The sequence below is a fragment of the Myotis lucifugus genome, unplaced genomic scaffold (genome assembly GCF_000147115.1).
Source record: "Myotis lucifugus unplaced genomic scaffold, Myoluc2.0 scaffold_22, whole genome shotgun sequence".
NCBI classification, from domain to species: domain Eukaryota; kingdom Metazoa; phylum Chordata; class Mammalia; order Chiroptera; family Vespertilionidae; genus Myotis; species Myotis lucifugus.
The window spans coordinates 3,167,007-3,239,095 of record NW_005871070.1 but is presented as its reverse complement, the minus strand read 5'-3'; the positions used below and the strand labels follow the sequence as shown (position 1 = coordinate 3,239,095).

Genomic DNA, 72,089 nt, shown 5'->3' with positions numbered 1-72,089 from the left:
TGGGCTTTTCAAAGCTGAAGGCCACAAGATTGTTCAGGGACACCACTTTCTTCCGTTACATGTGGATGGTCCTTGTTGGTGCCACATTTTATCCAATAATTAAAAGATCCTGGTATTTGTAAACATGTTCTCAAAGAGATGCACCAAGTTAGTTCAAGTGCATTTTTCTGGCTTAGTAATATAATGAAAATCTGATTTTTTCCTCAGTACCTTTAGCACTCAACTGGGAGAGGCATCAATGTCAGCTGAATGCCCCGCGAGCAGCCAGGGATGGAGGAAAGGCTGAACAGAGGGGTGATGCCTTCGCTCCTGCTCTGTGCGAGTCTCTCAGCCATGCCTACAGACATGTGAGTGGGGTCTTTTCCTAATCGATTAGGAATTTATCTGCAGTGATGCACATTGACACTATTGTCCTTATTTTTTAATTAGGTTTTTGTAGACTGGGACACTGATGTTCAGGTAGAAGAACCAGGATTAGAATGTATGACAGCAGTGCTGTTGGTGGAGCATAGATGAGAGCAAATTTTTTTGAGCCTTATTCAAATGAGTCTCTGGTCAACCTATCAAATCCTTTAGGTTTGCAGTCTATAAAAGAAACAAACCAAAAGAATATGAATTAGCACCTTGAACTTACTCAAATGCTAAACTTGTTCTGAATGCTACAAATGCTGCCCTGAGGATTCTAAAAGCTTCTTCCTGTGAGAGAAAGACCACATGCGTCCAAGTGGTCTTTCTCCCGAATGACAGTGGAGAACTTGAAGAAAGAGCTTTGGCTTTTGCACTTTTGGTTGATGCTCCATTTAAACTGGGGCTTTTTTTTTTTTTTGTCTGAGACACTAGCTATCTGCTCTGTTTATAAGAGTGGGCAATTGCATCTCAGCTAGGCCAGGCAAGAGAGTTTAGACTGAATGGGCAAATGCTTTACCACAAATCACAATACAATAAATGACATAACTGTTTTTGGAACGCTCCTAATGGAAAAGCAGAATGAGACAAAGGCAATAACATATTTCATTAGTCCAAAATCTTTATTTTGAAAGAGATTTTATACCAAAGCTTGAAGAACCTTCAACAAAATCTTTTAAATCCAGGACTAGCATAGATGACTTATTCTAATTCATGCCTCCAATGTTGAAAAAAAAACACAGCCCGATATAGAATACTTCTGTGTTTGACAAAGTCCTATTAAGTGGAGTACATCCTGTCTTTACTGAGCCAAGGGTCCTTCCTGTTGCAGCCCAGGAATTAAGAGGCCAAGCCCACTGACTGTTTTTCAGTCAACAGCAAATTGAGCATCTTCTTCCACTTTTTAGGACCCACAGCCTTATCTAATACTGTCAAGAAAAAAAAAATGCAGAGGAGCAATGTCATCCCCATTTTCCCCAATACGGAAGCCCATTAATTAGGTCACTCAAAAACCTGCATTTCCAGGCTATTTCCAAAACTCCACATGCAACCCCTGGCTGACTCCAGGCAAAGCCTGGCTGAAGAGGTCAGAGTTGACCGGGAAGAGGACTGCCCGCTCCAGGTTATCACAGTCCTTGGAGGCCTCCCTGCTTCTTTGCGTTCACTTCCCTAAATATTTCTCCAACTCTAGGGTTGCCTAAAAGCGTGCGGTTAAAGCTTTATTTCTCAAACGTGGCTTTTGTGAAAATGCAATGCCACTGGGGGAGTAAATAGCAACTTTCAACTCATTGTGAAGCTGTTTATCAGATTTCCTTATGAAGACGGTTGTGATTGAGCAGATCAACACTTGGTGCCCCTCCAGGAAATCAGGAAAGCAATAAGGAGGAGAAAAGTTTCCCAAAGGGGAGGCTGGGAATACGGACACTTTTGGATTAAACCATTTTCTTCGGCTGCCCCTTGGTCTTAAGTGTTAAAAAGCTCTTCATCCTATCCTGAAATCTTAACTACTTATCTGATAAACGATTCCAATCTAAAGCCACGTCAAATTTGTGTGTGCCCAATTTTTCTCTATCTTGATCAAATACAGGAAATAAATAACCTTGCAAAGCACATGGAGACCAGCCAAAGCACTCTGCAGATTGTGTAACGCTGTCCCAGCTCTCGGCGCTATGTATTCAGCAAGGACTTCAAGAGAAACCTCATTCTTGTTCTCCCTCTCAAATGCACACGCCCAGATTTTTTTGGTGGACTTGTGGGCTTTGATTTTGCAACTCTAGTTGGGGAACAAGTAGAAAACAGTAACACTTCATTTTTTTTGTGTGTTTTCCTAGTATTTTGTCCTCATATTACGATACATTGGAATAGACTTTTAACTAGAAAAATATAGAAGGTGTCTCCTTTCCTTGTACACACACACACTTATAAAAACCACATGACTGTGAATTGTTGGCGTACATAATTCTATTCTTAGTATAGAATGAAAAGAAACCTGAAGACCAGGAGAGAAAATTGATTTTCCTGAATCACTTAGCCAAGCTTAGAACTAGACTCCTGCTAGAGATATTCTGTTTTTTGGTTTTATTTTGTTGTTGTTGTTGTTGTTTACTGAGTTGTACTTACTGTGAAAACTCCCTATACTTTCTATTTCTGAAACTGTTTTAAAAGCAACCAACGTAAGCAGGTAGATTATCTTTGCTACAAGATGGTATGGTCTTCTCTCTAACTATACTTATCACCGAATTCAAGTACAGAATCTTTATAAAGACTTTGTGCCATTATTAAACTTTTAACTTCAAAAGCGTATGAGGTAGACATGATAGTAAACTGTAAATGGAGTTTAAAGGCAAATTCAATTTTCTTCTTAGGACTGTCATGAACTTCAACTCTGCGGGCCATATTCCATTTGTCACAGGATCTGAAATGAGTACATAGTGTGTGCAGTTGTGTAATGCAGTTGTCCTAAACTTTAATACATTCACTTTTGAGTACCATTTAAAGACTGTTTCTCTAACACGCACAACCTGGGTTATTAAAGTTTAAAAGTGAAGACCCTGCTTGTAGCTCAAGTACAGAGCACTGGAATTCTCACTAAATGACCTCTTCTTGCTGCCAGCCCATTCTCCTTCAATCCACACAGGCTGTAAGATCAAGACAACTGTATGTTTCTTTTCAATGAAAGAGAGAAATTCTTAAATTCTGGTATTTAGTGAATAACTGGTGCTAATGGCATGGTTTCATTTTCAAAGTGCCTTCCTGCTTAGAATGCATAGATAATGTCACGCTTTAACATAAGATGACTAGTTCTCGACAAACGGCACTGAGGGAGAGTAAGAGCAATAAATCAAACAATTAGAAGATTGACCATCCCATAGGTATATGCCATTCAGCAGCTACCAACTTGGATTCTACTATTCCTTCAAGTTCATGCAAGTGCATGTCATGTTTCTTGAACACTCTTAGATCTCTCTGAATTCCTAAAGCATTTTTAAACTGAGACCTCAGATTATCTGGCAAGTTCATGGAAGAGTTGGGCCTGGAACCCAGGACTGTTCTCTTTCCGCTAGACCCCTGCCTTAGTCCTGGGTTAGGAGTGATAAAAATGGTAGCTTAAGGGGAAACCAGACCTGGGGTATAAAAAAGGAAGGTTCAAAGATGTCTAAGGGTTTGAATGTGGGTGGCTTAGAAAATATGGGGAGTACAGGTTGACGAAAAAGTAGTGGGTTTCATTTTAAGCATGTTGAGTTTTAAATGATGGCAGAACATCAAATCTATTTGGCCTGGTTGAGTCGGGATTCTTAAAATGATAAAGGCTAGGAGCTTTGTGAAAAGGATGGAATCTCTGTAGCACGATAGACACAAGCTTTAACCTTGGTAATGGGGCGAGTTTAAAGCTTGGTTGAGTGGCTTGGGCAGTGTGGAGGCTTGGAAGACATGCTAAAGCCCTGTGAGAGTGATGGGCAGTGCAGTTTCAATGACTGTTTCCTCGGTAGCAACTATGGCCTTTCGATTTGGAGCACATCCTTCATGGTCAGCCCCATTGTATAGATCAGGTCAAAGGTCCGCAAATTACAGCCCTTGGGCCAATTCTGGAACACTGACTGCTTTTGTGTAGGTTGTTAGCTAAGAATGTTTCTTCCATTTCTAAATAATTTAAAAAATCAAAAGAATAATAATATTTCATGATACATGAACATTTCAGGAAATTCAAATTTTAGTGTCCTTAAAGTTTCATTAGAACACAGACCCATCCATTCATTTTCATAGTGTCTGTAGTTGCTTTTGAGTTATAACGGCAGACTTGAGTAGTTGCAACAGAGACCACATGGCCCACAAAGCCTAAAATATTTACTATGTGACTCAGAAAAATTTTGCTGGCTAGTGTCTTAGGTCTTTAAGAGTTCAGGTATCTTCAGATGTTTATCCGTCCATAAGTATATTTATCCACCCATTCATTCATCTACCCATATATCCAGCCAGTCAGCCAGTCACCCAGCCATATATTTATTATGTATATACTATATGAGATCCTAAATATTCTCAAGACCTAGTATCTGCACCCATTACCAGTGTTATATAGCAGTGCTGCCTCCTTGTGAAAGAATTTGGCATTCATTTAGTGGATTAAAACACTTCCCTGGGTAGTTGAGGGCTGAGTTTTCAGTACCCTTAGAGGGAAGGGATTGACTGTGAAATAGAGGTGGGGCTGAAACTGCAGCTGTAAACCCAGGAGCTCCTGTTAAGTGGAAGAGGAGGATTGCTAAGGTTGGGAGCCAGGCTGAAACCCAGGAGCTAAAGCTTTTGTCTGGCTGACTAGGACTTGTTTCCCCAGCCTGGGGCAAGGCCATATTGTGACTGCCAAAGTGAGAGTGTTAGAAAGGACAATGGTGGCAGGCAGGGTCCTGGCAGGCACACCGCTTATCAATAAGCAGTCTAAGCTGGGGCGGAGCAGGGCCAGTGGGCTGACTGACCTTGCTGCAGCGTAGATGTCTGTGGGATTCACAGGTCAGCAAACCAGGCGCAGGGTGGTAGGAGATCCCACCGAAATGTACTGTGGCTAAATTAGGGGCCACTGCTTTGAGTGAAGGCTGACACCATTTAAAAATGATAAAATACATTTTGGTATCATCATACAAAGAAACTCTACACAGTCAAATGTATACCCATGCAACCAGATGTTTATTAGCATGAAGATATATTCAACATATAGTAAAAGAAAATATACAGTTACATGGATTGTATTATAATGATTCCACTTTGTGAAATAATGTGTATCTATTTGTGTATAGTTTATATAACTGTAGTTTCATAGAGACAAGCTACAGATATTTGCTTCTAACTTTTAACAATAAAAAAAGCATTTACTGTAAAAATAGAAATGGTTTTATCTCTAGGTGATAAGATTATGAGTGATTTCATCTTTCCTTTGTGTATTTCTGGACTTTATATATTTTCTACAACACATACAGTAATTATTTTGCAATCAAAAAATAAAAATTATTCATTTTTAAATGCAGCATCTGCACGGTGGTGGAAAGCTACCCAGTTATGTCTTTGTCCCAAGCCAGAGAAGAGATAACCATGATGAGAGCACATACCTTCCCATCATTTTCTGTGTGGTATTTCAATTAGGAATGTTTTCAGCTACAAGTAATAAAAATCTAACAGTTGAATAGACTGTAACAACATTTATTTATCCCTTAAGTCTGGTAATTTCAGGACTGTCCTGGTGGTTCAAGTGTTATCAACTTTGTCTTTCTGCTCTGCCACCTTAGAATGTTGGCTTTTTATCACATGTATGTCTCCATGTGGTCTTACTCTCACTTTCACATTCAAGACACGAGGAAGGAGGGGGACACAGTGGCTGTTGGGGTCCAACCCCAGCAGGTCCAGGGGTTCCCAAAGGTGTGGACGGAGTTGGCGAAGAAGGAAGGACAAGGAGACAGTGTTCAGTTGATCAGCAGCCTAGCCAGGTTCTCTAGCCAGGTTCTAGCCAGGTTCTCTCTTTATCCTTCTATTACATCTGTATTTATACCATTTGATTTTAATCCTATCCATTCTATTCCAAAGGTTAGGGCGTTTGTTATCTCCATTCCAAGGTCACCACTCTACTGTTCTGTTAAACTACAAGGAAGTAACTGAAGGAGATTATCCTAAGTAAAGATTATGTAGCTTAAGCGTGATTGTTCATAGTTAAGGTGATTAACTACCCGCCTGGCACTTAGTTAAGGGGTTTTACAGATTTATTCCCTTCCTTAGTCCTGTTAATCCCTAACTCCAGGGAAAAATCCCCACCTGGGGAAACAACCTTTCTCAGAGAGGTGACCTTGGTTAAAACACATAGCATTAAGAAGGGGAGCAAACATATTAAGAACAGTATGCCATATATGCCAGGTCCCTTAAGACATAAAGTATGCAGATGTTTCTTCCCTGCAGCGACTGTGTCAAGCAGCAAGGATGGACTGGCTTCCGGCAAGTGGCATGTCTGAAAAGCAAGTCTTTCTGGGGTGAGGGAGAAGAAACTAAAGAATAGCTGTAGTATAAGCCAATCAGAAGTGTTGGTTATAGGTGAGAAGGTGCTGTTCTCTTTGCTGAGACATGTCACAGGCTATTATTTTTCTCATTACAGCTTTTTCAAACTAATAGTAAAAACATTCCTCCAAGATGCTGGCAATGACTTGTTAATTTTTGTCAGTGTGAGTTTTTCTTTCTCTGTCTTTCAGGGAGTTGAGAGTAAATGGAGTTACCTGAGTTTTCAAGCATTCACATCCTTTATCCCATATAAGAATGTGAGGTAAATTGAGTATGTATGGTTAATAAATAAGTATAAAATTATTCTGCAGATTTTACATATGATGACATTGAGTGCTAGAGACTAAATAATAAAGAAGACAGAGGGTCATGAGTCAGGACATATTTATGATGCTCAAGGATAACTAACAAAGACCTAGACACAGCACAGCAGGTCCTTAGTCCAGGTCACACACAATTCATTTCTATTGAGTTTGATTCCACAATTCAGTCTAAGAGTAAACGAGCATTTAAAAAATAAAAGACACAGTGTACAGAACATATTTTGGGAATCCAAGAATTTCTTTTTTCTGTTGGATTTCATAACTTGTGTATTTATTTAGGTCTTTTGAAAACAGTAGAAACACTGCACAAAACTAACTCCGCTGTTTTTATTTCACTTATTGATATGATATGTGCACATTTTAGCAATTCCCTACTGAAGGCCTACTGATGAGTAAGGGAGGACTGAAAGGAAGAGAAACATTAGGTATCCAGATCCTTCTTTTTCCTTTTATATTATCATTTTCAGTGTAAGTAGTTGGCTAACACAGAGAAACACAAATGAAAAAGGGTGTGATAGTTCTTCGGTGTTTTGTCATTCAAAGCAAATTGTGGTTCAAATGGAAAAGTGTGGCCTCTTGAGTAGGGTTGCCAGAGCTATCAAGTACAAGACAATTAAATCTGGATCTCAGATAAACAACAAATCATTTTTTTAGAATAAGTATGCCCCAAATTTTGTCTAGCAACCTTATATAAGAATTTTTTTCATTTTACTGTGGCTATAATCACCTCAATCCCCACCTTTCTCTGGTGCAAATATTGCCTTTATTAAGCAAGTCTGGTTTATTCTGCTATCTGTACAATGGGAATAATTTTATATAGTACCTGCCTTGTTTGAATTAATCTGTTAATGTGCATAAAAGGTTTTATAAGATAAAAAGAGTGAGGCATTAATATCAGTTCTTCTAATGTTGTATTTAGTGCACAATGGTTAAATCTCAAAAAAAGAAAAGAGAAATACATAACAAACAAATAAAAAACCTTGATAAAAGGTTGAAATTCTCTGTAATAGGTAGCCTTAGCTGGTGATGCTGCAACCTAAATCATTATGAGTCTATTTCAGTATTCTCCCAAATAAAATAAACCCATAAAATAAAAAGTAAACTGAATTTAGTGATAAAGCTTAATTGACCTACATGCTTTGAATGTTTAAACAGCAAGATTTTGTGTCATGTTAGTATCACTTTTGCTGTATTATACAATTCATTCTAGCTTAATACTTCTTCCTACTGTTTTCCTATTATTTCCTACAGACAATCATTGTTGAATGAATGAATTATATTCTATAATATGTATTGCTTGATTTTCAACTAAAATGCTCCTCCAGCATGTATGAGCTGCCTCTCTACACAATAGCAACACCTTTATCATGCTAATCCTTATATTCTGCATTGAAAATTTATCCAGTGGTTTCATATGTGTGCATATTTTCTCCCTAATTACAAGAACAGAAGCTACCTTCTTTACTTTCTTTGTGAATCCTAATGAAAATGTTATTAATATAATGAACATAATACAAACCTTTGTGTTTATCCTACATAATAAAACCCTAATATGCAAATTGACCGAATGGCGGAATGACCGGTTGCTATGACACGCACTGACCAACACGTGGCAGACATTCAATGCAGGAGCTGCCCTCTGGTAGTCAGTGCACTCCCACAGGGAGAGCGCCACTCAGTCAGAAGCCAGGCTCACGACTGGCGAGTACAACGGCAGTGGTGGGAGCCTCCTGCCTCCACTGTAGGCAGGCAGTAAGGAGTGAGGGGTCCTGGACTACGAGAGGACGCAGGCTGGGCTGAGGGCCCCCCCGCCCCCAGTGCATGAAATTTCGTACACCAGACCTCTAGTTTTTATATAGTACTTAATAGCCCTGGCTGGGAGGTTTGGCTGGTTGGAGTGTAATCCCATACATCGAAAGGTCACAAGTTTGGTTCCCAGTCAGGGCACCTACCTAAGTTGTGGGTTTGGTTCCCCTGTCAGGACATTTAAGGGAGGCAACCAATCATGTTTCTCACACTGATGTTTCTTCCTCTCTCTTCCCCTTCTTTTCTCTCTAAAAATCAATAAAAACATAACCTCAGGTGAGGGTTAAAAAACACACCTTAATAATGTTTTCAAAGCATTTTCATATCTATTAGTTTATTTGATCTTCATAGAGGTATGTATGTTATTTTTTTAATTAAAATATCTACATCATATATAAATATATAGCATTTTTCCTTGCCAAATGAAAAAGAAATCCTAAAGTCTTTAGAAAAACATAAATTAATTTTTCATAATATTAGCCTTTCATTTATAATATCACTTTCATTTTTGTTCAGGCTCAAAACTTTAAGATAGGCATATTAGGAGAATGCAGGCCAGAGAGGTTAAAGGATATGCCTGAAGTTAGATGCTATTTGGTCAAGGATGTGAGATGAGAACTTTGGGAAAGCCCTTCTACATTGGTAGAAATGATCTGAAGTGGACATTCTTCTTCAGTGCCTGGAGGATCTGGATGCCTTTAAAAAACACTTTTGCAAGCACAGAAAATCATCCTATCAGCAACTATTGAGCACCTCCAAGCTAAGCACACTCTTTTTATAAAGATAATCAAGGCCTCCTCCCTACCCTCAAGTTGCTTTGTGACTTGTAGGTGAGACATACACTCACATAAGCCCCTGTAAATCAGGGGTGATGTGCTTTTGGAAATCAATTAAAGGCACATTTCATTATGTTTGGTTCAGCCTGGAGGATGGCAGAGGCTGGGGGAAAGCAAGCAGTGGAAAGGAGTAAAAAAGAACTTCACAAAGGAGTAATCATATCTATAAATAGAAATAAAAAGATATTAACAACTTGGCATAAACTAATTAGCACTCTTTTCACTATATTATAATTAATTAATTAATTAATTAATTAATTGCATGTTTATCATTGCCACTGAACTCTGAGTTCTTCATTGCCATAACCCATTTTTTGTCAGAGATTACTAGTTGAGCACTAAAATTCACTTTCCCCTTCTTTCTTAGCATTAGAATCCTGTCTGTTAAAAAAAAAAGAATATTCAACTGAATACATTTTAAAAATCTTATTGGCTTTATTCAGCCATTCATGAATTAGGCAGCATCCAATCTAGCCGAAAGCTCGGAGGAACAGCACAAAATGAAGGCTTTTAAAGGCAGGAAAGACAGGAACAGGGAAGCATACAAGATGATTCAATTGGTTATTGCAAGGTTACTTTCCTTATAAGGAACAAAGGGAAGAAATTTAGTTCTGTTTTGGTGTGCGACATGGGGCTTAGCATGACTAACTCCATCTTGTGCCCAATCTGATTACTTTCACATGACTTTTTGGTTGAACAAGTGACACTAGAATAAACTCTCGATCTCCCAGCCTTCCATGCTGTTAAGTATATGACTAAATTCTGGCAAGATGTAAGCCAAATTGTTAAGTGGGGATTCTGGGAAGACTCCTTAAGGGGAAGAGGTGTATACCTTCTCTGCCTTTGCTCCTATCTTTCATCCTGCTGCCTGGGATACAGGTGTAGTAGCTGATGTTTCAGCAACTACCTTGAACCATGAGATGACCTGAGGGTGAAAACAAAAATAGGAGAGAAAGAAGGACTCCGGATCCTGAATAAATATTTGGAGCTCCATCATCTGGGCTGCTTAACTCCCATGTTATTTTACACAAGAGAATAGATTTGTTAATATATCTGTTAAGTTTCTGTTAATACTAATTAAATTTGCTAATTTCTGAAGCAATTTCTAAGCAATAGTCATTACATTTTTTTGCATTCACAACTGAGAGCATGGTGCCTGAATTGGTAGTTGATCAAGACATATGCACTTCAAGTTTTACTTAATTAGTTATACCTGCTTTATTCCATAAAGAATTAAAGATGGGGTGCTAAATAAATGGCTGAAAAACTGAAATTATACCAGCTTATTAAGGAAGAGCATAAAAACCAATTCAGAAAAACAAATTCGAGAGTGAAGAGTCAGTCCTCAAAATATAAAATCATAGCAGTTATCCAAAGGAATGTAAAGGCAAAATGTCATTCCTTTGCTGGGAAGAAAACCTGGCAACATAACTTTAAATTATTTAAATATGGATAATGAAATAAAAAATGAGTAAATAATTGGCTCTAAGTATGAGTTGCTAATACATTAAAGGACAAAAATCAAATTCAAAGCAATAGTGGAGAATTGATCCATATCAAAAAGCAGGGAAAAGTTGAATGGCATAACTGGTGAATGTCATTTGAAGCAATAAAATGAACAAGCAAAATTATGACAAAAATAAGCTTGGTCAGAGAATCACCTGATAAATAAATAATGGTAGCTGATTTATTTACCAATCACTGATTTAACAATTCTGTGTCAGACATTCTAAACACTTTACAAATATTTATTCATTAAACCCACAAAATAACCATATAAAGTAGTTATTGTTATATGTTCATTTTTCAGATGGGGAAACTGAAGCCCAAAAAGTTTATGTTTCTTGGCCTATAAAACACAATAAGGGGAGGATAGGATTTCACCAGAGACCAACATTTTTAAGATGAAAAGTAGGAGGCATCATTATTCATTCTTCTAAGGCATACTTTAGTACACAGTGCACCGATGGGCAGGCCAGCTTCTTGGTACCTTTAAATCTAGCTCACATTTTGAAATTGTGGAGAAAAGAAGGGAATCTGAAAAAGGCTCAGAGAAAGGTAAAAAATAAAAGTCAAGGGATGAAAAACGACCCCTGAGGAAAAGTCAAAGCTGCTGAATGCTTTTAATTTAGAGAAGAGACCATAGCCATGAATTTTCCGACCTCCAATAGAGTGTGGTCAGATGAAAGAAAGAACTAGTTGACTGTGATAGCTATAAAGGTAGGCAATGGAATCTCTGATCCAATAATTCTTAAAAGGAGGATAGCCAATGTAAAATATAAAGATTTAAAAAAACATTTGTGTCACTTCTTCCATACATATTCTTCTGAATAAGCCTTATAATTCACATAGGTAATATGTAAGTTCTGAATGCTTTCTCTGCCTTTCTCCCTTGTCTGCTTGGAAACTTCATTCTCCAAGAGTCTGCTTCAGTGTCACTCCCTCTTGAAGCTCAGAACCCTAACTCTGACCTGAGTGCAGTTGCCTGGAGGGAGTTTTGGAATTTGTAGCCCTTGTAGACACTTCTACTCAAGGTAGAAGCCAAAGCAAGGTGCTAAGAAAATAGTCAGATGGGATATTATCAATTATTGTTTTTTTTCTTAAAGAACTTTGCCATCTATGGCCAGGAGACATCATTATTTATTCTTTGACCTTTGTCCTTAAAGAGGCAAAGAAAACATCTCTAACACGGTTCTCAAAACAATAGGAAGACAAAAAGCAGGGGGAAATTTGACCGTGCTCTTCATGTTTTCCTTGAGAATTTTTAGTGGTTTTATTGTGCTGTCTTAGTACTTTGGTTATGACCTCTGTATACCCCAAGGTCAAGTCAGCTTTGCTCATAGCTTATGGGTTAAACCCTTTGGCCCATGCTAGGGCCTGAGCTTTAACTGGTCTCAAGGACATGCACCCACACCTGCATGTTCTTTCCTTTTGCTTTACCGGGAATGGGGGGCTCCTTTTTAAGCCTAAGTTTCAAAGGACAGTAGCTAGAATTTATGCTGAAGTGGAGTAACAGGCTTTGGAGCTGAGCAGTGTCCTAATACAGGTGAAAAGCATGTATTGATTACTTAAAGAAAGTTAAAATAAAAGCAATTTTGCTCCCCATTTCGGCACATTGCAGCTTTTGGCCTATCCACTTACAGCGAAAAAAGCATTCTTTCCTGATAATCAAGCTTCAGCTGTCTGAATTTCAGGCCGAGCCTCTCCTCCTGAGCTCTGCTGAAGAGCTGCTTTAATTAACCATTATACCACAGATGTTATTGATTTTTTTCAAATCTGGGTGAAACATCATTGTGCTGGATCATGGCCAAAACTAAGGCCCGAATTTGTGTGTGTGTGTGCTGCTTTTACTCCTTCTGCATACCTTATTAGTCTCCATGTCGGTTCAGTGCAATCCTTAGTATTAACTCAGAAAATATAGCATTGATTTTTAGCCTGGCAGCCGTGATCTAAGGGCTCCTAATTTGAAATCTGAAAACCTCAGTTGCTGAGGAAGTCTTTCCGCTGTTCCTTGAAGTAAGCTTTTTATTCTTTAATTTAAGAGAGAAATCTCCCCCTGCCTTTTACTTCTCTCTCTTTCACACGCACATTTTGAGGTTTCACAGGAACATGACCCATTCTTTGCATTTTCAACGTGTTTGTCATGAAAGGTGCCCAGAGCCTTATTCTTGTTTGTCCAGAATGGATGGCCCCCAGTGTGGACCGTATGAAATTTTGAAATTGAAGTGTCTCAACACTTTCCATATTTTGAAGACAATTTAGAAGAACTTGAGCAACATTCACTTTGAGCAAATTGCAGGATATCAGAAACCACGGGACATCAGCATTCCTTTTACCATCCATCTTCCAGTGATGATAAACTCAAGATCCAAACAATCACAGTAGGTTCCTAAATTCTGATAAGGTTTCTGTGAGTTCAGTGATATGTTCTTTAAACATAATTTGAAGCTTTTGAAATACTGTAATGCAGCTCTTGACCTTTCAAAAAAATCACATAGAGCAAGAGGTGGTGAAAAATGTTTATTTACTCTGCATTAGTGGCTAACCCCCCGTTTCCTTCCTAGAACCGGTAGTTCTTTTATACTGGGGAACTCACGCATGTCACCCCCATTCTTCCAACTCGAACCAGACAGGCCCACTTGAGCTGGAGAAACAATGGCCTGCAGTCGGCCCCATGCCTCAGTGAGAAACAACAATGCAGGCCTCTTGACAAATTCTGGCGTCGCGAGTGGAAGCTTGCAGTTCAACATGTCTGCTGAACAGAAGTTGGAAAAAGAAAAGATCATCTTGTAAACAATTAATTAATGTTTGTCATGAATTATCATTTTTACTTCCTTCTCAAGAGGCTCAAAGGGAATAAAAAGGCATTTTTGCAGGTGGTGGCATTCAAAGTAAGGGCAATCAAAGGTTTGAGAGCCCAGGCACAGCACTCTGAGTCTCTAAGGGTGAATGGTGCTAGGATTAGAGCACAGCGGGGGGTTGAGGGCTTCAGGTGTGAAGCTTAATGTTTGTGATCAGCAAAAAAAGTCTTGAATTTATCTAAACTGCTCTTCTGCTAACAGTACTTCTAGCACATAAATGTTCTGAAACTGACAAGTGTTCTCATTGCTCTTCTAATGCAAACATGATCTGCATTTGAAAGATGCATTCCCTCTTGCCTAATTTAGAATGTGCATCACAAAGAGCGTAAGATGATGACCCCACAAAGACCTCTCTCTCTCTCTCTCTCTCTCTCTCTCTCTCTCACACACACACACACACACACACTCCAGATGTGCATGCTGCATGTGCATACACACATGCAAACTGCCTCTTTCTTGCCTGGATCTTCTCTGAAGCTTCCAACAAGGATCCTGCAGAATTGTTTTTCTCCAGATTCCTCAACCAGAGGTTGAAAACTAGGAGACTCAATAGCCATCTGACCAGTGATTTCCTCTGAACCTCTACATGAATAATTCCTTTTCATTTGGTTGGGATAATTGCCTAGAATGTATTATGCTGCATTTTAATTGGCAGTCCTTCTCCTGCCTCCCCCACCCCTTCCATCAGTAGCAAGACATAGAAAGGTATTCAATATACAAAAATTTAAAACACACACATACAACCAATGATATTAAAATTTTCTAAAGAATTATAAGTAATGTTTGCAACCCTTAGACCCAATAACCAAGGCAGGCATTGTTGATGGTTAGAAGGTTGCTAAAGTCCATAAAAATGCATCTGATTGCTTAATGAATCCTCCCAATAATCCACTGCTGAATTCTAAATACTAATTTTCTCTTTATATCATGGATAAATGTCATCTACCAGAAGACCTCTACAAAGAAATACTAAATGAAAGGTTGATAAGACATAACTTAGTGAAAATCAGTCATAGGCAAAATTTGGAAAGACTAAGATGAATCTGAGATTCTTGAGTTAATTATTAATCTAACCTTCCAAAATTCTCCACTATCCCATGGTACCCAGCCATTTTTTCTGCATTTATAGTTTGTATTTCCTTTAGTATTCACTTATCATAATATAATAAACACATTCTTGGGGCATCGAGCCTCCTCTTTCCTACTGGAGGTCGAGGGGACGAAAATGATAAAGGGAAATGCAAGCTCAAGTTTGCCTTGGCTCCTGTGGAGCTAAGAAAGCCAAGCATTGCTCTGTGGAGCTAAGAAAGCCAAGACTTTGTGCTCACCACCCTAGACCATATCCTGAGGTTTTCCCTTGCACCCAAGTATCTATATAATAAAAGCCTAAGCGACCCTTTCGACTGACCACCAGGGGGCAGATGGTCAACACAGGAGCTGCCTCCCGGTGGTCAGTGCACTCCCACAGGGGGAGCCTGGTGGTCAGTGCACTCCCACAGGGGGAGCACTGCTCAGCCAAAAGCTGGGCTCACAGCTGGAGAGCACAGCAGTGGTGGCAGGAGCCTTTCCCACCTCTGCAGCAGTGCTAAGGAGCAGCAAGCTGAGCAGTAAGGAGCAGCAAGCAGGCAGGCAGTAAGGAGCAAGGAGTCCCAGATTGCGAGAGGGATGTCCAACTGCTGGCTTAGGCCTGCTCCCCGGCAGGCAGACATCCTTCTTGCAGTCCGGGACCCCTCGGGGGATGGGGAGCAGGCTTAAGCCAGCAGGCAGACATCCCCCAAGGAGTCCCAGACTGCAAGAGGGCGCAGGCCAGACTGAGGGGCCCCCCCCCAGTGGACAAATTTTGTGCACCGGGCCTCTAGTGTAATATAAACCTGTAGGCTTAAACTTAGGAAATACCACCAGAAACTAAAGAAGAGTTTGGGAAGAAAGGGACAAACTGGAATATCAGGTAAGGGACATGAAAAGGAGTTTTAGAAGGTTTAGAGGGGAATGGGACCTAGAAGGAAAGAAAACCAGCACAACCTCTGAGATAGAATGGAGATCACGGGGTCCCTTTCCTAAAATTTCTGAAAACTCTTTAAATTAACATCAAAGACTGGGTAATACGACTTATCAAAAAAGTAAATTAATTTCTCATAATTATTAAAGTTCTTCAAACTCAAAAGTTTATCAGAGTATTTAGTTTGGTTCCCCACTTTTATAAAGATGTTAAAATCCCATGAAAAGCCTAAGGCCAGCTGCTTTAGAATCACATATAAAAACAGTGAAAATAAAGTAGTAGTGGTTGTGATTAAACTGAAAAGGAAGAGACTTCCTACCACCCAGCACCCATACCCAGGATGAAAGGAGCACGTTAGACCTGTGTCAGGTACGTTAGGTTTGTTTCTAAGTCCCGGGATCCTGGACCTTGGTCAGCATCTGTGGCTCTGGCGGCCTGTTTCTCTGAACCTAATCACCATCAAGCCCTTTGTTAAACAGTGTTCAGCACGTGGCACTGCCTCCAGGACAGAGCATTTGTTTGGGGGTGAGGAAGCGCACATTTACTCCATGCTTGGCTCATGCCAGGCTCGGTGCCATGTGCTACCATTCATTCTCACTTTGGTACTTTGGATGGTGGAGATGGAACTCAAAAGTGGGGGTGTGGCCCTGTTGGGTGTGGCTCAGTTGGTTGGAGCTTCTTCCTGTACGCCAAAAGTTTGTGGGTTCAATTCCCAGTCAGGGTACATAACTAGGTTGCAGTTTTGGTCCCCAGTTGGGGTGTCTACAAGAGGCAATCAATTGATCTCTCTCCCTCTCTCCCTCCCCTCCTCCCTCTCCCTCTCCCTCTCCCTCTCTCTTCCGTCCTCTCTCTAAAAAAAGAAGAAAAAAATCGTTGGCTGAGGGTTTTTTTAAGTGGGGATGTGGGAGAGAACTGAAAAGTCTCCAAAAGATTGAATAATTGAAAGTCTGTGTGGCTTTTATTGGTATTAGTTCAATTCATGTATATCTACACAGTAGGATGAGTTTTTACAAAATTAAGAGCTCTTCGATTTAAAATAAATTGCACTGATTAATCCAACCATAAAAAAATAATGTGCAAAAAAGTATCAGCCTGATGCCCTCTCCCTACCACGAATGCCACAGATTGAAAAATAGATGATGGCAGTGGGTTTTCTTACTTTTTTTCAATGTAAATAAATAGATTCCCTCAAGTAGTTAGCTGCAAATTGCATTAACCCAACGCAACAAAGAATACTTTCAAGTAGTGAAAGCAAAGGACAGTTTTAGGAATATTACTAGGAATATATATCTACTTCCTTCTAGAACAGAAAAACATGTTTTGAAATAAAGGCCTCCTATAAATTGCTAATAAATGTGTTGATGATGAAAGAATTAAAAATTACCACTTGAATGGCTTTCCCGGTTGGATCTGTCTTTTCCAAAGGTCTTTTCCAAAGGGATTGACCTTTCCAGGACTTCAGTCTGCGTGAGGGGTCCCACCCACCCTGTGCCTGTTTTAAGGAGAGCTTCCATGCCCAGCACCACCACCACACCCACCCCCCCGCGCCCCCTTTATGCCACCACTGTGTGCTGGTGCTTGAAATTAATCAAGGGCCCCTTCTGGGAAAGGGATTCCTCTTGGAGAGGAACGGAACTGGACACTTCTCTGCCTTCCCGCGTCCCCTTGCCCTGCCGGTCCCTGCTTCCCAAAGCTCCCCAGACAAAGCCCCAGGACCCCGGGGGAAGCTGCTAGAAGCCGCAGACCTGTCTCTGGCAGACAGCTGCTGTTTGAACCCAGCTCTGACCGTAAAATCAAAAGTGGGTCCGAGGGAAGCGGTAAACACTGTGCAATGAGCCTTTTGAAGGCAGCTGATGCCTCATTTGGGGTGACATGCTGTGGCTGATGAGTGTGGATGATGTGGGGTTTTCGATAAGTGCCTCATCAGTATCCTCATCATGCTCGTGTTGCTCCGCCGCGGCGTGTGCCCTGACTTGATTGTAATTGCCCGAATCTGCTCCCGCTGCTCAGGCGCGCACAGTAATATGCAATAAAACAGCAAGAAGTGAATGTTAACCATCTGAGTTCTGACACAGCGGCTCTGCAGTTCAAGTTCTCCATTAAGGCCCCCCCGCCCCCAAAAGAAAAAAAGCCTGTAAGAAAAGAAGAAATCGAAAAAATTCCCAGGGTCAGTTTGTGTGATCCAAGGGCAAGTCCAGAAATTCCGGCGCCTGCCTAGGTGCTCACAGGTAGAGGCTAACAGGTAGTTTCCTGGTATTTATTTATTTATAATTTAATTTTTTGCGTCCCAGGTGTCCCTGCTTTTGCTCATCAGCTCTAATCGCGCGCACTGCTGTCGCCTTCCCCAGGTGTGGCTGGTGGTCTACTTCCTTCAGGGTAGGCAGCCCGCGGCCGTCAGTGCCCTGGGGGTGCAGGGGGCTGTTTCAGAACCTGAATTTCTAAGATCCAATTTTCAACAACTCAAAGAGGCAGGCACCTGAAGCTGTTCTTAATCAAACCACCCAGGATTGACTGGCTTGGTTGTCAACTTCACTAACATAAGTGAAGGGTGACATAAGTTGTCTCTTCTGTGCTTTCTGCAGTCTTCACACACCTATGGAGGCCTCATTCAGTACTTCGAAATTAAAGCTTACACTGTGGTGGGCACCCGGGAAACCAAGGAGGGGGTGTGTGGGGGGGGGGGAAGGGGGGAAGGGGAATGATCCCCAGGTCTGTGCATTTAGTCTTCACTTGTAAGAAGACCTCTGGCTGAGAAAGGAGACCTTGGTCAGGTGTGCGTGCAGTGAGTGGAATATTGGAAACCTGGTAGAGAAGGGGTTGTAGTTTATTTGTAAAGAAATAACATAATTTTCTTAGTTAAGTAAAGTTAGAATTTCTACAAAGGTATCATTTTCTGTCTAACTTTCAGTATAGATTCTAGTGATAAATATGCACACTTGAAAATCTAATTTCAATATAACAAACCCAGTTTTCTTATCCTTAGCTCCCTTTCTTCTACCCTGGAATGAACCATAATTGCTTATCATTTGGAGCTAAAAGCTACTATACAACCTATTGTCTACTTAGGAGCACTTCTTAAAGCATCTCAAAGAAAATACCATATTCTTTACAGTTTCCTGTTAATTGAGTCCTTTGGAAGCCAGTAGCAATGGTGACTTCAGAATGAGATTTTAATTACATATAGAAACCTTTTCCATTGTTTTTCATTTTAAAGAAAATTGGTTTGCTCAAAAGCATTTATTCTCCTCCCCCCCCCCCCACACACACACCCCCTATTTCCAATAGCAATGTCTTTTCAGAACATTACAAATCCTGTTTGTTTGGACAGTGGGTTTTCTCCTTGCTTTAAAGAAAAGAAAAGAAACGAAAAGAAAGGAAAAGGAAAGAAAAGCCTCACATCTGAAACTAATGAATTCAGCCAGCATCCCACTTGGAAGGCCCTGTACAGCTGGAGTTTCATTAACTGTTTGAATATCTGTATCAGTGACTGCTCAGGAGAAACCATTCCTGCCCACATGGATAATTAACAGAGCACTTCACAGGAAAAGGCCTTCTCCGACTGTAACTACCTGGCCCTTGCTTAGCAAACCTGTCAAGTTTCACTTCTTTCTGGAGCCAGAAAGCATCTCTTCCTAGGGAGTGACTGGCTAACTGCTTCCCTGTAACTGCTGCAGCCCTACCAGGTCTTGCTACATTCCTGGTGGGCTCAGTGCGGGTCAGCGCAGAAGAGAATAAAACTCCCCTGGGGCTGGTACCCTGAAGACTGCTGCAGGAGGCGGCCTTCCTCTGCACCCCAAGGCCGTGCCCCAGCTTGGTGCTCAGCAGACCCTCTCTAGGATAATGGCCTTGTCCATCTTTTACGATAAGGCAAGATTTAGCCCCGAATTTTTGGTTCAGATTCCCACATGGGGTCTTTACTTTCCAGTTTTTAAACACGCCTCCCACACCCAATTCTTGTAGAGAGAGTATTTCCATTCATTTCCTGCCTTACCTAAGTGTGTGATTTTAGCGGTGCTATGCTTACTCACAACTATTGTTTTTTTACCTAACAAGTGACTGAATTTCATCAGTGGGTGACTCCAGGATAAAGTTCAGGCTCTTCTAATTAATTTGGCAATATTTTGCCATTTATAAAAGAAGTCCCCTTAACAGGTGAGCTACAAATGAAGCAGCATTCGGTTTTTTGAACTCTTAAAGACAGGCATTTTTAAATGAATACAATTTTCAAGCAGGGTTTTTACTTATTTTTTATTTTTTATTAAATGTATTGGGTTAACACTGGTTAATAGCATTATATAAATTTCAAGTGCATACAACATTATGATTAGGCATCTGTATACTCTATCATGTGCTCTTCACTCGAAGTCTAGCTTCCTTTTGTTACCATATACTGTATTTGACCCCAAGACAGGGTTTTTAAAAAGACAAAAGAGTAATAGTTGTATTTGAGAAGCAAGATCGGATAAACTGTGTAAATACACAATTTCTGGTAAAAGTGAAAGACCCTTAAACCAGGGCACCACTGGGAGGGAAGAAGTTAAGCCAGAAATGTTTTCAAATATTCAAATGTTACTTGAAGACTAGCAAATTTATTTACAGAAACTGATATTTGTGTCTTTTCCCCCCCAGAAACCCAGAAACAGATTATAACAAATTTTCAAATAAGCAAATACTACGTGATTTATAAAACATTTTGATGCAAAGATTCTATCCTTAACTAATATCATTTCAGTAAATATGATCGCCAGGGAAGTAGCAAATTGAAAAGAAACTAGAACTTTCTAGATACAGAATATGTATAAACTTTTAAACACATAGTCCTTCAAGTATTGCATATACAGACACACACACATATGTGTTCATATAAATCTAAAGTAAGGGTTTGCAAGAGAGTTTGCTCCCAAAGTAGTTTTCACATCAGCAATTAAGACAGTGGTTCTCAACCTTCCTAATGCTGCAACCCTTTAATACAGTTCCTCATGTTGTGGTGACCCCCAACCATAAAATTATTTTCGTTGCTACTTCATAACTGTAATTTTGCTACTGTTATGAATCATAATGTAAATATCTGATATGCAGGATGTATTTTCATTGTTACAAATTGAACATAATTAAAGCATAGTGATTAATCACAAAAACAATATGTAATTATATGTGTTTTCCATGGTCTTAGGTGACCCCTGTGAAAGGGTCGTTCGACCCCCAAAGGGGTCTTGACCCACAGGTTGAGAACTGCTGAATTAAGAGAAGATAGTAAAGGGAGGAAAATGAATTCTGAAATGCAAAAAGCTTTTGTTAAATGGCAGGTTTAATCAGTAAGAATGCATAAGTCAGCTTTTATGGTGTGTCTTCCTGAACCTGACTGGATTTAGACTGCAAAGTTCTGGCTGTGAATTCTGCACAAGTTCATTTCAAAAAGGTCCCAGGAAAAAAACAAAACAAAAACCCTGCAGTAACATTTCAGCATTAGATGGGGTTGCCATGGGCACCAGAGAGAAGCTCAGGATAAGAACTGCTGCCTGAGGTTACTTGTGGGGGATGGGCATGAAGCCCGAGGCACAATATGTGGGGCTGACGTCATCAGCTGAATGGTGGTGTCCTCATTCCATGGCAACTCAACGAATGCTGTGCGGTGTTGGTCAGTGAAGAGAATGGGTCTGCGGTTTACACTTGTGATGTGCTTGTGAAGTGAGAAATAACTGATAGCCTTGCCTTTATGAGAGAGAACGGAGGTTCCTTGTCCAGGTAATGTGAGAACTGACCTAATGCAGTTGCCTCAGTCCCAGTCCTGCTCCCATGTGCTGTAGTTTAGGGAAGTGGCTGGACAGGCCTCCTTCCTGACTGCAGGTTACTCAGGTCAGAGTTAAGCCCAAGTTGCAAATATGGACAGAATTTGGTAAGCTCATGTGACCCTGAGCCAAAACCAGCAAGGGAATCAGGGAAGGACTTAGTTCCTTTCAGAGTCAAATCTGCAATCTGAGTTTATTCAAGTAGAGGTTTGGAATAGCTCAAATAAATCATCCCTCCTGATGCTTGGGACCTCCCACAGCAGCCTGGACAGACCCAGAGGATCAGAAATAAAATGTGTCCTCAGGTTAGAACCACACCCCTGGGGTTGAAAAGAGCAATTCAACTTATATTCCATTCCATGAACATATAGAAGGAGCTTTATTGATTAATGGTAAGTTCACAGTATAGAATCTGTTAGTATTATCACCATAAGGAGAGTGTCTTAGACAATGAAAATGGTGGCTGTGAGAGGTACAGCAAATACCCAAACATTGATGAATAAGACATTCCTGTCTTTCCTAAACTTGGGACAAAAGAGAGGAGGCAAGGATCTGATCTTGATGCGTTTCTTTTAGCCTATAAGGAGAACTTTTAAAGAAAAAGAAATCCATGGAATAAACTAGAAATGTGCCTCAAGACAGACAAAGGGAATGCAAAATTGCATTCTTGATGTGAAAGGAAAGACGCAATGAAACCCTCTAGATGAGATACCTTTGGAGAAAATTTCAATTTCACTGTTTCTTTCTTGCTTGCTTTATTATTTTTTTCACAGATTTGCTCTGTGGAATGCCTGAAAGCCTTTTTATTATTTTTTCTTTTTGCTATGTGGTATATATATATATATATTTTTATTTCCCTTCCATGTTGAAGCAGTTCCCATTTTTCTAGTTTTGTTTCTGACACCTGGCTGTGACCAACAATACCTTCCATTGAGTCCTTTCTTTTATCTGCTCAGTTTCTCTTATTTCCTTCTCTCTTCTCCCTTCACCTCCTCCTTACCTCTTATTAACCCTTGCAGTTCCAGGTACATTGTGGCTCCCATAAAGATACACTTTTCTCTTTTTTTCAAGCCTAACCTATTTTTCAACATAAACTCAAGTTTATATCCATGATTCTATTTAACTAGATTCATGGACTCAGTCTTTTTAGCAAACAGGGATCTCTTCTATTAATTTATTATACATTATATATTTTTGCCTTTGTTTTTGAGGTTGCTTGTAAGATGCTATTTTCCTTAGGAGAATAGAGTTAAAGCCTGGGTAACATCTCCACAACCAACTTTAGATTGTATTAACCCGCTAACTCACAGACTTCCAATGGTCTCTAACACTAGATTATGACGTGATTTGACATGCTATGATGTCATTTGTCAATTTTCCATATGGTTTTTCTTATGGAAGGGTGATGAGTGTTCTACTGAGTAGCATTTATGTCAAGAAAACTTCTTTAGAAAGCTAAATTTATGTGAGATTTAAATTGTTAAATTGCCAGATAATTTCAGTATCTTAAGATCTTTTTCCAGACACATACATGGCCATGACATTTGGGTATATACAAAATTATTCACCATGAAAATCCACTTTATGAGAAAGAGTTATCTCATTGACAGTACTCTCACTATTCGTGAATATTTGCTTTTTGCTGCATTCTTCCACAAATTTATATATTGATGTCATATGTATCTCTACAATATTCTGAAACATAAGGAAAAAAATAATATTTTTGAAAACCAGGGATTGTCTTTGCTTTTGGATATGGAAGATGTAAGCTTTTCTGCTTTTCTTTAAATAATACAAAATAAAGTCAGAGAAGATATGAAATTCAAATGTACTTATCAGTAAAAAAAAAAAAAATCTTCCTTTAAATAACCAGAAAGGGATTTTTAATAAAATTGGCACTTTGACTTAATATTCAGAGTTTATATCACACAAGAGTCTCTCTAAATTAAGGAACTTATTGGAAAATTGGTAAGTGTGGTGTTGTATTTGGCATGAATCAACAATGAAATTTTTACATACTTAATCCACTTGGAAATTTCTTTTTTGGTGGTCTTTCTACCTTGGAAATAAGGCTTAAAGAAAGCACTTATATTTTTTCTCTGTCAAGGAAAAATGTGCTTTTAATATAACAGAAAGAAATATTTACTTTTAAAAACATTTATAGAGGTAAAATCTTGAGTGGATGAAAACTGAAAAACTTAGGGATAAACTTTTTTGGATGTATCTCAGTGACAAAGGAGTGTTATTTTTGTGTTACTATAATCAGTTAATAAGTAGATCAAATTAAAAATAAATGAAATAAATTATCTTAAGGAAACTATAATCAAAATTAAATTGAAATATTTAGAAAATATATAATGTAATATTTAAAAATATTTTAAAAGTCATATTTTTTCAAATTCTGAAAATGTATTAACTCTACAGGCTCATGGACCGCTAAAAATCATGAAATACGAAAGTGATCTTAACCATACTGTTCTAAAGCAGTCACAGAGCTGAAAATAGAAACATGAATCCAAAATATCTGTTCATACACCACAAATGAGTTTTTATGTGTTACATCTAATGTCAAAAGGCATATTAAAAATATTGGAAAAATAATTTTGGCAAATTATCTTTTTGTCTAATGAACAGTTTCTCTGTTCATTATTTTAGTGTTCTCTTCTTAGGTACCACTTACAAGCATACACTTTCATTTTCATCAATTGGACTTAAAACAATAATATTTTAATATCCACTGTGTTCTAGGAGGGATTTTTAGCATTTCTCTTATTCATGAATTCAGAAGTATTGTTCCAGTATAAGTGCTTTCAGGATTGCTGAACATATCATATTCTTTTAATAGGCAACAGTCATTTTCTCCAACTACATTATGTCTCTCTGAGTCAGTCTAATAATTATGTGCTATTGGTTTGTGTCATTTCCTCGGGGATTCCCTGTCTACTGTGCCCCACTTTTGACCATTTCACTTCATTCAACATACTCTCTAATTGCCATATCAAAGGTTTACTTGAACTCATTTTTAAATATAATGCATTTGACCATAAAATCATGCATTTGCAGTTGAGTATGCATTTACATCAAACTTATAGCTTTAATTTCCACTTAGGAGAAAAGCTTCGTATTTTAATGCAGGTTTTGAATGCAGATTTACTATAAAATAAGTGAATAATAATGCCAGGTTATTTTGGAAAGTGTTCTTTTATGCAATCCCTGCATTTAATACACTCACAAAATGGTTGCCTAACAGGTGGTCTTTTCAGAGTGTTAAGCCACAACAATCAGAACAAAAAGGACACCAGAATCTAATGTTCTTCAGAATTTAAAAAGCTGTTCACTTTCTTTTGTTAATTTTCAGATTTAGCCACGTTCATTATTGTTGAGCCCCAATGCAGGACATTCTTTTTTAACATTTTGCCCTAAATAGACACTGACCGAAGCTGACTCTCCAACTGGCTGTTTTGTCACATGCAAGCGGAAACCAGTCGTGAACAATGAGTGTGCATTCTTGGTTCTTAAATGGCGAAGGAAAAGACCCGTTTTGACATGCTTCAAATCTGGCAAAGTCTGGGTTAACAAAAGTGTGTTCGACAAAAGATGAAGTTTCTTTTCCTATATTTTCCCCAAAAGTAAGTATTTAATTATGTCTTAACATGTTTTCTTCTTCTTTGCCTGGAGGATTACATGTCCTAGTGACAAGCTCATTCACTCTCTGAGGTTATCGGATGGCATTATGGACCATAGCATTCAAAAGCCTTCTTAGGAAGAAACTATTCTTTAACCAATAATTATTCACTTAAGAAAAAAGGAGTACAAAAATACATAACTTCATTGTAAAGTAACCATTATACTGTGGTCTGAGCAGTTTATAGGATAAAGTTGTTTAAGGAACTTCTCAGAAAATTGATAAGTATGGCAATATATTTTCCTAAGCAAAAGATCAGGGTACATTAAATACAAGAAAAAAAAACATTTCAAAGGATTTGAAATTATAAATATCCAAGTGAATAAGGGATGAACATATCTTTTATGCTTAAATGCAAAACTTAAAGTTCACCTTGGAATAAGTTTTTTAATATCTCAGCCTTCATTATAAAATATGTAGACTTTTAGGTTGAGGTTTTAAATATTAACATGCACAAAGCATGGCATTGTATATAGTTCTGTAAAGCTAAATAATCCTTCACTTACAGAAAGAAGCTAGTGGTAGGTAGGTGGTTGTGAGAACATAAATGTATTCATATGATATGGATAAATGGAATTAATGTATATATAATAAATTCTCATTCATCTGCAACAAATAGGGAGTTAAAATAACTGAAGTGTTTTTGTCTGGGTAGTATCACAGAAAGAAAAAAGCAATAACAATCTTGCATTTTAGGGTTTTATTTAAAAATACAGACCTAGAACAAACTCTCCAAAAATTTATATGGAATAAAAAAAGACCCTGAATAGCCACAGAAATCCTGAGAAAGAAGAACAAAGTTGGAAGGATTACAATACCACATGTCAAGTTATATTACAAATCCACTGTTCTCAAAACTGCCTGGTACTTGCACAAGAAGAGACACATAGACCAATGGAACAGAACAGAGAACCCAGAAATCGACCCAAGCCATTATACTCAATTAATATTTGACAAAGGAGGCAAGGGCATACAATGGAGTCAAGAAGACAGTCTCTTCAATAAATGGTGCTGGGAAAATTGGACAAATATATGCAAAAAAATGAAACTAGACCGCCAACTTACACCATACACAAAAATAAACTCAAAATGGATAAAGGACTTAAACTTAAGACGGGAAACCATAAAAATCTTAGAAGAATCCATAGGCAGCAAAATATCAGACATCTTTTGTAGCAATATCTTTATGGATACATCTCCTAGGATAATGGAAACGAAGGATAAAATAAACAAATGGGACTACATCAAAATAAAAAGCTTCTGCGTAGCAAAAGAAACCATCAACAAAACAACAAGAAAGCCCACTGCATGGGAGAACATATTTGCCAATGTTATCACCGATAAGGGTTTAATCTCCAACATTTATAGGGAACTCATACAACTTAACAAAAGGAAGATAAACGATCCAATAAAAAAATGGGCAAAGGACCTAAATAGACACTTTTCAAAAGTGGACATATAGAAGGCTGAGAGACATATGAAAAAATGCTCAAAGTCACTAATCATCTGAGATATGCAAATCAAAATGACAATGAGGTACTTTCTCACACCTGTCAGAATGGCTATCATCAACAAATCAACAAATGACAAGTGCTGGCGAGGATGTACACTGCTGGTGGGAATGAAGACTGGTGCAGCCACTGTGGAAAACAATATGGAGTTTCCTCAAAAAATTAAAAATGGAACTCCCATTTGACTCAGTAACCCCACTTTTAGGACTATATCCCAAGAAATCAGAAACACCAATCAGAAAGAATATATGCACCCCTATGTTCATAGCAGCACAATTCACCATAGCTAAGATTTGGAAGCCTAAGTGCCCATCAGCAGATGAGTGGATTAAAACACTTTGGTACATCTACACAATGAGATACTATGCTTCTATAAAAAGGAAAGAACTCTTACCATTTGCAACAGCATGGATGGACCTGGAGAGCATTATGCTGAGCAGAATAAGCCAGTAAGAGAAAGATAAATATCACGTGATCTCATTCATTTGTGGAATATAATGAACAACATAAACTGATGGAAAAAAAATAGATCCAGAGACAGAAAAGCATTGAACAGACTGTCGAGCCTTGAAGGGAAGGTAGGGGAAGGGGGAGAGAGGGTAGGAGATCAACCCAAGGACTTGTATGCATGCATATAAGCATAACCAATCGACACAAACAGTAGGGAAGCAGGGACATGTGCCAGGGGCAGGAGCGGCCAGGGAGAGGTCAATGGGGGAAAAAGAAGACCTATGTAATAGTTTCAACAATAAAGACTTTAAATTAAAAAAATAAGGAATTCATTAGGAAGACAATCAAATAAGCAAATCAAAACTGTAAGGAAGACATTATCATAAAAATCCTATTAGTGTAATTTTTTTTTTTTTAAAACCATATTTTATTGATTTTTTACAGAGAGGAAGGGAGAGAGATAGAGAGTTAGAAACATCGATGAGAGAGAAACATCGATCAGCTGCCTCCTGCACATCTCCCACTGGGGATGTGCCCGCAACCCAAGTACATGCCCCTGACCGGAATCGAACCCGGGACCCTTCAGTCCGCAGGCCGACGCTCTATCCACTGAGCCAAACCGGTTTCGGCTAGTGTAATTTTTTGATATTTAAAAAAGAAATCCTATGCCTCTGCTAATTATCTCAAATAAAATTCTTTTATTCCCCACCCTCCACACACACACAAAAATACAACCTAGGGAATGTTATGGGCTGTTCCAAATTCAACCAAGTCAACCTTAAGTTCTGCATCAACTATACTGTTAAAGGAACACTCATGTTCAGAATGGTGAACATGAAGCATCTGGAATTCTGACTTGTCTGCACAGTCATCAAAAAAGATTACATAAGGTCTGGTTGAGTTTTTTTAAAAACTCTCTATTTTATTGTATCTTAATCCTTGACACTCAGTAATGTGTGTACACATAGTCTTTAAGAAATGAAGCTATTGTGATGATCATAGCTTTTATTAGAATGGTTTAAACAACTTTCATTCTTGAAGCATTCCAAAACTTTCTGGTTTAGAGAATTTTACCCTAATCACCTAAATTTCTATCTAAATTTTAAAGTAGACCTAAGTTTCTTTATGTATATTTGAACTTACCTCAAAGAAAATCTGATAAGAAGAGACTAAGATATTATGGCCAAGCCAGAAAATGACTTGCATTGTGCCCATGGCTTATATCACTTCCACTCATATTCCATTGGCCAGCACTCAGTTGCAAGGTCCCTATCTAGCTGCAAAGGGTCTGGGAAATGCAGTCTTCCCTCGTGCCCAGAGAAAGAAAATGGTATCAGTGAATCTCTAACAGATCTCAGCCACAGTGATCTTCAGCAAAAGATTACAGATCATTAGCTTTTCCTTCCAATCACTTAGGTATACACATTTCTGAGCTTGGCCTTCTTCTGCACACATCTTAAGTATCTTCTTGACATCTCTGGTCTGCATTGTAGACTGAGTTTATCATTAATTAGCACTTGAAGAGAAAAATTAAAACACCCCTCCAGTCCTTCCAAAGCATTTTTAACTGATCTGGATTTTAGGGAAATAGCTTTAATTAGCTTCTGGTGGCATAAGGAGAAAAGTGTCCTGCTATTTACATAATAAACGCTGGCCCTTAAACTTGTTTTAGATTTATGAAAATGTTATATCTAAACATAGAAAAATTATATAAATGTGTATAGCAACTTTTCAGAAAAGAAAACTGAAGGGTCCTATATAGATATTGTATTATTTCAGTGGTACTAATTATAATTCAAAGCAAGACTATAAAGGTGTGAGGTTTAACATAGTATATTATATATTACTAAAGTAGAAAAATCTATTCATTGAAGAAAATTAGGACCAGTGCTATCTGTGAACTATTTGAATAGACTTTGGCTCTCTGGATTATCAAACATATATCTCTTTACTTATTTTTAACAGATGATTATAATATTTTATCCTCTGGTAAAAGTGTGAGACGTATGTCTTCAACGTGAAATTTAACATCAAGTAGCACTGGAGATGACTGTTCTATCATGCTTTTAGAGAGCTTGCAGTGTATACTGTGAAACTGGAACACTGTGCCATAATTAATTTGGGTAGCTAATCCAGCCACATGGACAGAAGCAATTCACTTGCACTTATGAAGCTGATTGGTAGAGAGAATCTATTTTACTGCTGAGACCAAATAGATTTTTCATGATATTATTATGCTAAGTTGAACATCACACCTTTTATGTTCTCTCCATTTGTCCTTGAATAAACATCAGTATAATAATAATCTAAATGGTTTGCAAGTGCTCATGAGCAGTTGCCCATCTGCTTTGGACAGAATTATACAAATCAATTACATGAACATAAAAGCCAAACAAATGTGGGTGAATCAACAACAGAAATGAAATGGATGAACTCTTAAGTTTTGTTCATCATATATAACCCCTTTAGTAACCAAAGATGGGTAAATTACACTCATTAACCTTGAAAAATTAGATGATTTATACATAATAGGTTTGAAACAATACCTTTCTATTCCCAGTTATGATGAGTATTTTGTCCACAACACAGCATAGTTTAATTGAAGGCCTACAAAGAGAATTGTTTTCATATGGGTTATTTCCTCCTAGAGATTATTCCATAAAATTAGCTTGCATTTGTTTTTCACTAAAAAATCCAATTGCTCAGTTATGTTTGGGTAGAAGTAAACATTGACTATCCTAGGAATAAAGAAAATATGTATTTAGTTTAACTAAATCAGTCTGAACTTGTGGGCAGGGTCTTACCTTGAGAGAGGCCAAAGGAAACACTGCTTAAGCTTTCTGTTGGGCATTTGTCAAGAAACTTAAAAATTATTTATCACTGTCACAGAAAAACCTACAAAGAAAACTTGCATGTTGGGATAAAGTTAAGCAAAATCTGAAAATTCAGCTTTTCTGAAACTATTCTTCTCTGATAAAAGTCAGATTACTGAGATGACTTTTCTCGCCCTGAGACTGTGGGGGAGATCATTACTAGGAAGCCCCAAGGCATGGGTCTCGGGTCCTCGTTCTCCGTTTCTGATAAAACAAGACATTTCAGTATCACTAAATGTTGGCTGTTTTCTCCCCTGTCAGGGAAGCCTCCAATTTACAGAGCCTGGGCTGGAAATTCCAGTGGCCATCCTCTCAGAATGGCTTTGGAAAAAGCCATTGGCCACGGGTACTCCAAAATGAGAAAAACCTGTGCAGGAAGAAACAAACAGGCTTGTATTACAGAAAGAGAGTATTATGCTGGCATAGAGAGAGTGATTTGACTGATTGAACTGAAATAGGCTTTGTAAGTTGATAGTTATATTATGATTGTTAATTTTATGTGTCAATTTGACTGGGCTAAGGGATGTCCAAATAGCTGGTAAAACATTATTTTGAGGTGTGTCTGTGAGGGTATTTCCAGAAAGATTAACATTTGAATCAGTAGATTAGCATCTATACTAATAAAAGGGTAATATGCTAATTAGACTGGGAGACCTTCCAGACAAAGCCATGGTGGCAGGGCCAAGGCAGAGGCAGTTAGGGGCAATCAGGCCAGGAGGGGAGGGCAATTGGGGGCGAGCAGGCCAGCAGTGGGGGCAGTTGGGGGTGAACAGGCCAGCAGGCAGAGTGGTTAGGGGCAATCAGGCAGACAGACAGGTGAGCAGTTAGAAGCCAGCGGTCCCAAATTGCAAGAGGGATGTCCCAATTCAGGCCTAAACTGGCAGTTGGACATCCCCCGAGGGGTCCCAAATTGGAGAGAGTGCAGGCCAGGCAGAGGGACACCCCCCCTCCCTGTGCACGAATTTTGTGCATTGGGCCACTAATTTACTCATAAAAAAGATCACCTTCAACATCAAGGGTTGATGTCATCCTATCTGTTGAGGGACTGAATAGAACAAAAAGGTGGGCAAAGGGCAAATTTGTTCTCTGTTGAGCTGGGACATCCATCTTCTCCTGCCCTGGGACATTTGTGCTTCTGTTCTCAGGCCTTTGGGTTTGGACTAGAACTACACCACCGGCTTTCTTAGGCCTCTAGCTTGCAATCATTGAACTTCAGTCTCCATAATTATGTGAGCCAAACTCTCATAATAAGTCTCTATCTATCTATCTATTCATCCATCCTAATGGCTGTTTCTCTGGAGATCCCTGAGTAATACACATAACTAGGACATCTCATCAGATGCTACCGGCCTACACAAAAGATGCCTTAGTCCCCTTTCTGTGCTGCAAATCTACTTAAAATGACCACAGAAAAATGTTCTTTCCACCCTGTCTTTTGTTACTGCTTTTCATTTGTTTCATACTATTATTTCGTGAGTGCTTACTCTGTGCTAGGCCCTCCGCTAAAAGTTTTGCATATTTCATATTCTTCATACCCTCCTCCTCCCACAGTTTCTTCTAAAGTGAGATGTGATATGAATCTAGCATATTCGAAGCCTTAAATTTTTAGCTTGTTCTGACAGGATGTCTGGGCAATCTTTCTAATTTCCATTTGTCATCTTTCTGCATTTTTTTTTACTAGCACCTGCACACATCTTGATTTCTTAATCACTCTGAGTTGTTGCTTACCATTGTTATGTTTTTAAAGCTCTTTATGCATCAGAATTAATCCAGAGGACTTAAGCTTGGCACGGGGGGAGTTAAAACACTTGAGGAGTAGTGTATGCTCTTAATTAATACAGATAGAAGAATCACTTATAATTTATTTAAAAATATCCAATGCTGATCCAAATAATATTTTGGAGTAAATGGGTATGTAGTGAATAGTCTGCCATGGTTCCTCATTCACCAATTCCTCCTGCTGGTGTGAGGGCTGTTCAAAATAGCACTTCACTTTTTGGTTTATTTATTAAGATCCTGCACTCAACTATAAGAAATTAGCCTCCTAGAGCTGAATCACTTCCTGCTCTGCAAAGAAGAAATCTGTTCCTATAGCGAAGGAGAAAATTCTGTATACATTCCCGAGGCACACAATAAGACAAGATCAAGTAGATTTATTGCACAGCCTGTTCCAAGTGTGAAACAGGGTGTCTGGATGTTTAAGTAATGTGGGCTATAGTGTCTGAAAGAGTGACCTTGCTACTACCCATTAGACAAGGGGTATGTCCGAGATGGGAGCATGATGGGTTTCTTGGTGAACTTTTAAACTCAAAGCTCTTAAATAATTGAAAAATGGAATAGCTTGGAGAAAGGTGCCCCCCCACCCCCACCCCCACCCCCGTGTAGGATATTCTGAAAGCTAATAGCATAACTGCTCCGGAAGAGACATTGAGAGAGCTCTAGTCAAGGCCTGTGTCAGGTATGTTAAAAATCATCCTGCTGCAAATTAAAGTCTTTGCTTTAATTATCTGCAAAATGCTCTGGCAGCGGGAATGTTTCTCTTTCCTCCTGTTCCCATCTACTGTACTGGCTGCTGGTTTATTGCACTGGAGTTTTCAAAGACTCCCCGCACTTCCATTTCCACTAGCTAATGCCAGTTAGACTGTAAGTCTCTCAGCAAATATATTCCTCAGCAAAGGCTACCTTGGGGTACTGACTGATAGTTGGCCGGCCGGCCTGCCTAAGTGATACTCCCGACAAGCCCAGAGAGGCCAGATGGGGCTGAGAGAATTACTAAATTTGGTTTTGGCGCTCTCCCCTTTCTTCTCTTATCTTTTTCTCTTTGCTGCTTTGTTAATAAGAAAAAGGGCACAAAAATATTTAGAAGAGAAAAGATCACACATGTCTCACACCATGTCCCATGGAGAGGAGATATATATATATACTTTCACTTTACCATCACTTTGCTCAACTAAGCAGTTTTTTGTTTATCAGATACAGCCAGTGAAAACCTGTTAAATAATCATTTGTTTAAAGGCTGACTCCTAATCCCGACTTCTTATAACACCTCAGCAATTATTCAAGAAACACTGAGCACTGACAATGTGCATACACAATACTCTGTGGATGTTGGATATACAGCCCTCGTTCTCACTACCTAAATAGATTCACCTGCTTCCTGGCTGGCCGGCCTTCTCTGAGGGCCAGCATTCTCCCCTTGCACCCCTCGTGTCAAAGCTCACCAACTCTGCGTTCGGTTCCCTGAAGTTTTTGGTAGCTGATGAGCGATTTAATGAGATGTGTCAGGCAATGAGGCAGCCAGGCATGTTCCTCTGAGCTCTCTACCAGGTAGTAGGGAGGCTGGTTTCAAGAAGAAGCTATTTCCTGTGCCCTTCAAATCACAACATGTGGGTGACCATTGGCTGCCCACTGGCCCTTGATTAGACTGTATCTGTGACATGAAGTGATCCTTCAGGGTAACTGGATCTCCCTCCAAAGAGGGCCTGTGTTCTAGAATAATAAGAGTTTTTCTGGGGGAGGGAGGCCCACTGTTCTCTGTAGCAAGACATGTTACCTTGCCAGACAGCCAAGTCTACTAAACGCAGCTGGCATTCAGAGGATTTGCATGCCGATCTAGCCTCCTTGGCCAATAATAAATACCAGGCTATATGAGAGGGGCTGTGATAAGTTAATAGGTAGACTTCTTTTCTGATATGTTTTATCTTTAACATTAGTGCCTCAGCAAGAAGGCCATCTATTGAATTTTATAGTTCAATAGAAACCATGTTTGTTTGCACTTGTGGTATTACAAAAAAAAATCCAAAGTTGATCATCTCCAAGCTCCATATCTCTTCATTTAAGAAGTGAATCACCTTTTTTGCTCCTATTAAAAGGGTGATTCCTCATAATTTTGTTTTTTAAATTAATTTTCCCTTTTCCTCTAGCTGATCATTTCTCTCCTTTGTTCTGTTTTTTTCAAGGTTACCTCGGCCTTTCCCCTCCCCATCTGCTGCCTAAATGAGCTGTACTCTAAGTGTATTTGCAGCTTTTTGTCCGGCAAGAACATGAGCTCCTAAGAAGGTGGGTGAGGGCAGGCTAACCAACCCTGCCCCTTATAGAGGGCAGGTCTCAGCTTTCTGAATCTCAAACTTCTTATCTGCAAATAGGGATAATGGTACAATAACCTCTTTGCTTGTTACAAGGATTAAATGAGTTAATGCATGAGAAGGCTTCTCATTCTTCTGCTTTGAGTGAGAGTATTCTTAATTGTTAGTTCCTGCTAGCTTTTTCTTCCTTGTTCTCCATTTTAAACTCTTACCTCCACCTTAAAGTTGAGGTAAGGCATTAGTCTTAGGGTTAGTGTTAGAGTTTTAGTGTTTGTTTTAAGTTCAGGATAGGTTTAGGGTTACTATTAGGTATAGGGTTATGGTTAGTGATAGGGTTAGGTTAGGGTTAGGGATAGGGTTAGGGTTAGGATTAGAGTTCAGGTTATGGTTAGAAAGTTAAGGTTAGGTTTATAATTAGAGTGAGTAGAAATTTACAGAATTGAATAAAATTGCAGATGTTTGCTATACAAATAATGACTTTAAATACAACATTGAAATAGACCATAATAAGGTATTTAAAACAGATCTATTGTGGTTTCTTCAAAACAGCCCTTTTTTGAAATTTTTACTTTGAAGCCTAGAGTTTAAGGTTAAGAACCTGTTTATAATAATTTTTTAATCAAGTATAAGGTACCTAGGCATAGTAATCTGTTCCCACTGTAGCCAGAAGCCAGGGTAATTTTCCTGCCTTCCCCTGCTCCTCCCACTGCTCCTTAAATTGATTTCCAAGGCCCTTCGGACCTGAGCCCTCTTCCCTCCCAGGGGTACCTCTCCCACACTCCCCACCCCAGCACCTGACATAGTGCTTCGCATTCAACAGCTAGACAATGTGTTGAATGAATAAATACATAAATGAATAAAAACAACAAGGTGGCTACATATTCCATACCTTGTGTTGAACTCCAGAACTCCACAGATGGCCTCTTTGCTGTGCAGATAAAAAGTTCACTTATTAATTTAAATATAGGGTGGGGCAAAAGTAGGTTTACAGTTGTTCGTATGGAAAATAATACAGTAATTAATAAATAATAATACAAGAATAAACTTGTGTTTCGCATACTCACAACTGTAAACCTGCTTTTGCCCACCCTGTATATATCTGTATTGGCTGCTATCAAAGAAAAGTCATAATTGGGAAAATCAATCAGTGTTAGGATTTTTCGAGGTAATTTTTTCCCATGGAAATGTTCTATTTTGCGAGTTATGTGTCTGGTGTATTTTTTGGAAGACAAACTTCTTTTTTATAGTTTACAGCAAATGGTTAGTCTTGGAGGGAAAGCAATTATATTACCATATGTGCATAAGTATAGCTGTGTAAGAACAGTAAGAGTGGAGAGATAGAAGTGCCCCTGTTTCCCCAAGTGTTTTCATGAAAAACTTCCAACAAACAGTGGAAAGGAATATGCTGAAAAATAAAATTCTTTAAGCATCAAATAAGTCATGCTGGAATTGTTCATCTGAAGATGCTTTTCCAGAGGAGAAAGACAGATAATAAATGTGATATTTAAGCAAATTATACAGTTTGTTAGAAGAAACTGAGTGTTACGAGGAAAGAAAAAATAGAGCTGGGGAGAGGAAGCTGGAGCTTGGGGGTGGAGGTAAAGCCAGGTGTACTTGGGTCAAGGTAGAACCCATTGTGGGGTTGCCAAATTTAGATAAAACCCAAACCAAAACAACAGGCACAGGTAAGTGTGAATTTCAAATAAACAATGAATCAGTATTTAGTATACATATGTCCCACGCAGTATTTGGGACATACTCACACTACAATGCTATTCATCGCTTATCTGAAATCCAAATTTAACTGGTGCCTGGTATTTTTTTCTGGCACCTCTGATGGCACTGAGAGAGCTCTGAGCGCAGACATGAAGGGGATGTGTGACAGTAAGCTAGGGGAGGAGTGATCCCGGCTGAGAGCTGGAGCATAGCAGGTGCACTCCAGGTGGCAAGGGCGCCAGTATGGCTGGGGCTGAGGAGTAAAGAGGAGATTGTCAGAGAAGGAAGGGGACCAGCAGATCATGTAGGGCCCAGTTGGCCTTAGGACGGATGTGTTTTCTCTCTTGAGTGAACTAAGAATCCATTGTAGGGTTTTCAGCAGAGATGATGTGAACTGACTTCTGATTTTAAGGGCTCACTCTGGGTGCCGTGTTGAAAGTGGAGAACAGAGGGGCAAGGGCAGAGGTAGGGGGAACCCAGGGGCTTAGTGTGATGGTGACTCAAGTTGGGGTGGTGGCAGTGAAGCCAAGAGCAATGGTTGGATTTTGAATCTCTTTTGAAGAGACTACGTAATTTTCTGACAAATTGAATGTGGGGTATGAAAGAAAGATCAGAGTTTAAGATAGGAATCAAAGGTGGATTTTTTATCTAAGAGCCTGGAAAGAAGAGAATTGCCATCCACTGAGATGTTAAAGATGTGACTGGAGCAACAGAGGAAAGGATCCAAGGTGCTGAGTTTGATGTGACTCAAGATGTCTAAGCAGTGACTTTAAGTGGGCCACTTGATGCAGGAGTCTGGTCCTGGCGGAAGAGGGAGATTTTGCACTCTCTATAATCTCCATTTAGATCGGCATTCTCCGTGAGAAATGGCTTGCCACAATCCCCTTAAAGAAATTTTTACTCCATCTTTCTAATTTTACTTAGAAATTATCTTTCTTTGAACCTATTGCTTTGTCTAATTTCTTATCACTAAACATCACTTTTTTTTCTTTATTGATTAAGGTATTACATATGTGTCCTTAGCCCCCCATTGCCCCCTCCCCACACCCCCACTTATGCCCTCACCCCCCTGGTGTCTGTGTCCATTGGTTGGGCTTTTATCACTTTTGAAAAATAGGGATGAGGGGTGACATTTAAAACATATCTTCAGTTTTTACCCTCCTGAAATTCAGGAAAGTGGGAAGATTTTTCTCAACTTTGTCCTTGAGAGACCCATTTTAGGTAACCTTGTTCTTTTAAAATGTGACTTTTGGCTCTTTCACAAGCAGGATATAAATAGGATTTTAAAGGCACGCAAGTGTCAAGGCCAGGCTTGCTGAGTTCTGAATTTATATGGAATATGTAGCATTCCTAATAGGGAAGGTGATAGGAACATTTGGAAAACAAACATTTTGAACCTCATATATATCTAAGGTGCTTAGATTTTAAGGCCTTAAAAACTGGGGCTAGCTTGGAGAAGGTAAGATCTAAAAGAAGACATTATATTTTAATTTATTCACAAGAGAGATTCTGATTTTTTTTACATTTTTAAACAGGATTTTACAATGTCAATTTTAAGTTACATGAAACTGTTAAATAGCTCTGAAGCACTGGATTAGGAATGAAATAATTTGGTTTTAATCCACATTCTTTAACTACTTAGCCATGTAATCTTTGGGCAAATCTTTTAACTTTTTAAATGTTATTTTATTTTTCCCATCACCTTTTATCCCCTCTATGCCTTCTTCCAAATCTTTTAACTTTTGACACGTCCCAGGTTTCATATCTAAAAAATGAGGAATCAATACAGCTGTTTATCCCCTCCTGTAAGAATGGGATATAATTCAGATTAATGTATCAGAAAGCACTTTAAAAACATAACATATTCTACAAATTCAAGGAATTATTTCCCTATTGTCAGCAGTATTATTTAATTTGAGAAGAATTTCTCATAATCATTGACATAAGACAAAATTGGCTTATTAGCAAAATATAAGAGTCAGGGACATATTTTTATTTCTTGAAAGAAGAGTTTTCTTTCAGTGATGGTATTTCATTGATGAAATGAACAATAGTTTAAATTTTTTTTTTTAAGTTTTTCATTGATGTTTAGAGAGAGAGAAAGGGAGAGAGAGAGATAGAAGCATCAATGAGAAACATCAAAATCAATCATCTGCCTCCTGCACTCTCCCTGCTGGGGATTCAGCCTGCAACCCGGTATGTGCCTTAACCAGGAATGGAACCACAGACTTCCTGGTGCATAGGTTGATGCTCAACCATTGAGCCATACTGGCTGGGCAACAGTTTAAATATTGAGTAATGCCTAATTTCTATTTTATTTCCCACTTGAAGTTTCAGATTTGTAATTATTTTGCTGAGAGCCAGAAATGATCAGGAAGACTTTATGGGGGAATAGGCACTTCCCAATGTTGATCTTGTCTCCCTATTGTAGACTAGAGTCCTGGTGCATGAAAATTCATGCACTGGAGGTGGAGTCCCTCAGCCCGGCCTGCCCCCTTTCACAGTCTGGGAGCCGTCAGGGGTGGGAGGTGACCTGGTGATCAGGGGAAAGCAACACCCCATCACACCTCTGCTGCTGCCACTGATGGCAGCGCAAGCCTCGGCCGGCCCTGGTTACCTGAGCCTCAGGCAGCCCTGGGCAGCATCTGAGGCTTGCCTGTGCCTCGGGCTGGCCCTGGGTGGCTGGGAGGCTGAGGGGACTGGGGGTCTCCGGATGCAGGCCTGGCCTTGCCACACACCTGCCACCCTGGCGGGACTGAGGGGACTGGGTGCCACCATCTTGTGGCTGTGGGCACTGCCATCTTTGAGGTCGTGGCACTCAATTAGCATACTCCCTCCTTATTGGCTTTGGGCGCTGCCATCTTTGAGGGCAGGGCAGTCAATTAGCATATTCCCTCCTTATTGGCTGTGGGCACCGCCATCTTTGTGACAGTGTGAGGGTCAATTAGCATATTCCCTCTTTATTAGATAGGATAGCTAGTATAATTTCCCATCTATATCATTCTCTGAATATCCCTGATCTTTGCACAAAATTTGGAGTTAGTTTGTATTTGTTGTTTTCAGTTAATAGTAGAGAACATTTGTCGTGTGGTTGCTTAATATTTTAAATTGAGCTAAAGTAGTCTAAGCCAATCATGGAAATGTAATTCCCTTGCCAGTGATTGCCTTAAGAAAGTGCATGGGATACAGTTCTGGCTAATGAGATGTAAGAGTGTGTCTCATAAAAAAAAAGACACCTGAGAGGAAATACTTTGTATACTGTCCTACATTGTTTTATCTGGATGTGACACCTGGAAGTGTGGCAGCATCTTGCTGTCATGAAGGCCTAAGGTGATAAAGCAGAAAGCTGGGGAGAACTGGGTCTTCAGTAATGATGAACTAATTAATTAACCAACCTTGGACTTATCCTAGTGATACTGTTATAATTAGCTAGTTATTAAAAATAGGAAAGGAGGAAGAGGAGATAGATGCACATGCAGAGAAGTTGGTGTGACTAGGGAAGGTACTTTCCTGTCAGTCAAGGATTGGCCAGGATGGGCAGAGCCAATGCAAGCCTGGGAAATTTGGGGATTCATAATCCCCTAAACAAAGGAGTTGGCTCTCGTTGCCCTTGTGGCTCTTGGCTTTCATGCATTTGCCCATATGCCCATGGCCACGGGGACCCCACATGCAATGGACTGATGGACTACAGCTAGCCTGATGCTGAATGGGACTGAGAAGACATGGAAAGGTAACTGGACAACAGTTCTGATTCTAGCCCTGTTAAAGCCACAGCTACAATTCTTCCATGGCAGGACTGAGGGAAAGAGGACCTTGGATACGCAGGGGTGTGAGTCCATAGAAGTAAAAGCTCAGAAAATTCGAGTCTCAGAAAATTCCCTTTCTCAGGATATCACAAGAAGCCACTCCCATGAGCAACCAGTGGGGAGGAGGACCCCCACCTTCACCAGTAACGCTTTGTATAATAATAAACCCTCTCATATTTAAGCCAGTTGAGTAGGATTTTTCTATAATTTGTACACAATGTGATTTACAAACCATAATAATGTTTAGCTTTTCTGCTTATTTTCATTCACATATTCATTTGATCGTGTTAGCTATGCTTCCTGGGCATTTTCAGATCCCACTAGTTTTCCTGAAAAGAAGCAACTGGGTTGTTGTCAATGTGGATAAGGACACACAGTGATTAAGCATTCTGAGCGCAGAGATTCCATATATGGGTCGTCAGTATGCACCCAGTCCTATTATAGTGCTTGGTATTCAATAAATGTTAAATGAATACATTAATTTTCCATAATCCCCCCCCTTTTTTTAATCACAATGGCACTTTTTCAGGCAATAGGCTAAGGTTAACAGAATGCCTTTTCAATTTCCTTTTTCCGATTTTACCCTATAAAGGCAAATAAAATTCAGAGGCCATGACTTTTTAGGCATCAGGCATATTTTTTTCCTCAAGATTTGTTAATTGGCATGAGAGTTCATCTATGCTTGTCTTTCTATTGAGACAGAAAAATGAGATCAGAATTCCAAGAGCAAGGAAAAAAAAAAAAGGCAGTGAATAGCACCTATTTAATAGGCTGCCACATGAAGGCTGGAGTTCTTTAGCAAAAGTGAATTTCAAAGCATACTTTCTATGCTTTTAAACTGCAAATGTTTAAATCAACTGAGATGATACAGGAGAGAAACATAATTGTCACAGTTAAAAATGAACATACATTTATTTAGTTATACTTTTCTATCTTCCACTAATATACCTGGTTCTATCCATAATAAATAAGTAAATAACTTGATAATATGCATCCCTGTTTTAAAATTACATTTCAGTAAATCTCTGGGATAGCTTGCTTGCCAATATTGGAAGCTATGTGCTGGCAAGCTACCTATTCCAGAGGCTACCACACATAGTTCAGGGTACCATCCAAGAAATAAAGAGTGGGAACACCTTAAGGTTCCCTCATTTGGGAACTGAACAAATATTTCATACATTTGAAATATTAAATAGCAGTTAAAATAGGTAAAGTAGACCTACATAAGTCAATATGCTTAACACTCAAAACAATCAGTGAAAAGTAGCAAGTTTTAAATATGATACAATTAATATAACACATTAAAATCAAAATAATACTTTAAAAATGCATGAGAATGATGCATACCAACCTCAGAATTGTGGTCCCCTTGGGGAGAAGGGGAAGGATTGATTTTTGCTATGTCTGTGCTTGGTCTATTTTTTTTGAAATAAAAACTTAAAATATAGCAAAAGTTAACATCTGTTACAGCTGGGGGGTGAGACATGGTTGTCTGATATATATTGTCTGTACTTTCCTGTGTTTAAAATAGTTCATACTTCTCTTTTAAAAGGACTAAATTCACAATTCTATAATGGCAAAAATCTATTATTAGCCCCTTCTGTTTGACAGTCTAAACTTATATCAATATTTAAACTTTTAATTTTAAGATAACCTGGGAAAAATTTTATTCCCTAGTGACTTATAGTAGTGTAGATAAAGGTCATCCTAGAAAGGCCATTTAAAGACAATAAAATCTATAATAATAGAAGCATAATATGCTAATTAGACAAGTGGTTAGGGGTGATGAGGCAGGTAGGCAGAGTGGTTAGGGGCAATCAGGCAGGCAGGCAGGCGAGTGGTTAGGAGCCAGCGGTCCTGGATTGCAAGAGGGATGTCTGACACAGGGATCCCTGAGGGATTGGGGCTAAACCAGCAGTCGGACATCCCCCGAGGGGTCCCAGATTGGGAGAGGGTGTAGACCGGGCTGAAGAACCACCCCCGCTCCCCGCACAAATTTTGTGCACTGGGCCTCTAGTAGTACTTATAATAAATCAAATTTCTCAGACAATTCTGTGCTTACCAAGAGCTACACGTTATAAGAAATAAGTAAGAACACTTGCAGTATTTTGTCCTATAAAGATGGGTCATTTTTGAAAGTATCCCAACTTTTTACATAGAGAAAGCACTCTGCCAGCTACTTAAACATTTAGGGTTTTTAAAAAGAAGAAATGTGAACATTTTGTAATCCAAGGATTTTCTCAGTTTTATTCATTTCTCTTGACTAAAGTTTCCTAGAGGAAGTATGTGGGGAAGTAATCTAACATGTCTTTAAATTCTTGAAACCACTTAAAAGATTTTATCTATATTTAAGATATTAAAATATATATCAACTCTTAATATATCAGGAAAAAGTCATCATTTACCGAGTCCAATAAGTTTAAAAAATTTTTAAATATATATATTTAAGTAATTTTATGACTAACTTAACAGAAGTATGAGGAGATAGTTTAATTAAAAACTGTAATAAGAATTTAAGCATAGTAAACAATTTTTATTTTATATTTTTTAGACTTTGAAGTTGTATATACTTGAAATGGGCAATGTTGGTTGAATGTAACATCGCCTGTTATGCAAGAATTTGGTACATGCTCATCTTGTAAATAGTGACTCCAGTTTGAATTCCTGCAGTTTGAATTATCCACATTTTTTTTTAACCAAACCCATTTACTGATGCTAGAATTGGGTTTCTGTTTCTTGAAAACAAGAAATCCCTAAAACAGAAATAACTTATTTTTCCCATGGCTTAAATTGTAAATATATTTCAAATATATTTTTATTAGGTTCCAGCTTATCATTACCAGTACTTCTGTTTCTTCTTGCACTTGTATCACCAACATGCAATACTTTTTAAAAACTTTGATGACATGATTTGTTGAAGAAGGGTAGTGATTAAAAAAACATTTTAATTTTTGGATTTATAAATGTCAATTAGAATGATCAGTCCATTTTTTTTTTCATTTCTACAACACTTATTTCCTTTTAATCACCTTTGCATAGAAAACTGTCTTCAGAATGTTTCACCTTAGGAATTATATCAATAGATTTTGGTGGATAAACATTAATAAAGGTGAAAGAATACTGCCATGTCATTCATTTAGCAAAATTAGATGGTCTGGCTTCTCATAAAATATTGCATGATGAAGCCCTTTCTGTTGAATAAGGGGGTGAGAATATTGACTTCCTTGTTGTTCTTAGAAATATATGGTTCATTCATATTTTCTTTAGTTTGAGAAAACTCATTTAGAATATGCATCTAAAGAGTCATGGTCTGAGATTTTGCTTAACTGATCAATTTCATCAATATCATTAGATCTAGAGTATGGTTATTTGTCTCTTTGCATTCACCTGTGATTCCTTTAATAAGTATGAAAATTCTTATTAATTTTCTTCTATTTACCATTATGGCTAAAATGAAAAATTATAAACTCTCAACTGTATTCATTGAAAGCCTTTACAGGTGCTGTCTCTCCAGACTTATATCTTCTTGAAACTTCTTGAAAGATGATGCAATACTTTGGGCAATGCTATATGAAAACTAAAAGATTATGCAATAGTGACAATTTTACTATTATGTTCCTCTTCTAGGTGATTCTATCATTGTTCCATTTGGGAATAACTGATTAGTGATGATTAAATAATTCCTGGGATGATAAAATAGCAAAATATTTAAAAATATGTAGAAAAAATTATATCACTAAGATCCCATAATGCATCTTAGAGTTATAAAAGGGTCCAATGGACCTAGATAGGAATTGAAAAATATGTTTTGTTCTATTTTTAAAAAGTAAACTTTCTCTTTATCTCTTGAACAATATTAGGAATGATTAAAAATCATTAAATATCAATTCTTATAGGTAGAGCTGCTCAAAAAACTAAAATTTTGTCCAATGGACCTGGATGGTATCTCCATGGTTAAAGAATCATAAATTTATAAAGACCAACTGTTCATCAGTCTAGCTCACAAGGTCAGAGTTCCCAGTCCATGCTTTCTTTGTTGGAATTGCCCCTCATTCCACAAAGGGCTGGGCAAGTGTTCTTAGAAATCCTAACACTCAAGCCACAGATAATTAATTGGTCCAGGGGTGGACAGTTGACCCAAGTTAAGAATACAAATTCCTCTTTTTCCAGATTTTGAATCATAAGAAACAAACACGGGACACTGGAGCCAGAGCCAGGTCAGAGCTAGCAGCACCATGGAGCCGAACTCCAGAGCAAAGCTAAATGGCAACGAAGCAGGAAAGAAGACATCGTCAGAGAAGAAAAGCTAAAATGGAGTGAAGAGTGTACAATCGGGACAACATGATCCAGTGATGGGCAGAAGGTGACAAAACTGACTGAAATTCCTGCAGTTTGAATTATCCACATTTTTTTTTAACCAAACCCATTTACTGATGCTAGAATTGGGTTTCTGTTTCTTGAAAACAAGAAATCCCTAAAACAGAAATAACTTATTTTTCCCATGGCTTAAATTGAAAACCATTAACCATAGAGATACCATCCAAGTCCATTGAACAAAATTTGTGTTTTGAGCTAGGCATGAACTAGTAACCGCCTCTGAGTGAAAATGTACAACTAGCTGTGGAGTCAGCGCCTACTAAAATTCTGACAGTTATCACCAGAACCTTACTTCCCCATTCCGTGGGAAACTGGTAGTGTGGAGGTAAGAAAAGGCAAAATAACTAAACAATTGTCTAAAATCTCTTAGGATACAAACCACGTCACTAAAGGCAAAGCTTCTGTCAAATGTTGAAATGTAGGAATGTATTAGAGATCATTAAAATTCAGTGGCAAAGAGGGTTTTCTGTACTAGGTTGTCTGGTTAAAAGCAGACAGGGAAAAACAGGAAATTACATATTTATGTTTCATCAAGAGAAATCTTTTCTGCTGAGATTGTTGAAAACCAAGTCCAGGTAACACTTGTGAATTTGGAAAAGCTCAGGGCTCAGGAGCCTAGCAATTGAAAACAAAGTATCCAGCAGTAGCTAGTTTAGGAAGCCCAGCTCTTTTCCACAGGATAAACATGTTGATGCCTATCAACTACCCACCACACACCCACCCCCAATTCCTAGCAAAACGCGTCCCTAGAATGGAATGTAACCTGTGGAGGGCAGGACTTTTTAGGGACAGACCAGAGGGAAGCGCTTCCTGTCCTGCAAACCTCTTTCCAGTCACTTTTTCTCCTTTATTCTCTTGAGGACGGGGCCATTAAGAACAATGGGTCTAAGAAGAGCTGAATAACAAAAATCCTGAAGGGTGGTCATTAGGTAGTCTGGTGATGAAGGGAGTAAGCTTAATCCCACAGAAATTCCTGATATGCCTTTCAGTCAATGATGTACTCAAGAAAGACAATGATTGAAAGCCACTGAAGTAGCTATCACCAGAAACTTACTCTTGAACAGGCACCTGAACTAACTCTTCTGGAGGCTCTGACTCAAGTGGGGAAAGGATGCTGGCACCAGACAAAATTCGCTGAAGTGTAGAAGAGAGGACTCTAATGTCCTTTAGAGGAGCGGGCCTGCAAAAAGGAAGTCCCTCTGATGGCCAGATCCTAGGACGGCCAGACATGACTTAGGAACTTGTCTACTGCCAAGGGAGTCAAGAAACAGACTCATGGCATTCATTTAGGGGCAGACTAGTGACCTGTATATCATCCTGGTTTCTAGGTTTCTTGCCCACCTCTGTTAGCCTCTTTTTCTAAGCGATTCTTTTTATTGATGGTTTCCCTGCTTCATTGGTGGTGGGATGGTAATAAAGTGTGCCAGAAAACGCAGAGGAAGTCATTCTGGCAGGATGGTGATGACAAGGACCAGATGGAGACTGAGGGGCAGGCATTTGTAGCTGTACCTGTAATACTGGAGCACTTAAAGCAAAACTATCTTGTAGAATGAGTTTCCTCTACAGAGAAGTATAGTGGTAAGAGTCAGTGGTATTGATCTAGAGCACAATCACTTCTTGAGAATGATTCGGAAACCCCATTTTTACGAGGTGACTCTATTTTTAAGGCTTCCACAATGGTTGTGCAAGATTGTGTGCACACTGCAGTCTTACAGGTTCCTGCCCCACCATCCTGTCCACAACTGACTGAGAGCCCTAAGAGATTCAGAGAGGTAATCAGCAGAGGTCAGTTGTGAGATTCTACAGTACTGGGTTCAGAGTCTGCACCATGGCAGGGGCAAGGCATGAGCAAGCCAAGGCTATGGAGACAGGACTAACATGTCACCTGAGTGGAGAAGCAGAAAGGAAGAGGCCTTCAGAGAAACCAGTTCATAGAGAATAAAGCAGATGCAAAGATGATTATGTGTAAGAGAAAAAGAATGAGGAAGAGGGAGATAAAGGAAGAGCAGAAAACAAGGAGGGTAGAGGACAGAGACAGAACTAGACAAAGAAACAGCCAGAGGCAGCTAGAGACAGAGATAAACTGCTAATGACTTTCCAGACACCACAACCTTCACCTGTACTTCCTGCAATTAAGTTCCAGATTTCTGTGTGTATTTTTTAACAACTCCCCTTTTACAAACTACTTTAGGTAGACTTCTGATTCTTACAACCAAACAATTCTTGATTTAAACATCTACTCCTTGATTGTAGCTGCATCTTTTAAGTGTTTACTTTGCAACTATGGAAATATATGTACCACCTAACATTAACTGGGGACTGAGGCTCTCAAGGAAGAGGGACTATAATTTGTAATATTTTGCAACGTACCAAAGACAGACTTGGTTTTAAGTAGTTTTTAAACAATAACAGCTAACATTTATTGAGTACTTTCCTTGGGCCAGTTTCAAAGTTGTACATGCATGATTTCACCTGTTCTTCATGACAAACAGGCTCTATTATCACCACTCCCATTTTACAGGTAAGAAAATTAAGGCACAAAGAGAGATTAATAACTTACTCAAGGTCATACAATCAATCAATAAGGGAATAAAGGTGGAATCTACTGTTTATTTACATTAAAATTGACATTTGAAAAAAAAAGTATGCATTCATGTAAAATTCATTTTGGTCAATTTTTTGTTGAATGCGTATTATTACAAAGTACTAATTTACTAATAAACTGGTTAACATCAATGTTACAAATATAAATATGGCTTTTAAATATCACTATTCAAAACAAATCTTTCTGTGGGACATACACACACTCACACAAAGATGTATTTTCAAATTAAGTTTCTTAATTTCCAAAACACCTCCTTTAAAACAGAAGGAAATAAATTCTGACAATGCTATGTTCAATGCATTAACTATTTCATAATTCATTGGGATATTGTAAGATTACTTGCTGCAAGCTGGACTCGTGTGAAAATAAACCTAGACTTCAGAGGATGTCTACATTGATAAATATGTATCCATTTAATTAATTGCAGTGTAAGTAACACACAAGTATATAAAAAAGTAAAGTGACGAAGATGAGATGAGTTTTTCATGGGAGGTGGTGAGTTGCCATGGAGTCTGCTTCTCTTGATTTTCGAAGCAGGGCTTGTTTGAGAGCACTAATTTTCTCATCAAGCTCAGCCAGTGAATAGTTCTGCTGTAAACAATAAGAACACAAATTGCTGAATAAGACTCTGAAGTATCTTAATGCAGATAAAGTGATAAATGAACTATAAATATTTAAAATATCCAAAAGCATGGTAAATGTCTCTTTTTCTCTTAGAGAATAATTTTAAAATTGAACCATATATGTTGACTCTATCATGAATTTTAAGGTATACAATAATAAGGCTTAAAATTCTTTCTCCTTATTTTTTCGTTCTCTTTCCTAATGAAAGCTCTTCTGGACCTTTTATACTTTGAAAGGATTATAAAAACTTTTAAAAAAAACTACTGATTATATTAATAATCAGTAGGGAAAAAAATTAAAGTTTAGGATTAGCTTAAGTGCTTAAAATACCTAGAAATTCTCTTTTTATGGATCAACTGCAATCAACTACCTCTCCTGGAAAAAATGGGTGCTCTTAAAAATTACTCAAAATTGTACAATAAAAAAAAAAAAAAGTAACATGCTACTCTTAAAAAATAAACCAACCTAAAAAATTTTTAGAGTTTTCCCCAACTTTAAATTTACATCACCACCATTGAAGGGTAGCAAAACCTTACAAATTATGATTAAACTAATCTTTAATAATAAAAGCATAATATGCAAATCGACCAAACAGCAGAATGACTGTCCAGACGACCATGCTATGACACGCACTGGCACCAGGCCAGCCAAGGTGGGTGCGATGCGATTGGTTGGGGAGCCCCGCCATTGCCCCACAATTGCCCTTCAGAGGGAAGGCCGGGCCAGTCAAGCGATCACACCCCATGCCTGTTGCCAAGGGAGGCGACGAGTGGTGGGGGAGGGGGCCCAGCGTCGCACAGATGGCAAGCAGTGGGGGGGGGGGGGGGTGAAGGTGGGTCGGGGGAGGGCAGCTGCCAGCAGCTGGGGGAAGGAAAGCCCTGATCACCAGCCAGGCCTAGCGACCCCACCCAAGGGGTCCTAGGTTACAAGAGGGTGCAGGCCGAGCTGAGGGACACCCCCATGCACGAATTTTGTGCACCCAGCCTCTAGTTCATATATAAGTACTGTGGACAAGGCTAGGCTGAAGTCAGCCTCTGGCAAACATTCTTCTTTGATTTAGATGCTGCTAATGAGTGGCATCTTTAAAAGGGGGAGGAGTGAGATTTAAATCACAGTACTTAAGCATTTACTATTTTTCAGCATTTTGTACCTGATATATCTTTCTACTATTAACAGCTGAATACAGACTTTTATGTTTATTAGGCCCATATGACTTATCCTATGCCCTTGAAATAAAATTACTTCTCTGATTCAAATACATTAATTTATGCTGCCCTTTTTTAGTTTTGAGTTCCAAACTATGACCTAAAAAGCAACCATAGTAGAAACTTTTAAGAAAGGTATAAAACTAATCAAACTATTTCAGAAGCTAAAATGAAAATGCAATAACTTACTTGAGGTGGTTGAACTTTTCTTCTTTTGCCAGAAAAGTTCTAGATTAAAGGTAAAAAAATATTAAATAACCAATACGTATAAAATCTAAACAATTTTCCTTTATAGAGTACTGAAGAAACAAACAATTTTCCATTATAGAGTACTGGCAGAAACAAAGCCCACAAACTCACCAAGCACTATCTGCAGCCAACATACACTTTCTTGTGTTTTGGAAGTTACTCTCCAAAGATATTGAAAGTATATAGTAGTGACATCACAGCAACAAGCTTGTCCCTGTCTATACACACTTTCCCATTAATTCCCAGCTTCTAATGAGGCTGAGTGTTTGTAGAAAGAGGTGCTCTGGGAATTTCCTTAGTTTCCTTTTTTATAACCTTTCCACCCCAGGATACTGAACAAAGGCAGCAGCAATATACAGGAAAACAGAATGTGAAATACCAGGCCAAGGGTTGAAAACACATATACACTGACTATAAGGGGACACTGGTTGTGTGAGCACCTATCACTACTCCTCTGTGTGACTCTGGGGAATGCAGATCCCAGCCCTCTGGTCTTGTCCGTGATGGGAATGGGCATGGGCTCAATTCTGGCCAATGACTAAGGAGGGGTCTGCTGGGGATTAGGGGGAGAACTTCTGAAAAAACTTCCTCACTTCTGGATACCACTGCACCTGGACAGGAGAAAGTGCTGTAGTCATCTTGCCATCTGCCTGAGGAAAAAGCCAACGCTAAGCAGAGCTCACAGGGGAAGAGCACAATTATTATTATTTTTTAAAATATATTTTATTGATTTTTTACAGAGAGGAAGGGAGAGGGATAGAGAGTTAGAAACATCGATGAGAGAGAAACATCCATCAGCTGCCTCCTGCACACTCCCCACTGGGGATGTGCCCGCAACCAAGGTACATGCCCTGGACCGGAATTGAACCTGGGACCCTTAGGTCCACAAGCTGACGCTCTATCCACTGAGCCAAACTGGTTAGCAGTGGTCGGCAAACTGCGGTTCGCGAGCCACATGCGGCTCTTTGGCCCCTTGAGTGTGGCCACAAAGTTTCAATCGCACTGTACGTGTGCGCCCGCACATATTTTGTGGAAGAGCCACACTCAAGGGGCCGCAGTTTGCTGACCACTGGGTTAGGGCAATTTTTTTAAAAAATATATATTTATTGATTTCAGAGAGGAAGGGAAAGGAAGAAAGAGATAGAAACATCAATGATGAGAGAGAAATCACTTGATTGGCTGCCTCCTGCACCCCCCCCCCCCCCCCCGACACTGGGGATCAAATCTGCAAGCCAGGCATATGCCCTTGACTAGAATTGAACCTGGGACCCTTCAGTCTGCATCCGTGACTGGCCAGGGTGAGCCCAATTCTTTGACAATCATGATTTACCTAATACCACAGCTTTCAAAAGATAAATCAGTGTATTAGTACATTTGAAAAAGAAACTGTCAATGTAGGAGATAAAGTTTACTCATGAACATTTCCAACCACTGAGATCAGAGGGAAGGTAAAAAGTCACATTTTTACTTTGTGTCAAAAGCTGTTTCAAAGAACATTGAGGTGTGCCTCTTAGCAGCAGTTATAAGTGGGAAATCATTCAAGTGTTAGAATTATTAAATATGGGGGGAAACTGCTTCTATAAACATGCTCCTTCCTTTGCCAAACTGAGCTGAATACCTCTGTGGGGCCTATGGGCAAGGGCTTAATGTTTAACTTGGTCACTGCTCAGTCTCTTACCCTCCCAAAAGGTGGCATTTTACCCGTCGGATGAAAATATACTCCCCCTTGTTTTCCTAACAGCTTAATCTATAAAGTATTGCTAATTTCCATGTCATTGAGCAATCAGATTATTATCATGAAACTAAAGTGAAAAGTATCAGAATGAGGAAAATGAGGACATCAGTGGTTCAATCACTTAAAAACAGTAAAATGTAGTCTTTGGGGACTTATCTTAAATCTGAGCAGAATATTTTGACAAGTAGAACACTTAGAAACACATACATTGTGAATACACCAGACTAGCTTTAAAATGTATTGTTTTTAGGCACAAGGTGGAAATTTTAAACAAGTTTTGGTACCTAAGAGAAGTATTTGAGAGCATACTAAATAGCTAGACAGACATAATTTTTTAACATGTCACACACACACACACACAGGTCTGGGGAACCCAGGTTCTAAGGAAACTCAGTGGTAAGTCAGTCTCTCTAATGCTTCCTTACTTGCAATCAGTGGTCAAGGACTACAGATTTTACAGGGCAGTGTCTTCAATGTTTCTTCCCTTCTCGTCCCACTGCCCTAATTCAGACCTTCATTTCTCCCTTGTGTGGACAATGATGTCTCCTAAACTACTTTCCTCGACTCCAATCCTTCTCTAACTCACACTTCATAATGCCACCAGATAGGAACCTAAATTACAGGTGTTTTCTTCTCAGTGACACTGGAATTGCAAATGGGTTACTGTGACCTTCAAGGCCCTCCAAAATGTTTGCAATTTAATTCTCCAGCTGGATCCAGTTGTTCACTTCATGCTTCGGGCCCACCGTGCATAGTCTGTGTGCGAGAAGTTGGCTTGGCCCTTAGCACTCCCCTGAGACACTTCCCTGAGAACCGGGAGTGCCCATCACAAAACGGAATTAGGATTCCGCCTGGTCAGTGCTGTGGAACAGAGTTAACACACCTTCAAAAGTTCAATAATTAGCTATCAGCCAAGTCCTATCCATTCATTCACACATTTATTCAATGCATACTACATTTTGTGTTAAAGATGAACAAGACAATTCCTATCCTCCAGAGATTCAAAACACAGTGTGAAAAATAGATGTGTAAACATGTAATTATAAGTGATGTGTTATCAAATGAACAAAGTGCTATAGAAATATACTTGTGAAGCATGTTATACGTACTGTTTTCAGGGTTATAATTTAAAAGCAGTAAGCAATACTTTGGAAATAATCATAAGCATTGTATCCTTTAAATGGTCTGTTAATGGCCTTCAAATTTTTAAAAACATTACCACATTCATATCTTTCCATGTTGAATGTGAAGGGTAAAGATCTTTAGAATGATCACATTAAAGGGGCAACAAATATTAATCTTTGTGGTAATTCCTGCATATATATGTTAACTTTTTAAAAGAGTTTTATGTCTGTTTCATAAATGAACAGAACTTTACATGGTCTAACTTTGTTTTATAAACCCAATACAATTTATATCTTTTTTTCCAGGTAATGTTTCCCATTTCATGTGCTGTGCATCAATCTTTGAGCTCAACTTTCCCATACTTTCTAACTTTAGAAGCTAGAAGACTGAGCTGCCTTTGTAGTCTTTCTGTACACTTTTTAAAAATATATATATTTTATTGATTTTTTACAGAGAAGAAGGGAGAGGGAAAAGAGAGGGATAGAGAGTTAGAAACATCGATGAGAGAGAAACATCCATCACCTGCCTCCTGCACACTCCCCACTGGGTATGTACCCGCAACCAAGGTACATGCCCCTTGACCGGAATTGAACCTGGGACCCTTGAGTTCTCAGGCCGACGCTCTATCCACTGAGCCAAACCGGCCAGGGCCTTTCTGTACACTTTTGAGGGAGATGTGAAATTATGCCACTGCCATGTGTGTACTCCCAACATGGACAGTAAAAGTGGCAAATTATGTGCTATGCTCTCTGTAGGGTGTGTTCAACTCTCATGTGTGAGGACAATCCTAGAGCTGGTTCTATTCCAAGAGAGGAGTGGGGCTCCTAGAGATGGCATATTCATTCTGGTACGGAAGGGTGAGTATAAAATCTTTTTTTCCCTTTGGGCTTGGGGCCTATGCCATATATATTCATAGGTCTTGGGGAAAAAGTCAATCTGAATGTTTAAACCTTTCAGTATTTTGTGCTTCCCTGTAGCTCACTATTAATTTGGATATGTCAGCTATAATAATAAAAACATAATATGGTAATTAGACCAGATGTCCTTCCGGATGAAGCCCGGGCTGCAAGGGAAGCCCGGGTCTTGGGTGCCTGCCTGCGGCTGGAGGGAAGCCCGGGTCCCAGATGCCAGAGGGAAGCTGGTGCTGGCAGCCGGGGTAAGAAAGGCCTACTCTTGCATGAATTTCGTGCATCAGGCCTCTAGTTTCCAATATAATCCAGAAGTGATCCTTCTAATCAAATACGTATTGTTTAATAGACTGGGGGATCTTCTTTAAAAGCACTAGTTTTAATCACATTACTTTTATAATGCTTCCTGCCCTGAAGTTAGGTAGTCACCAAGTTTCAGACCTCAGGCCTCTGACAGTCTCAGTGTTCTTACCCATTCTGGGTTTTAACTACCTCGTCCACACAGGCTCTTCCAGTTGTGGCAAGTCTAAGTCCTACATCTTGGAAGGCTTACCTGATATTTCTAGCTGTGTATCCTGTTATGACTTTAAATTCACATTTTCCCCCCAAATATGCTCCCCTTCAGATTTTATTTCTATCAATGGTAGTATCATTTTCCCTACCAGAAACTGGACTCACTCTTTCTCTATGTCTCTCCACATATTAATTATCAATATTTGTCAACTTCTCTTTTCTACTGTCTCCTGCGTAATCTTTCCTATTCTCATTCTCATGTCCTTAGGGCAGGATCTCACTTCACACCTAATATTGTCTTATTCTTAGTCTCCCTTTTCATTTACCTCTCAGGACAATATTAGAAAAATCTCCTAAATAGTACTTGAACAAGTCACTTTCATGTTCAAATGCTTTCAATAGCATTTAAACTTTAGATACTTTAAACTTCTGGGTATAGCATTTAAGGTCCTCTATAACCCAACTACTTTCACTTCTTTAACCAAATACCCTGAACATTCTATCCTGTATATATTAGATAAAAAAAAAAAAAAAGATTATGATTTGAAGGACTTGTTCTTTTGTTAACCAAGTTATGTAATAGAATCAGAATCAGAATCAGAGAGACGAGATAAATGATGGGGGAAGGTCTCACCCAAGGCATCTAACACTATGACACTCTCTTGTAAGATCAGGTCTATTATTCACAATAATACATTAACAAGAATTGAACTAGAAGAATAACCTGCCTAGAGATTACATAATAAAGGCAATTAGAATGGGAAAACTTATGGTAGATTGTTGTAGGAAAAGGCATAAAATCTCTATGACGTTTCCTAGAAAGATACATTCAAAAAATAATTCTAAAAGTACAAAGACCTCTGTAATTATGTAGTACAACCAACAAATCTTAAATTGGACAAGTGAAGGCTACAGGAATTATGTGACTTATCCACACTTAGCTACTTCATAGATAGTTTCTGAAACAAAATAACTGCTGCTAATACTTACTGATGTTTTACCACGTGCTAGGTAGGTGACAAGTACTTGACTGGTGTTATATCATTTAATCATTGCCTTAGCCCTTAGTACTTTAATAAACCTCATTTTACATTGAAGAAGTAAATTGCTAAAACTCTATTTTTGATCTTTAGGATTCACTGCTCACTTTTGTTGTATAGTTTGCTTTTTTCTTCGTCTGGAAAAATTTCTCTTCTGTTCCTCACTCTAATACCCAATTTAAGACTTTGGAAAGGCTGATGCTATACCTAAAACAATTTTAATATAATTTCACCAGTGACTTATGCTCTATGACAATATGAATTATTTTATATAATTTTTCAGAAAGTTTTAGAAAAATATTACTAAAAATTTAGTAACCTTAGCAATTTTGTTCACTTTTACATTTTGGTTTTATCTAATATGCCACGACTTAAAAAACAACAACCATACACAAAACATCCAGCCCTCAGAAAAGGCAGGTGTTATGGATAATCACCCCCGAAGACGGAGGGAAATACAATGAACTCAGGATCATTTGTCTGAAACATGTTGATGTGACAAATAATATATTTACCAACACATTATTTCTTATTTTCCTTGGGAAAGAGAGAAGAATGAATGAATGAGTGAATAAATGCTAGAGTTGAAGAATTAGACAATATAGACTAGTCTTTCAAAAAGTCCAGTGCTATTTGGGTTATTATGAATAGTAACTGCACAGCTTTCTGGACCATTTCTAAGGCGTCCTTTACCAAGAAGACATTCCTGTTGGAGAGGAGGAACTTTGGAGAAATTCTCTTGCTGAAGCATGAGCTTAGGAGTTTATCTGTTTTTTTTTTGTGGGTTTTTTTTTGTGGTGGTGTTTTGTTCTGGACACCTCATTCCTTGCAACTCCGGGGTTTTGGTGTCAACATTAAGTGGACCACACAACACATCTGCCGTCTTGACATATTTTGTTTGGTTTTGTTACATCTTACATTATTAGGAATTATTTTTGTACAAATTGTTTAAAAGTTATTTATGCAAGGTTAAAAAAAAAAAAAAAAAAGTCCAGTGCTAACGTAAAGAGAAAGGCAGGGTGGCAAATCGAGACGCCTGTTTGCTTAGTATGGGGGAGAAAGTAAACACATATGAGCTGAGGGAAGGAGTCTGTAAAGAGCGAAGGATTAAAGAGACACAGGGGATAACTGACAGAACAAGGTCTCAGAAGAAGCCTTTGTTTTACAAGACAGCACATTCAGAGTGACAGGATGGACTATTATCCAGGCTCACTTATCACGCCATGAAAATGACTTAAATTTGAGAAACTGGGTAATGTACAACAAAAGCACCCCTTTAAAAAATTATGAGCCTATAGTACAATATTTGGAATCACAATTTTTAAAGAAGTAGGTAATCTCTTACATAGAACTATGTTCATTCATCTCTGAATTATTAATTATCTCATATATAGGAGACCAATGAGTAAACTGTTATATAATGAAGAATCCTAGAATAAAATAACATTTAGTTATTTTTAAAAGATACTTATACTTACTACAGATTGAAAATACTCAGGAGAGATGCCTTCCAATTCAAGGATTTTATCCTCAAGTTTTTTAATTCTCTGATAAATGTCTCTTGGCACGGGACCACCTAAATACATTTAAGAACATTCTGAGATACTATTGAACAATTCTTACAATTTTTATTCTTAAAATACCATGCAAAGATACTTATGCATAGGAATGGGAAATATTTAAGAAAATAAATGAACAAGAGTACATTCGAATGAAATTTTTAGTTCACATTTTCCTATTATACACTATGGGATATATTATCCTACTATACCTCTCCCCAAACCCCATTTATGCTTCCTATATTACTAGGAGTTTTATTTTATGTTAAATTCATTTTACAAGATATTGAATAGTTCCTGTATAGAACAATTTGTATTTCTGAAATGCATATTTATAACTGACAATTCAATTTAGTGGCTGCAATATCCCATATCACTTTCTTCCATTTATATTTTTCTCTATATGCCATATTTTCTCCTTTAACCTAGAACTGCACTAAAGATGAACTTTTTAATATTTCTTAACTAATGAATTTTCTAGGGCGGGGGATGGTAAAATAATGTTACTCAAATTTCAAGGCTATGATTTTATCCTAAATCCTTTCATTTCTCAGCACCTCCACTGCAACCATTCTGGTCCAGACCACCACGATCTCTCCCTGGATCATTACCACATCCAAACTGATCTACCTGCTTCTGCCTTGCTCCCCTCCCATACAGTCTATTCTCAACACAGTCTATTCTCACAGACCCTCCGTCATAGCCAGTAATTTTTTAAAAATATAAGTTAGATAGTGTCACTTCTCTGCTCAAAACCTTCCATACCTTCACATCTTACTCAGACTAAAAGCCAAAGCCTTTACAATAGTCTACAGGTCCTACACAATTTGGACATTCTCGCCAAACTCTTATCATTCCAGTCACTTGATTCTTTTTTTCTGTTACTCAACTAGGCCAAGTACTCTGTTTCAGCACTTGCGGTTCCCTCTACCACCATATTTACAAAGCCTGCTCTCACCACCTTCAGGTCTTGGCTCAAGTTACCTTATTTCTACGGCCTTCTTTGTCCCTGGAAGATTCACTCTTTCTCTTTTAACTCCATCAGGAAATACTCCAGCTAGACTGAACTCAGAAAGTCCCTGAACCATATTTTGTGCCTCGGTGTTTTTTGCTGATGCTGTTCCTTTTTGGAATCCTTTGCTCCTGAGTGCTGAAAAATTCCTACTAACCCTTCAAGAATTCAAGTGTCCCTTTAACAGGGACACCATCCCTCGACCTACCCTGAGAGAACTGAACACTAACTTTGTGTCCCTACTGTACAATGCACATATCTGAAAAGGTAAAATGAACAATCGTTCCTTCAACAAACACTTGAATGCTTGCTTTGTGTCAGACACTGCACTAGGTAAACAATGAACCTAATTAACAGCGTGCTCTCAGGGACCTTACTATCTAGCAGGGGAGACAGGGAGTACCAGGTGCTATGAGACTATACAGTAAAGCAGCGGTCGCCAACTGGTGGTCCGCGGACCACTGGTGGTCTGTGAGGTCTGAAAGGTTGGCGACCACTGGTTTAAGGAAACCTTTGGAGCAGTGGTTGCCAACTGGTGGTCTGCAGATCACTGGTGGTCCATGAGGTCCGAAAGGTTGGCGACTGCTGCAATAAAGGGTAATCCACACCAGAGTGGGATCAGGAAGGAAAAGCAGGGGCAGAAGAAAAAGCCTGGGTAAAAGCCCTAGCACAGCAAAATGACTGGAAAGCATGGGAAGCCCAGAAATGTAGCTGAAACTATAAATGTAGTTCATGCTATTTAAAATTACCACCCTTACCCATCTGAATTTCCTTTCCCTTCTCTTGTCAAGCTGCTTTTATCCATAGCCCTTCTCTCCTAGTTTAGCATATAATTTATATACCAGAACTTTTGTTCACATGTATTCTCAGTGCCCAGAGCAGTACCTGACTTATAGTAGGAACTTAATAGCTATTTGTGGAATGAATGAATAAGTACTAAGTGTGTGTGTGTGTGTGTGTGTGTGTGTGTGTGTGTATATATATATATATATATATATATATATATCAGAAAACCATTAAAGAATTTTTAGTTGGGGAGTAGCAAGATCAGATCTGAGCTTTAGAAAAAACAATTGGGCCAAAAGGGAGAAAATTGGTCTCAAGGAGAAAGTCCAGTGGCAAAACAACCAGTTAACATCCTTCCACTAGTCTAAGACAAAGAACATGGACTTCCTAGAGTAGTAGCTGGGGAGATAGACAGAAGGGGGTAGATTTAAGAGATATTCTGAAGACAGAATCAACAAAATCTGGTGACTAAATGAGGAGAGGACTCAGGCTTTGCAACCAATTTAGGTTTGATTTCCAGCTGTCACTTACTATCTTGGGCATGCTGTTTGAACTCTCTGAACTTCAGTTTATTTATCTAACAACAATAACAGCACCAACACCTCACAAGAGTACTGTTAATACTGAGTTGACATATACATATTTTTAGAGTGACTAGCACTTAGTATTACTCATTAAACGTTAGTTCACTTTCTCTATGGCATTTATTTATTTATTAGTGGCCCAGTGCGCAGATTTGTGCACATTGAAAGGAAATTAATTAGAATAAATATTTTAATATTGCTAGTTCCCTTTCTCTATAATAGAAGTGTCAACCAAATATGATCAACAATGACAGATGGAAACACACGCGTGCGACTAGCACCAGCGAGAGCTTTATATGTATTGCACATGCATGAGTCAACTTAGCCTTTTATAGATATAGAATAAACTTGCTTAATTAGACCTGCTTTCTGATTTAGCTAAACTTTTTCCAGCCCTTTTTCAGCAAACAGCAGTAAATATCAACATGAAGCACATTATTATTGTAGATCATGCAGGGAGAACAAAGGGTAAAATTTTTAACTGCAGCAGTGTTTGACTATATTCTGTGCAGTGAGAAAACCTGAAGTCATTTTCAAGGTCCACCATTTTTTACTTCTTTTCAGTCGGGTCAAGTTTCTAAAACTTTCTAAATCTTCATTTTCCGGCTAATGAAAAGAAAATAGGAGTCTACCGAGTCTCCTATCTACCTATTCCAGGACTTCTGTGAGGATCAAATGAGATGAGACATGGGAAAACACTTCACAGACATTTGGTTAAAGTGTAAAATGTTTGCACCTGGGTTGAAGAAACTCCAAGGAGGCTGGTTGCTAGGGAGAGGAAGCCGGGCGTTGCTATGTGACATCATTACTCGGTGCCCACAGTGACCATTTCTGGGCTGGGCTGGGCTGTGGGCTGCATTTTGCGCCATGGGGTCTCAGCAGCGTGGGCTGCGATTTGGTGGGCTGTTGCTCCAGGGTGGTGGTGGGGCCTGTGTCCTACTTGGGGGAAGCCGAGTGTTGCTTTGTTGGCGCCAGGTCCACGCTACCGTTACTTTGTAAATGGGCAATGCGCGTCATGGCAGCTCTGCGTTGGGCATCTGCCCCCTGGTGGTCAGTGAGTGTCATAGCAACTGGTTGGACGGTCGGAGGCACACTTAGCATATTAGCCTTTTATATATATAGATATGCTTATCCTCACTGCAAGTTCCTTGAGGACTAGGATTACACTTATCAATACTTTGTACCCAGCACAGTGGATGATAAGAATGAGTAGTGGTCACGGTAAGTTATGAATTTGGCAGCAGGAAAAAGACTACATTAGTTTTCATCTCTGATTTTAATAAACTGAGTGTCAGGATGTATATGGAACCTGCTCCCATTCTACAAACTCTCTCAAACTGGTGAAAAGTGGAAGGCAGAAAAGAGCAAAACACACGAACTATATAAATTCCTTGAGAACAGGGACTATGTTCTATTTTTTCATTTTTGCACCAACCAGAAGAATGATTTGGTGGTGTTAACGTTTGTACTGATTTCAGATACAGAGGAAGGGAGAGGACACAGAGAGAAAAGCATCAATATTGATCACTTGCCTCCTGCATGCATCCCAACTGGGAATCAAACTGGAAACCTGGCCATGTGCTTTGACCAGGAATCGAACGGGATGACGCTCATCCAAATGAGCCACACCAGCCAGGTCCAGAACAAAGTCTTGTACGTGACAGGTGCTCAGTGAAAATTTGGTGACTAAACGAACTGGAATTCCTTTAGCCACTTGCAAAGGTACGTTATGGGGCACTGCCCAGCACTCTGCTTACCTGCCTGCAATCGCAAATGAGCCTCAATATTTTGTAGCCGTTCTTCTACAGCCTGATTACCACAATCTCGGAGCATGCTGCTTGGTTTATGACCTGACCCTTGAATTCCTTCAGGTCGAGTCTGTGGTCCATATGTATTCACAACTCTAGAAACTAAGTTAAGAAACTTTTGAGCCTATTACAATTACATTTCAAAAATCAGAAATTCTTTCTCCCAAACAGTACTTTATAAATATATTTTTCATAAAGACCATCTAATCACAAACCCAAGTATGAAGAAAGGCAGGATTTTTTGTTTTGTTTTAAAATAAAATTTAGATAGGAAAGTGATTTTTATTCCATAAGCCTCTGTCAGTGATAAAGATACGTAGTGGATACTTACCTTTTACATGACTTTTAAATCCGGGGTAAGGGGTAAAAACGGCATCAGTTCTTGCACAACTATTTTCTAAGGAGAATGTAAATGAGTGTAAGTATACTCTTAACTTCAAATGTAGGAGATTTTGACAAACTTCAAATAATTCATATTACTTAACATATTATTCATAATAAGAAAATATAATTTTATCACATACAGGATAACATTTAGTGATCTTTGCCCTCTAAAATTTATAATATCTAATCTTATCCAATTTTCAGATTCATATACATAGAAAAGTCCTCAACATTCAGTAGCATAATATTTTTAATGAATACCAATATCCCTAAAAACCACCTGAGCCCTTGAAGGAAAAAATTTATATAGTCTAGAGAATATTTTAATTCTACGCCAAAGAGGCATTATTTACTTTATTTCAACATAAAAATAAATAGAACTCATTATTTTTCCTGAAATGTTTTTAAAAAACACAGCATTTTTATATTACTTATAGATTAAATCAGTGAACACCTAACAAAAAAGATTAATAATACATTTAACACATTTTTATTTCAGAATTACACACAAAAATACCTTGAAACCTTAATGCATACTTTTCTACTTTACCTAGATTTCCAATGTTCATTTAAAAAATCCCTATCACAAAAGCCATCTACCTTTTTCCAGACTGCCCCTTTCAAAAAAGTACAATTTTAGGAAAGATAACTTGTCAAAATGTATTCCCACTTTTTTTCTAAGGTGAAGAGTATAGTTTCTTTCAAATTAGATATCAACAAATAAATTAAAAAACACGGGGAACTATTGGAAAGATGTTAGCATAATATGTAAACATTTCAAAAATTATAAAATGTTTTAAGTTACATGAGGTAAATCCAAACACTGCAGTACATTCCCTGAAAAAAAATTCCCTTATTTTATAATAAAACGAATGGTAAAGAGATACTGAAAGAAAATTCTTTTTCCCCATGAAATTTGATTTTTAAAAAAATATCACTATTTATATAACTAAGTCAAATTGAGAAGTATTAAAAGGAACACACTAACACATTATAATAATACATTTGTATTTTTTCAGTCTAAGTTTTCTTAATAGTTCTGCTGATAAATCAAACTCTGCGAATAAAATGCCAAATTCACTTACCTTTTATATATAGGTACTAAATATTTATCTTTTGTTTTTGTTTTGAGACACCTCAAAATATGTTTAAAGGGCCATCACTTCTCCATTCCCTTTCTACCATTTCATGGGGCTAAGGGTTAAAAAAAGAAGCTATCATCCATTTTGGAGCTATATTCTAAATATATAGATTAAATGACCCATCAGACAGAAATTCAGCCTGGTGTGAAGATAGTGCTAGTCACTCTCCACAGCAATTCTTGCTAGCACTATTTTGAGCCAGCAAGGAATTGAATGGACCAAGGAATCCTGCTGAGCATTTCAATTCTTGTCAATTTCTATGCCCTGGTGGTTTATAATAATAGAGTTAGCAGGAAGAAGAGAGGAATAACATTAGTGACACATGTGCTTGCTCCCTCAACAAACCCTTTCTTATGGGTTGCTTGCAGTTGAACTGTAGTACCTGAGATTTTGTCACTGTTGCACCTGTTTTGAGAAACAAGAAAATATAACAAACCTAGAGATATGAACATACAATGTTAATAGTAGAAAATGCTGAATTTAGGACCCAACTTGAGACTGTATTATTTCATTAAGAGAATCAGTGTACCAATGTGATAAAAGTCAATTCTAGGTTCATCTGACAATTCTATATTCAGAATAATTAGTCATGATATTAGAGGCAACAAGAAAAATGCTCATTCCAATTAGGAACTCTTCTCCATAATTTTTATAAGACTACTTGTCTGATTATCACTGTGATGCCTGAGTAATCTATGCCAGAGCTTTACAATATTTTGTATTCTGCAGCATACCTACAGATCTGTAAATATATTATAGCATCAACTGGGGATGAAAAGGAGAATCCGATGAAAATAGCAAATTTATATGCGCACTATGAAAGAAAAGGACAACTTGGTTTTATCATGACATAAAACATTTCTAACAGCCCAGAAATAGTGAGAAAACTGCTCCCTCTTGAGGATTATTAACTTTACTAAGTTTACTTAATGTAAGTTCACATCATAATTTCATAAGCACATTTACAGGCATGAAATCTATATAGCTTAGTTCCTTCTTACTAGTGAGAGCGAACAACCCTGTTACCCACACTTCATCTTCATTTCCTAAAACATTTCACCTGTGGTAAACATTAGCCTTTTATTATGTTAGCATTTATTTGACTTTTGTGTAAATGAAACTATTTTGCAATATAGTCTATTATTATACAGAAGGAAATTCTGCTGCCTTAGTTTCTAAATAAACCGCTGAAATAAATTGCATTAGTAATGTTATTCATTTTTAAAAACAAGTGAAAGATCAGAGCAACTGTAAAAACTGTTCTTAAATTCCTATGAAAATTATTCTTCTAGGTGGTTACCTTGATTACAATCAATAACATTGCAAAATTCCCTGACGTTGTTTTCATTGATTTCAGCTTGCTTTCTTTCAATAAATGCAGATATTCGTCTGTCAATCTACAAACAATAAGTATGCATGTTTAAACAATTCAAACATAACAATATTTAAAAAATAATACTCCCCCCCAAAAAAGAAAACTTCTTACTTCTGCTTTTCCAGCCTTTATTTGAACTACTTCTGGATCAAAATGGATCTGTGTCTTTTTCACATCTCCTAAATCACAATCTTTGTGCTTTTCTTCCTCCTGTAGGTCTCCAATGGGAAATTTGCCATCTACTTCATTTTTGTTCCTTGTTTCTGCTTTTCCTATCTCTTCAACAACAGTTGTATTCTCCTCTTTAATCAGAGGCTGAAGTTTTGCTAAAAAGGGCTGAGAAGAACACAATGCCATCTGCTGGGGTTCAAACTGATCAAAATTAATTATACATTTAATATATTTATATAAATTTCTGCTACATAAATGCAGTATTTAATATCAATTAGCTAAATATAAAAAGTTGGCATATCAGAATACATAGATCTGACCATATTTGTTGTTCTCTACTATTGTGACCATTATCATATATTATAAATCTGTTTTTTTTAAAAGAGAGAAAGAAAGAAAACCTGAGGAAATTTAAATTTTTCTTTGAGGGAATCACTCTGTCACTCATCTTTTATTTTGTGCCAAATCAAAGCCTCAGCCTTTGGCACCAATGCCACTTAATTAACATGTCATTCAAATGCCTCCTCAGAACACTAGGCTTAGTATTTTTCCTCCTTAACACGAGACCCAGTGCTCTCACTCAGCAAAGCCCTGCATTATCACTGTATCACTGGAGATTCTCCACTTGAAACTGCAGTTGGCCAAAGTGAATGAGAGAGCACAGACGTGAAACTCATAGGTGTTATGCTGAGTGAACATCCAGGCTTTTCTTGACATAGCAAGATATCTTCTTGGGTCATGAAATCAAATTTTTACAAAGAAAGTGAACAAAGAAAAAAACCTACCAAGATTCATAGCTGAAAAGAGACAGATGCCTATCTCTACACTAGAGGGGGGCGGGGGGGGGGCGGGGTGGGGAATACCCTTGTATAACACTGCTCATGTTCCCACCACAATTAGGCCTCAACTGAATTCTATAGCTCATTGCTGCTGCCCTTTAAAACTAGGGTTAACTATTACTTTTAACATAAAATAGAGTTAAAATTTCCATAAAGCCATTGAACAAGAAGGCTGAAAATTAATGTCTATTCCATTAATCAAAACACACCAACACTTGCCAATGTTTCAATTATTTTTTCGTACCTACAATTTTGATTCCATTGATATACCAAATATTCTTCTGAAAATCTTAGCAGCAAACTGACCAATCCAAACAGTTCTTCCAATTACCTTTTTAACACTTCATATTTTATATTTTGATTAGAGATAAACTAAACTGCAAACTTACATCAATTATAACAGCAGACATGTTCAATTGGAAACCAGCAAGACCAGTTCAGTTACTGAACTGATATACTATATAACGGCAATACTATTATAAATAACAATTCAATGTTGACTTCTAATACAAAGTATGAATTTTCAAACTGTTAAGAAAAAGAAAAGAGAAAATAGTGACTGGATACTCACTAAGATGAGACATTAATGCCACAGAAATTACTTTCTTTTTAAAAACTATGCTGAAACTGTTTAATTGCAATAGACACTCCAGGATGTGTCATGCTGAGATAATGCCACTTCTTGAACCACTGAAAGCACTCCATGAGCCTCCAAACTCACCCAAGGCATGGAATCATTATCATAGCATGACACACACCTGCCGTGTCTTATTGCTTAATTATAACCCACCATAGATGCAACTGCATTGAATTTTCAGTACAAGTCTAGAATTGAATAGAATTGCATTCATTCAATCTTCATACCCACATTGGCCTATTGGGCTATATTCCCGTAACTGTCCTTATCACTATGTAAATTGACAGACTTGGGTCCAGTCTGGATGAAGTAATCTTTTATTAATAATACTATTAATACAGTGTTAAGATAGAACTGACAAATACTCCAGCTTATAATTTAACTACAATTATACCTATATCGAGTTAACATTTTAAACGAGAATTTACCTGTAAATACAAAATGTGTTGCTCAAGAGCACTAAAGAGCAAAGCAGGCTGGAATGCCGAGAGGCTCTGGAGCTTGTTCCAATCGATTGCAATTTTCACCACATCATCTCGGAGGTTAAGCTTCAAAAGGGCAAACCAGCAACATCACAAAAATTACACGATTAAACTGTACGAATATGGGACTGTCACACATAAAAAAGGTTTCTATAGAGTAACATGCCTATTTAGCTCAAAGTTATCAAGTTTCTAATGATACATTAAAATGCTCTATGTAGTTATCATTTTTAAAAGGCCAAGGTGCAATTTTCATTAAAAAGTGGAATGACATTTCATTCTAATTCTATTTTTGGGTCTGTGTAATGGGACCATCTTGGGGGCGAAACCATCCAAGAAGATAAAAAGATGAGGCCTTTCTGATGCTTCAATATCTAAAAATCTATTGATGGGAAGCCAAGATAGGCTTGCCCTATTCAAAATCCTACTACTCCTGGCTCAAAGCATTAACCAGAGGGGGCAGGCACATTAATGAAAGTTCTCATATACACATTTCCTCTGAAACATATACATAAGTACGTAACTGAAATATATCATCACTCTGATGTCTTCTGAAACACATTTTTATTGTTTTCAACTTTAACCAATTTCTTAAAATTTTAAATAAAAATTATTCACATACATTAAAAAGTCTGGGGATAATGGCAACATGTTTATCTACTTCAAATAAAATTAAACTATTACTCAGCTGTAGAAATTTGAAATTGAAAAACAAATGCCTTTCTACAATAGTGAAATAAATGGTCAGAGAATGGATGGAATGACCAGATCTTCTGCTAAATAGTATTTTCTAGTAAACTGTGAGGGTTCATTATATGACAATTTCTTATAAGTTAGCTAAGTGTGACCTATCTGAATAAAATTGTATATGGAAAGCTACCAAGAACCTAAATATAAAATTAATATCAAAAATCAGCAAAAACTTCAGAGGGAAAGCCTCCATCCCTAGTCTTTTGAAATGAATAAAAGTGAACTACCAGTTTATATTAATTAACTAAGGTTTTACATTAAGATTATCACATTCATATTGTTACTTAATGCCTATAAAGACTTTGTTAGACAACAACTTATGCATGGAAATAAACTATTACTATAGTTTTACATACAGTCAACCATACAAATTTATGAATAGTTTGGAGATAAAGCAAGCAATCCTTAACCAGAGCAAAGCATCAACTTTTCTAGAGAAAATAATAACTTACAGAAAATAAATCATAATTTTTGGATCATATTCTCATTTCAATTCAGCAAAATTATCTAAAAATTCAAGTGCACTTAAAGAACTATAATTTAAAAAGACCACATAAAAATGTCACAAATTAACTTTAAAACTATCCCAATACATCCAAGTACTTATTCAACAAATTCCCTATTAGTAATATAAATTTTATGCATTTCTACCCTATAGAACTTGTCAAAAAAAGTATTAGTCTATTAATATGAACTATTTAAATATTTATTTTCAATAAAAACTTTGTCAAATTAACATGAAAATCCAAGTTAAAAATAAATAATTCTTCGGCTTGGTAAAATAGGCTACCTTGAGGCAAGCGATAAAGTTAAAAATCAATAATTTGAAATCTGAAATAGAAAATATTTTTTGACATTCAACTTTGTTTCCTTTTGAGTGCTAATAACACAATGATACTATACTGAATGTACTTAGACATATTATAGCATACATTTAAAAACAACAACTTCTTTAAGGTTGTTGCAAAAAGAAATAGTGATTTTCTCCAGGGGCAATTTTATAAGTATAGTACTCTGGCTTCCATTGTTATCTTTAAGCAATGCATGTCAAAATCTAAAGAGTATTATCAAGATGGTTAGCATTTAATTGATGATACTATCATATTTTTTAACACTCGTATAGATGGTCACTTCACTGTGTCAAGTAAATTTGCCAATTTACTCTAAACATTTCTGACAGGTGACATACGAAAATTGTAATCACATCTCTACTTGTATTTACAGAATACCTGCATGTTTAAAATTTTAAATGAGTTTTAAAAATTCAGTATGCCAAATATTTCAAAAGACATGTTAAAATTATTTCTTTATGTCATTTAAAAATCTCATCACTAAAACAAACAAAAATCCCACAAAACTTAAAAGTTCCATGTCCACACCAGAAAAAGTTGTCAAACTTTTAAAACCATTTACAGGTTTTGGGTCTTAAGACGGAAATATTAATGTCCCCAAGTCTTTGAAATATTTTTTATAAATCCATAGCAAACAACTGAGTTTAAAAGTTACAGCTTTTAGCACATTCTATTAATAATTGTTCCATTACACCAAACTGAATGTTTAACTTAGAGCAATGCTCTCTGTAAATCACGATAAACGTATTAGGCCTTTTAAAATACTGAAATAATTTTTTAAACAATTGATTCTCCATCCACCCAAGGCTTTAAGAAATAATTTTCACAAATCAGACAAACACTCTATCTTCATAAAGGACGTTAACATTATCTTTCACACAAACGCCTGTGGTGCCTACTGCAGGCACTAGTACCAGCCCCATAACAAACTTTCACAGCTAGAAAATATTCCTTTTTTAAAAGCAGCCAAACTCATTTAAAATCTGCTTTGCACTTTACATCATGAAACCAAATAGCGACTTGCTGAAAGAGCCTAAGGAGTACTTTTATTTAAACACAACTTTATTATGACGTTTCTGCAAAAGCTATTTAACAGCCAATTAAACTCGCTATTAGTCACACAGTCCTGTTGCAAACAGTATCCACCATCAATAACTAATACAACTTTTTGTTAGAAGTATTTCATATTAATTCCTTTTCTTTTCCTCCCCCTTTGAAAGGGTCACTGATGCACACAATGGACACCAGGAAAAAAAGAAACGAAGTCACTGGCTCATAGCAAATTATACATCAAAAAAAAAAGGCGGAGAGCTTGTCCCGAAATCTCAGGCCGTTTTAACCCCTAATGAATGCGCTGGAGGAGAGGGATCCGGAGGCGAGAGCCTCGCAAGCCGCGGAGGGTTTCTGCTTTCAAGGCCGCTCCGCTCAGAGCCGGGTTTTCACTAACCTCACTCGCTCCCGGCGACGAGAGTTGCCAGGAAACAGCCCGCAACGGGCCCTGAGCTGCGTCCCGCGGCCGCGCACTCCGACCGCGGCGGCGGGCGCGGCTCCTCCCCCGCCTCACCGACCCCAGCCGGGTCCCCGCCGCCCCGCGCCCCTCCCGCCTCCGCTAGAAGAAAAAGGCGGGGCCGGCGGCGTCCGCACCCCAGCTCTCACAGGCCCCGCTCACCTGCCCGGCCAGGGTATGCAGGGAGCGAACGACTTCCAAGAGCACCTCCTGGGAGAGGCTGGGGCTGCAGCTCTGCTCCCGGCTCCCGTCGCCGACGCACGGGCGTCTGTGCTCAGCGGCAGCAGCCATGACACCTCGCAGGCCCCCCGAACCGCGGGAGAGCGCTCCCGACCCCACCCCTCCCCGCTTCTGCTTTCGTCGCTTGGCGATGACGTCAAAACACAGCGTCTTGGGAAGAGCGGGACTTGGAAGACCCAGCCTTTGTCTGTGACTGACAAGCACATGCGCCAATCAGGTGCAGCATGACGTCACGCCGAGGACTGGGAGGAGGTGGCTGCCACCTGCGAGAGGCTGGCGGCAGGGTTTGCGGTGCCCGCTGCAGGTGTGGTCCGCTTAGGGTTAGCGTTGGGAAGTCTCTTTACCCCCTAGAATCTAGGGCCCAGATGTTGCTTATGAGTTTCTGATAAGAGGAAACTTATGATTAAATGGTAGATTTTCAGTCCCAAATTAAAAGTTGAAATTTTAACATGTCACTGTGGAGTGGTCTGGGGGAAAGATCGCCGCTCAGGTATGCAGGTGCCCACACATATTTCTAAACGTTGGAAAGTAGAATTGCCCTAACGGGATAGGACGTTTTCATCTCTACGAGGTTGTTTAAAACTTACGCAAATTAACGTCACTAATTTTTCATTCGAGGGAGAGGAGGAGAGGAACAATAAAATGCTCTATTATGCCTCACTATCAAGGGAATGGTAATTTAAGTCTGCGAAATAATTATGTCAACTTTTAAAACGTGGATGAGTTGCTATTCTCTGAGGGATGCAGTGGGGACGTTCACCCTAAAACTGTTTAAAAGAAATGAAACACTGTCAATATAATTCGAACAGGAATTTAACGCAAGTATTGCATTGCAGCACAATCTTGGAAATTAAAAGGAAGATATAAATCCGAATTGAAATTTGACAAAGTGTTATTTATCAGATAGCTTTATTAAAAGATATTTGAAGGACTTTGTAATCGGCTAGTCAAAGTCTAATATTTTTAAATGGTGTCCCATTGAAAAAAAACACAAGTTTTAGAAGAATTTTTAGTGTTAAGCTCTATTCAAAAACACTTAAAAATAGCAGTTTAGAGATAAGGGAAGAAGAATTTTAAATTCTTAATTCTAATAGTCTAATGAATTACAGTAGAGGAAGCAAAGGTGGAACTTGCACAATGCGTATTCTTATTTTAAAGTAGGCTGAATGAAAGGGGAGGAATCAGGCATCAAGGAACTGGGATAAGGGCAGTAGGGATAAAAAAATTCCTTTGACCTGTCCCTAGGGAGCCTCTTAATTAGTCTTTCATTTCTAAAGATTGCCAGGCTTGACAGGGTCTTGAGAAATCTTTTCTGTTCCCTTGTTCACAGCAAGCTATACAATTTGCAATCCAGCCTACATCTAGAGATATCCAGAAAAAGATTTCACAATATATAATCCCATATTGAGCAAGCTTCTCATTCAAGGCACTTGTCCCCCTATCTGACGGGAAGACATGATTCTTTGGAATGTTAGCATATTTTCTTTTCTTGTTAAGAAGAGAATAGTTGTAATGCGTTAATTAGAAGTTTTTATTATATAACAAATTAGCAACTAGTTCAGGTCATTCTTTTTAATCTAGATATGAAGATGGTTTGTGGGGGCTTTGTGTGTGTGTGTTTTCCCTCCAAATATTAGGATACTGGTATGAAACACATTTGGAACATGTTTTGTATAATACAAGAATACAATCTTTAATAAATCAGGTACTGCTTATTTCTTTAGGTGCCATCACTCTTTTTGAAATTTCAAATTTTACTTGTTTCCTTGAACTCCTAATATAGAATTAATTGATAGACATTTGATTTACATACAGGTTTCCCCAATATCCAAAAGTAGAGCTTTCTTATCAAACCTTTCATAAGCCGAATGGGGCAAAGCCAAGACGCAATTACCATTAACGTATGTGGAAATATTTTTGAGCATTCCCAAATCCCCAAAATAATCTATCAGATCATACCACACATGCTTAATTACCTCCAGTTTTAAGCTAAGCATAACACCCTTACTAGTTCTCTTAGGCTTTCTGATACCTTAGGACACATCTTGCTAACAGATGCACAAAGTAATTCTGTGCTTCCACTTATGTCTTAGCATTAATAATACTTAACATTGATAATACTTGGAATTTAACTCTTTTATGCAGCAGTTCTTCTTTCTAGGGGCCACTAATTCCTTCCTGATGCCTATTATCTCCAGTTTGGAAAAAATTAAATTTTCTTCTATTTATTTTAAACAAGAGTTTGTAGACTGAAAAGATGTGGATTTCATTGGGCTCACTTTAAATAGAAATATATAGATAGTAATGTATAACAAAAATATAATGAAAGCTGTAAAATTTAGAAATGAAATAAAGGAAATTGCCTTTTGTAGAAGACTACAGTTTATAAAGTGAGTTGCTGAAAAATCTTCCGCTTGGCAGAAATCATTCAAAGTGTTTGTTGGCGTTGGCATTAGCAAGAGTTAGAAATACTATCCTGCAAATTTTTGCTCTTGAGAGGATAGAAACAATAGTTGAAATGTAGGCTACCTACCTTATCAATAAAAATGTTCTTTATGAAGAGATGTAAAAGCACAACTCTATAGCTCTAGCCAGTGTGGCTCAGTTGGTTGGAGTGTGGTCAGGTACACTGAAAGTTGTGGGTTTGATTCCTGGTCAGGGCACATTCTCAGGTTGCCTTGGTTGGGGCACATGCAAGAGGCAACCAATCGATGTTTCTCTCTCACATCTATGTTTCTCTCTCTTACTCTCCCTCTCCTTCTCTCTCTAAAATCAATAAAAACATATCCTTGGGTGAAGATTTTTTTTTAAAGTACAACTCTATTAGTGTCTAGCAAAATGTTTGAGATATTATATGTGCTCAAAAGATTTTTGTTCAATTTATGGTAGTACAAATTTTTCCTAACGCAGAAAACAAAAAATAAATGTTATTCGCCTTCTCTGGCTCCCTATGACCTGTTGGGTAAGTCCAAGTTCCTTAGAATGGCAACTAAGGCTATTCTCATGATTTAGCTTTTGCCTAAATTTCCAGCCTCATTTTCTACCGTAAACCATCTGGTGCTTAATACTCCTGAAACTGTTTTTACTTCAAAGCTTTACTATTTTTTGCCTGCATGTTTTCACATTCATATCCTTGCCTTTTGTCTGCTTTGAAAACTCCTATTCCTCCTTCAAACTCCACCTCAGAAGTCTTTCCTTCTCATAAAGATTTTATCTTTTCTGCTAACCTATTTCTACAACTCGTATATACTTTCCTTATTGTACTTATCACATTGATACTGAAATTTATTTGATTACAAATCTGTCTCCCCATTAACTATGGACATTTATATGGATCATGTTTGTGTACTTAAGGCTTAGCAATTTCTGGCAGAGTAATTTCTCAGTATATGCTTGTTGAGCTAAACTTATTTGCCTATCTAAGGTGAACAGATTTGTAAAACAGAAAAAAACAAACATGTTTCTATTCTTGAGGTGAAATTGTAATACATAGTAAGGATGTTATAAATAATAAAGCATGTCTGTTTTTCCTCTTCTGGAATACCAAATTCAATGTGATCACATTTTTCTTAGTGAATAAATACAGCTGGCTTACATAACCATTATAATGAACGATAGGCATACAAATTAATTATACTTACTCTATGCCAGTCTGATCAGCATTGGAGGTACAAAGATGAATTGGACAAGGAGTCTCAGAGGGCTCCAATTCTAGTGAGCTAGGCATATATGTAAACAAACTATATATATGGCTAAGTGACCGACTGCCTGTCTGTCCAACCGACCGACTGGCTGTACATATGATGGACACTGGCAATTTAAAAATAAACGTTGACTTGCGCATTTAAATAAACTGACCTCTCATTTAAATTAATTCAAAGACAGTTTCCAGTGATGCCAGCATTT

At 38.2% G+C, this 72,089-nt stretch overlaps 1 protein-coding gene across 9 annotated transcripts; it reads right to left on the bottom strand.

Moving 5' to 3' along the window:
* Nucleotides 1-46,444: 46,444 nt before the first annotated feature.
* Nucleotides 46,445-68,300, bottom strand: MBIP (MAP3K12 binding inhibitory protein 1). Of its 9 annotated transcripts, none has more exons than XM_006085821.3 (9): nucleotides 68,106-68,300; nucleotides 64,782-64,901; nucleotides 62,818-63,042; nucleotides 62,632-62,728; nucleotides 60,137-60,202; nucleotides 59,755-59,907; nucleotides 55,535-55,632; nucleotides 48,676-48,714; nucleotides 46,445-47,248 (listed from the first exon to the last, which is right to left on the bottom strand). In XM_006085821.3, exons 1-9 carry the CDS (start codon nucleotides 68,232-68,234, stop codon nucleotides 47,141-47,143), a joined length of 1,035 nt encoding a protein of 344 aa, XP_006085883.1. In that variant the 5' UTR covers nucleotides 68,235-68,300; the 3' UTR covers nucleotides 46,445-47,140. The 9 variants fall into 9 exon arrangements, with proteins under 9 accessions (XP_006085883.1, XP_023607265.1, XP_006085885.1 ...); XM_023751497.1 differs by having other exon boundaries at nucleotides 46,445-47,245; XM_023751501.1 differs by having other exon boundaries at nucleotides 47,145-47,245; nucleotides 59,759-59,907.
* Between the last annotated feature and the right edge of the window lie 3,789 nt (nucleotides 68,301-72,089).

Bases quoted from the DNA above. Each gene is read 5' to 3' on its own strand.
- MBIP (XM_006085821.3), bottom strand. From the start codon at position 68,234: ATGGCTGCTGCCGCTGAGCACAGACGCCCGTGCGTCGGCGACGGGAGC. The intron at 59,908-60,136 runs GTAAGTATCCAC...TTCTTAACTTAG, and splicing joins ATTTAAAAGTCATGTAAAAG to TTTCTAGAGTTGTGAATACA. The intron at 48,715-55,534 runs GTAAGTATAAGT...CCTTTAATCTAG, and splicing joins CTGAGTATTTTCAATCTGTA to AACTTTTCTGGCAAAAGAAG.